This window comes from Coptis chinensis, chromosome 4, assembly GCF_015680905.1.
Source record: "Coptis chinensis isolate HL-2020 chromosome 4, ASM1568090v1, whole genome shotgun sequence".
Taxonomy (NCBI): Eukaryota; Viridiplantae; Streptophyta; class Magnoliopsida; order Ranunculales; family Ranunculaceae; genus Coptis; species Coptis chinensis.
In genome coordinates, this window is record NC_141459.1 from 86,332,957 (window position 1) to 86,397,722 (window position 64,766).

A 64,766-nucleotide genomic window follows, 5' to 3' on the forward strand; every position below is an offset into this window, starting at 1 on the left:
CCATAAAATAAGCTCAAACCTCCCGTGTGCCTATCAAAATTACATAATAAAGTACCACGCTCCAAGTATATACTAAATTTCGGTTATAAGCAAAGTTATAAAGGCTTAAGCTGGCGGCCTTGACTTTCTCGGGATCTCGTGCTAATACTTTGATATTCACTCATAGGCTCACGACAGTTCTCTTTGCAAATGCTTCCCCAAAGCCTTGTCGGGACATATATGACTACATTGAGCATAACTTGCAAACAAAAGGGTGTTTCTCGACTACTCTGGGTGACTTCTTGCAAGACTGATTGTACGTATTATGGCAGTTCTTGCATTGCCTCCTAAGGAACTCTGCAGAATGTGTGGAAGCTTAAATTCTCTGCAAGGAACATGTACATTTCGTCCTTTGATGCAATAATATAATCGCACAACGAAGTACATCATAAGTATAATATTCTTTGAGATCAGATTTCCATTAAAACTAAAGTGAATCAAATAAGACAGGTTAAACACCTAAAATAATTTCCTGAACAAAATCATACACTTAAACTCTCTTCAAACTATTATTTGTTGCTCTCTGATCTCTCTTCATGCACGTTGTGCCAATGAGTGTCGGGAAGGTACAAAGTTGTTGATGGACGCTGCAGTGCGTTGCATATGCTCCTGTTGTCTTCTTGCACACTGTCCCAATTGGCGTTTGGAAGGTAACTAAAGGTTAGACAGATGAATTGGTGGTTCTTGTTCAACTTGGTGTCTTCCATCTTGGGCAACAACCTATAGTTTATTGCGAAACCAAAAAAACCTTATATAAATCATAAAATATAAAAGAATTTAAAAAACTAAAATGACAACATACATTAGCATTGTGGTCTTGCATTGTAGAGTATAGGTTCTCTTTTTGGGCATGAAGAAAAGAGGTTTGGGAGGTTTTTACTCGGGGTTTTGGAGGTTTAGTATATTTTGGAAGTTTTTGTCTATTTTATAGTATTAGGTAAATAAGACTCTTTAGTATTACGTAAATATGACTCTTCAAGCATTAATTTTAGAGTATTAGGTAAATAGGACTCTTTAGAGTATTAGGTAAATAGGACTCTTTAGTTTTGCTCTTTTCCAATAGTAATGATACTCGGATATTAGCTAATAAACACCAAAATTGTTTACCTGCCTTAAGTTGTTTGTCTAGATTTTCTCCTAAATTCAAGCTCATGTTGTCTTCTTGCACGCTGTCCCAATTGGCGTTTGGAAGGTAACTGAAGGTTAGACGGATGAGCTGGTGGTTCTTATTCAACTTGGTGTCTTCCATCTTGGGCAACAACCTATAGTTTATTGCGAAACCAAAAAAACCTTATATAAATCATAAAATATAAAAGAATTTAAAAAACTAAAATGACAACATACATTAGCATTGTGGTCTTGCATTGTAGAGTATAGGTTCTCTTTTTGGGCATGAAGAAAAGAGGTTTGGGAGGTTTTTAGTCGGGGTTTTGGAGGTTTAGTATATTTTGGAAGTTTTTGTCTATTTTAGAGTATTAGGTAAATAGGACTCTTTAGTATTAGGTAAATATAACTCTTCAAGCATTAATTTTAGAGTATTAGGTAAATAGGACTCTTTAGTTTTGCTCTTTTCCAATAGTAATGATACTCGGATATTAGCTAATAAACACCATAATTGTTTACCTACCTTAATTTGTTTACCTAGATTTTTTCCTAAATTCAAGTTTAATACGCTAATTAAACTGTCTTCCTTGAATTTTTCCTAAATTCAAGGATATTGCTAAGAATTACATTAAGAATTTAATAGACATTAGGAAACTCTAACTATACAGATCCCGAAGAATTTATTTGCACTTTGCAGTGTGTATGAGCGATGCTTAGTGTCTTGCCATTGAGTTTCCTAATGATTTATCCTTTTTGATTTCAAGTATTGACTTCTACCTTCTCATTTGGGACACGTTTTTGAAAGTAAGAATCTGTATAATGGGAGGGAACTCTACTCCCCTTTTACACTTCTTGATGTCATATTGCTCCAAATTTTCACGCCTTTTTGTGTCATTAGTCTACAGATGGAGTAATTATATTGTAGAATGGTGCTAAAGAATTAAGGCCCTAAGGAGGAGTGAAACAACATCCGTAGGGATTATGAAGGCAAAGTATCTGTGTTCTTTTATTGCAGAAGGGAAAAGATAGAAGCATAATAGGGAAGACACAACCTCAAGTAAAATCCTGAATCCTTCCCTCTGTAATTTTACCCACTAAGAAATAGTATTGAGGTATTCCTAGTATGATTAAAAACATATGAATTTTGTCAAGCCTAGTTGTTGAACTTGTATAGATAACGATTCGGACTTTTCTTGATGGGGTATATTGCTGCCTTAGCAATCCCACATAGACCATACTTAGTGTCAGCCACATTATGTTCCATCCTGATGTATCCATCTTCTCCCCAATCAGCTCCCCATGAATTTTTCACAATCCAATATTTTATACCATTATCTACTCCATACCCAACAATAGTCATAGAATGGATTGAGTCCGATCCACATGGTCTAGTGAAAATACCCGATTTATAGAACGTAAGAGCACCACGTTTGATGTAAATACTAAGAGCAACAGGTTGTTTTGCCACCACGGCCCTGCAATGCCTTTTCATCGTCAATACTTTTGTAGTCATCAATGGTCACAACTTCTTCAATTTATCTTGTCTTCTTAGATCTTATTCGATGGGGCAAAGAGGGATTAAAATCGGACTAAATCGATGCCGAAGAAGCCGAGGAGATAGATGAAGGAAGCGATGAGAGAAAAGATGGCGGTGATTTCAGAGAAAGTGAGGAGTGAAGAGCGGAGAAGAAAAAGGGTGCATATGGGGTTTTCGTTTTAATTTCGATGCGATATCACGACTCTTCATAAATTTTTCCTCCTAATTTATCATAATTAGTATGGACACGTGGACACTCTAGCTACGCTTCCTCAATTTAGGAGGGGAGAGCTATAGTATATATATAAAGACTACTTTATGCATGTGTGCTTTTTATTTAACTAAGCTCAATTTTTGTTTTGAACAAAGTATAGACTTAACCTGGACTCGCAAAAATCCAAGGATCTTATTCAATTCAAATGTTTTCCCATCCAAACTCAATGTCTTTGGAAAGTCATTTCACAGTAGTTACAGACTTTGCAACATAATTCGTTTTTAACCCGACCAAGTATAATACCCCAACTTGTATTCCCAGGGTTTCCTGTAGATGAGTCATCAGTATTCACTTTTAGCACCCAAAGAGGAGGAGCTAACCAATAACACAAATCGGGCTCTTCTTGCTTTGTCTTAGGCCTTTTTTTTGCCAAGGTTTTTTTGCTTTGCCTTGCACACCCACCACCCCAAGCAAATCATTACAAAGTAATTAGTTGGTTAACTTCAAGCAACACTTGTAGTCTCGTACTTGTGGGAACCAACAGCCATCAATCATGGATGGACTCATGGTATGGAGACAGCTAACTGGCAAAGAAGGTGGAAACATTAGAAATACCAAATTGTAATTAAGTAGTTCCAGAATAAAGTTATTGAGGAAATAAAAGAACAATAGAAAACCTTCATATAACAGACAGAATAGGTTAACAATTATGCAGACCTAATTGGTCTTGTCACTCATAAAAGAAATGGGAGCATTTCATCAAAACATAAGATAAGCTAGTATGGAAGTAGATGCAGGCCATACAACAGTAGGACTTAACTTCACATACCAAAATCGTCAAGGTATCCTATGAGAAATGTTAGCTAGTATCCAAACTTTCACACAAATTACACCGTAAATAGAACTCTTCAAGTATTAGTAGAGATCCAGATAAATAGGACTCTTCAAACATTAGCACAGATCCCGAGAAAATCAGGACCACCACTTAAGCCCTCATAACTTCGCCTTAAAAACTGAGCTGTTTTGTATTATAGATATATATATATATATGGATGCAATGCTGAGTTGGCCCGAACTTGACGAATATATTTAGTAGTCGGTTAAAGCCCAGTTTATAATTAGTAAAGCCCAATTCCAACGCGGATTCTATAATCTTTATCCTAAATAAAATTTCTATAAATACAAGAGTCCCCTCATTATTCCTTCCCATCAAATTTCTTCTTTATTTTCTTCATCGTTCTAGTTCAATAGTGGTATGTCCCAGTTTCCTTATTTTAATTATTTATATTATTTGTCTGTTTTATAATTAGTTTAGTCTTGTTAGATCGAAAATTTTATCGTGGTATTTATTATACTAGAGTATTAGGATTTGAAGATGTGGTTTGTGTATCTATACTTGATTTTTGATTAGTAGAAGTGAGTATCATTGATTACATTCCTATTGTTTTTTATGGTACTCAATTAATTTTTTTTTACAGATGCAAATTTTCGTCAAGACTCTTACTGGTAAGACCATCACTCTGGAGGTGGAGAGTTCGGACACAATCGATAATGTAAAAGCTAAGATTCAGGATAAAGAAGGTATTCCTCCAGATCAGCAAAGGTTGATCTTTGCTTGAGGATGGCCGGACTCTTGCGGATTACAATATTCAAAAGGAGTCTACCCTTCACCTGGTTCTTCGTCTGCGTGGTGGTATGCAAATCTTCGTTAAGACACTCACTGGAAAGACAATTACTCTGGAGGTGGAAAGTTCGGATACTATTGACAATGTAAAGGCAAAGATTCAAGACAAAGAGGGGATCCCACCTGATCAGCAACGCTGGTAAATAGCTTGAGGATGGTAGGACTCTTGCAGATTACAATATTCAGAAGGAATCGACTTTGCACTTGGTTCTTCGTCTGAGGGGTGGTATGCAAATCTTTGTGAAGACGCTCACTGGAAAGACAATAACACTTGAGGTTGAAAGTTCTGATACAATTGACAATGTGAAGGCCAAGATCCAGGATAAGGAGGGGATCCCACCAGACCAGCAGAGATTGATCTTTGCCGGTAAACAATGGGAGGATGGGAGGACTCTTGCTGATTATAATATCCAGAAAGAGTCTACGTTGCACTTGGTTTTGCGTCTCCGTGGTGGTATGCAAATTTTTGTTAAGACTCTGACTGGCAAGACCATTACCCTTGAAGTCGAGAGTTCCGACACTATCGACAATGTAAAAGCCAAGATTCAGGATAAAGAGGGGATTCCACCAGACCAGCAGAGGTTGATTTTCGCTGGGAAGCAGTTGGAGGATGGTCGAACTCTTGCAGATTACAATATTCAAAAAGAGTCTACCCTTCACCTGGTACTGCGTCTGCGTGGTGGTATGCAGATCTTTGTGAAGACCCTCACAGGCAAGACGATTACACTTGAAGTGGAAAGCTCTGATACGATTGACAACGTTAAGGCCAAGATACAGGACAAGGAAGGCAAATCTCCAGACCAGCAGCGTCTCATCTTTGCTGGTAAGCATAGATGGAGATGGAGACATGGAGGGGGCGTCGCCCCCAAAGGTTTTGAAGAACCATTATGTTCTATGTATTATCAGTATGAATTTTTTTGAATACGTAGAGGTTCGCCCCCCTCAAAATAAGTTTAAATATTTTACTACCGCCCCTCAAAATTTTTGACTATGTTTTTTAAACGTGAAGCCACAACATAATCTTCTTATAATAGGTGTAGGAGCGCCATATCAAACCTAAGTATTTTATCATTAATCTACTCAAGATTTCCTTACCAATGGGCATCATTTTTGAGTTGAAATTTTCATAGGTACAATTGATTCACAGCTGCAAGAATTAAATCACAGGTTTAAGGAGGATGTAATGAGATTATTTGTTCTTAGCTCGACTTTAGATCCTAGGAACAATTATAGATCATTCAAAATTAATGATATTTGCGAGCTTGCAAATAATTATTATCCGATGGATTTCACTGAGCAAGAAAATTTTCATTTGAGATACCAGTTGCAAAACTATGAGAATGACATTCTCATACACTCTGAGTTTCAAAATATGTCACCAATTTCCAAGTTGTGTTAAGTTTTGATAGAAACAGGAAAGTCAACAATTTATCATCTTATAGATAGACTGATTCTGATTCGTCTTGTGTTGACTTTACCTGTTTCAACTGCTACATCGGAACGTGCATTTTCAGCGATGAGGATTGTAAAGACCAGGCTACGTAATAGGATGAAAGATGATTATCTAGCAAATTATTTGATTGTGTTTATTGAGAAAGATATTGCTAGACAATTTGATAAAGATTCTATCATAGATGCTTTTGATGTCTTGAAGAAAACTCGGCGAGAGCGGCTTCAAATGCTTGACTTGGCTACTTGAGCTCCTTGTTCGATCTTTTCTGTATAGGAGGATATAGGCTAACAAACCAATAACTTCTTTTTGTTTGTAAATGTGGTATGTGGATACAAGTGATCATGATTAATTGTATATCCTCTTTGATTTTGCAATCTTACTTTTTGATGACAAATATATGTATGCGTAAACCGGCCATTCCAATTGTGGTGTTGTTTACTTATCATCCATTACTATAGACAGTGTATAAGTCATTTTATGGTTAATTTATATGTACAATGTATAATTTATATGTTGGACTATAGTGTAGTGTGAGTGAATTTGTAGTAGAAGAATGAAAAAATATAAGTGGTGAATTTAGGTTAACTAGTATTACCATATCCCCCTCCCCCTAGATGAGCCAATTAGGATTTTTTTTTTTTTTTTTTTGTACCTGGGGGCAGACCCTAATTTCCCCATCTAGGGGGGTTCCTAATTGGCTCATCCGGGGGGATGTGGTAATTTTTGTTTTCAGGCCTTGATGTGGTGATGACCATAGTTGTTATACTTACTTACAAACCATCCGATCGGATATGCCAATTCAACGATTTGGCTTAGTTTTTTGGAGACGAAAGAGCTGAGAGTGCACGTAATATATGGAATAGACCTCTTAAAACAGTCTATATAAGTGATTGTGGGGAGCTTAAAGTGGTCAAGCCTTTGCTTTCTCCTAGTCTGCCTTGATTGTTCCTTTTCGAGATCCATGGGGTATTCATAATTGAAATGTTTTACTTCATCTACTAATACATTTTGTTATCCCTTGTTAATTACATGGTCAAAGTGGTAAACACGCTTCATGCTATTTCATTTTCTGAAATTGTATAAGCACTCCACCCCTAGGTCAGATTTCTGGCTCCGTCCGGCCGTCTTGTATTTTGATTGTGTATATACACTCGCTGACTCGCCCCCCCTAGGTGAGATTCCTGGCTCCGTCCCTGCTGGTAAGCAATTGGAGGATGGTCGTACTCTTGCTGATTACAACATCCAGAAAGAGTCCACCCTTCACCTTGTTCTTCGTCTCCGTGGTGGGTTTTGAATATAGCTTTCGGCTGGAGTTGTTCACTTGTGCTGTTTAACACAACCCAAGTTTATGTTTCGTATGGTAGTGGAACATATCTTTCTCTTATTGTTTTTTTTTTTTAAATTTCGTTTGATGTGAACATGGATGGTTTGTCTGATTTAAGGCTTTTGTGATCACTGGTTATTGGTTAATATATAAAGTAAAGATATAGCTTCCTTTAAAAAGGGAGTGGCTGGTTTGAAGGCAGATGCTGAATTGAGTTGTAAGAATGTGTTGGATGTCATAACCAATGTGTCTGCGGTTAGGATTCATTGGACGGAACAAGTATATTTTAATGTGTGGCAGATTTAGTTTCTGATAGTAGTCTCCGTTTATTCCAGCAGACTAACCATGTAAGCCCTGGATCCCCACTAAGATAGTTTGAATATGAACACTAAAAAATCTAAGTTTTCGCTACAATCTATATTCGAAGTAATGGAATAGCAAAGTAAAGTAAAAGCATAACACAATGAGACAAGATTTACTGTGGTTACGGAGTCAATCCTTATATAAGTATGGGAAGGAAGTCTACAATCACACTTATCTCTATTCTTACAAATTTTTTTTCTTTGTAAGAGTTTCCTCTCAATTTTAGTTGTACTCAAAATTGGTTTCTATCAAAAAACTTATGTTTCTCAAAAACCTAACTTTGGTTTTATAGTATTTTGAAATTTCGACAAGCTATGAAATTCTGGTTTCAACCAACAAGCTAATGTCCAATTATCAAGTCCTGAACAACATGGTGAGTTCGGGATAGTACGGGATACTGTTTCTCCAAAGAATGTGTGAAAGTAGCATTTGCTCCTAACAATGGCTGCAGACCGCTCGAGCTCCTTACGAACAATGCCATGAGATCGTCCAAGCCACATGTGGACGATGCCACCTAGTCGTACCATCACATGGTGAGGACCCCAACACCCAAGTCATTCCAAATAGTTTGCTGAGCACTGCCCATCTCTAAATGGAATTAAAATTAGCTGAACCAAGAAAACCTGGAGCATGTGAATTTAACGATGTCAGAGAAATACGGAAGTAGTACTGCAACTTTAAGATCTTATGAGATAGTTTGCAACAGTGTCTTATTTTCTCTCAATTCAGAACACTAGTACTAGGCAAGTAGTATTTATTCAATTTCATCAGAAAGAAGACCTTAAATGGTTTATGGAAAGAGGTCAGAGGAAGGGACAAGGGCCTACTAAGTCGAGCCTAAAAGAAGATGAAAACCAAACGTAAAACGGTAAAACCCATATAGATACCCCTGGATTAGATAAAACTTCTTATCCAAGCCTTGCTGGGATTTGGATGTAACACTTGGTGACAGCAGTAAAAATTGTAGGTAATCGCAGCAAATTTGTGTAACCAGGTATCACGCGCGCCATCGATCATTTAGACTTGAGGTTTATTAGCGCTTGGTCTTCCCACCGTGTTCATCACTTAATTGTCGAGCATTCCTCTTTTTGGCCTGTCTGTGAAGTCCATGGAGGGGGCTATACCCCCACATTGTGCCTACTCGACTTAGTGTGAAACTCAACTTGTTTCTTAGCTTGGTAAAGCTCATTCACATTTTCAACAAACTCTACTACCCTTTCATTTTTCTTAACATTATCTTGTTTCATACTCATTTTTAGGGAGTTTTAGTCATTATAAACAACGACGTAACAATGATTCTTACATTCTCTATCCCTCTCACTCCCTTGGTAAATGCTGAAAAACTTCTATTCGACAATGAAGAACAGAACAGTGGAAAAGTTTTTGAACAGAATTCCACCAGAAAAGTTTAGCCCACATTATTTTCATCATTACAACTTATTACAAATTTCATATCGAAGTGAAAATTTCGATAAATATTAGCTCCAATGTGATTGAATTGGATCGCAACCAGCCAACGCGGTTCATGATCTTGTTCTTTGGGCTGTTCATCCAAATATCTTAGTTTCATACTTACATAATAGTAAGAAAGAGAAAAAAAAAAAAGTCATTAATGTACGCACACTCAATTGACCTTGAAATCTTACACAAAAAATAAATATGCTAGAAACTTTCCAATCACATGAACATAATTGGAAAAACAATAAGCATCATTCTTAATAATTAATATTACAACATAATTGTAACTTAAGATTTTCACCTCAAGCATCAAGGCATTTCCAAATGCTTTATTTCTTGTATAATCTGAGATTGGAGTAGCAGTCAAAGTTCACTAGGGGAATTTTCTAAGGGACATAATCCTCTTCACCCTCTCGGTTATCATCCATAAAGTTGTTGAACTTATGTAAGTTGTCACTGTTAGCATAATAGCCTTGATTGTTTCCAGTGGGAACTCCTTTAGAACTTCCCCTTAAAGATTTGTACGCTTGGCCGTGTAGAGTTTCATCGTTGAGATCATAATAGTACCTACCATTTTCCAAAAATCTGGTGTCGCTCATGCCTTGTTGCTGATTAAGATACTGATTCTTGTTGTTATAGTTGTAGTAGCCATTGTTTCCATTCATCCTATTTTGCTTGGTCTCAAACCCATTATAGTGGTTGTCATTGTTGCCGTTGTCCTGGTACCTTGTGTCACTCACGCTATATTGCTTAGTCCGATATCCATTATTGTTGTTCTTGTTGTAAGGGATACCATTGTTGAACATGTACTCGGAGTTCTGACCACCGTTGTACTCTTCGGTAGACTTCTGGGGAGTGTTGGAGTAAGTGAAACCTGCTTCTTGGTCGATGTCACGGCCATAGAGGCCATAGCCATTGTGATTCTCTTGGGTAAAGCTTGGTTCCTCGTCTTGTTTGCGCGAGTTAATTTCCTCCTTAGGAGAAAGCTCAGTCGCTTCGACATTGTTTGTACCACTATTGATGTTGGTGTTGGTGTTGGTATTGTCACGAGAGACCTTACTGAAGAAATGGTTTTCCCTTGCATGCGCATGAATTTGTGGGGAGGAAATAAAAACGAAGATGAAGAGGAAACAGAGGATTTTGGCAGGGGAAGCCATAACTGAGATAGGGGGAAAAGGTATTGGTTGGTGTTCAGTGTAGTGGGGGAGAATTGTGATGATACAAAGCCCCTTAAATGGAGCTAGAATTTATGAGTTTGGCATGAATGGAGACAAGGAAGAATGGGTGATGATTATGGTCCCCTTCCCCAGTTGAAGGTAAAAACACTTCAACGAAGTTTCCTATTTTCGGTACACTGAGAAAATTTTCTCTGGAGGGCCATTAAATTCTCTTTTCTAGTTGGACAACCGACTCTTTTAAGTTGGGAGAGTTTATATGTCTCAACATGATTAAGTAGCATGAAGTAAAGATTTCCAGTGGGGAAAACTTTATCCCGGCCAGCATTAGCCACACTGAACAGATAAATTTTGAAGCTTTTCTAGTGTATCGTCCAAGTGTTAATGGCAATGTAAATATGGAACATGAACTCATGAATGCCCTATAGTATGTACATATTAACAATGGATTAATTGGCTAGGTTTTTCTGAGTTGTGGATTAATTGGGTCAGAATCATAGTCAAATTTGTTTACTTCTCCATACTCCTTAATGGTGGACTTGTTGGTTTTTTAAAAATGAAAAGAGGCCTCAGGCAGGGTGACCCCTTATCACCTCTTCTCTTTGCGATTGCTGAGGATACTCTCAATAGAGCATTACATTACTTGAGAATGTGGAACCATCCGAAACCTTTAGTTACCATAAAGAACTTTTCTGCACCTAGTTACTTGCTTTTTGCAGTGATATTATTATCTTTGCAAATGGAGACATTAGAGGACTCAGAAAGCTTAACTATATCTTGGAGAGGACCAGAAAGCTTCGGGTCAATTCGATCATTAATAAAGCAAAAAGTAAAGTTTTCTTTGGTAACTTCACTGAAACGAGAAAAGAAGCAGCTTTGAAAGAACTAAACATGGTGGAGTGGTCTCTTCCGGAGAAGTACTTAGGCATTCCCTTACACAAAGGCAAGGTGACTAGAGCTTCTGTGGTTCCAGTACTTGATACTATCAAAAAGAAACTCACCAGATCGAAAGGCAAGATGTTATCCTTCCAAAGGAAAGAATCTCACCTAAAGTGTATATACACAATCAAAATACAAGACGGCCGGACGAGAAATCGACCTAGGGGTGGAGTGCTTATACAATTTCAGAAAATGAAATAGCATGAAGCGTGTTTACCACTTTGACCATGTAATTAACAAGGGATAACAAAATGTATTAGTAGATGAAGTAAAACATTTCAATTATGAACATACCCCATGGATCTCGAAAAGGAACAATCAAGGCAGACTAGGAGAAAGCAAAGGCTTGACCACTTTAAGCTCCCCACAATCACTTATATAGACTGTTTTAAGAGGTCTATTCCATATATTACGTGCACTCTCAGCTCTTTCGTCTCCAAAAAACTAAGCCAAATCGTTGAATTGGCATATCCGATCGGATGGTTTGTAAGTAAGTATAACAACTATGGTCATCACCACATCAAGGCGAAAACAAAATTACCACATTGGATGAGCCAATTAGGAACCCCCACCCCACCCTAGATGGGGAAATTAGGGTTGGTAAAAAAAAAAAAAAAAAAAATCTAATTGGCTCATCTGGGGGGGGGATATGGTAATACTAGTTAACCTAAATTCACCACTTATATTTTTTCATTCTTCTACTACAAATTCACTCACACTACACTATAGTCCAACATATAAATTATACATTGTACATATAAATTAACCATAAAATGACTTATACAATGTCTATAGTAATGAAGAAGTAAACAACACCACAATTGGAACTGGTTTCTGCATACATATATTTGTCATCAAAAAGTAAGATTGCAAAATCAAAGAGGATATACAATTAATCATGATCACTTGTATCCACATACCACATTTACAAACAAAAAGAAGTTATTGGTTTGTTAGCCTATATCCTCCTATGAAAAGAGAACAAGGAGCTCAAGTAGCCAAGTCAAGCAGCACGAGTTTTTCTTCAAGACATCAAAAGCATCTATGATAGAATCTTTATCAAATTGTCTAGCAATATCTTTCTCAATAAACACAATCAAATAATTTGCTAGATAATCATCTTTCATCCTATTACGTAGCCTGGTCTTTACAATCCTCATCGCTGAAAATGCACGTTCAGATGGTTGGGTAAAGTCAACACAAGGCTAAAGTCTATCTATAAGATGATAAATTGTTGTCTGTTTCTATCAAAACTTAACACAACTTGGAAATTGGACATATTTTGAAACTTCGAGTGTATGAGAATGTCATTCTCATAGTTTTGCAACCTGGTATCTCAAATGAAAATTTTCTTGCTCAAGTGAAATCCATCGGATAATAATTATTTGCAAGCTGCGAAATATCATTAATTTTGAATGATCTATAATTGTTCCGGGATCTAAAAGTCGAGCTAAGAACAAATAATCTCATTACAAACGTGATTTAATTCTTGCAGGCTGTGAATCAATTGTACCTATGAAAATTTCAACTCAAAAATGATGCCCATTGGTAAGGAAATCTTGAGTAGATTAATGATAAAATACTTAGGTTTGATATGGCTCCTACACCTATTATAAAGAAGATTATGTTGTGGCTTCACGTTTAAAAAACATAGTCAAAAATTTTGGGGGCGGTAGTAAAATATTTAAACTTATTTTGGGGGAGAACCTCACGATTCAAAAAATTCATCTTGATAATACATAGAACATAATGGTTCTTCAAAACCTTTCTCTTATTGCCCCCTCCATGTCTCCATCTATGCTTCCAAGGAAGAAGTATTATGATCAAAGTAGTGCTATGCAACATCCCCATCTATAATATGTCTATTTATTCATGGCCGTTATCTTTGATAAAGCGGCCAAGAATATGATGAGAAACTTTTGTGGTCCGGAGATCATGAGAAAAAAGTAAAGCTTTGAGTTGGGAAAGTGTATGCAAACCTGTATCTGAAGGTGGCATAGGCATCAAAAGACTGAAGCACATGAACCTTGCAATGTTGATGAAGCTGGGTTGGGGGATTTTAACTAATATCAATGACTTTGGGAGATTCATGAAAGCTAAATACTTCAATGTAGATGGGGAGATCATAGAATACTGTAGACCCAATTCTATATGGTTGGGCATTCGAAAAGTTATTGAAGAAGTAGTGGTCTCAAGGTCTCAATGGATTGTTGGTTATGGTAAGAAAGTGGATATATGGAGAAGCAACTGGTTCAGAAATAATTCTTTAAAGAAGATGCTTAATTTAAGTACTCAAGAATTAAAGAGATGTAGGGCCAAGGTTTGTGATCTCCTTGTGAATGGCATATGGTAGATCCCTAACATTATTCAGCAAATCCTTGACAATTTGAACTGAAACGTGAATTCAATCAGTTCACAAATGTAGCTCTTAGTTTGAGGACTACATGATATGGGCTTTGGATTTAAAAAGGTGAATTCTCTACCAAATCAGCCTATGAGGAGATTTGGGTGAAGAAGCCTATTGTGAGTTGGTGCAGATTCATTTGGAATGGCCATATATACAGCTAAGACCTGCGACACTTGCTTGGAAGATTATCAAGAAGGGTGTTACGACTGATGACAAAGTACAGAAGGCTGGGATTCAATTTGTTTTCTGCTGCAGAATGTGTAATAACAGTTGTGAGACTCAGAAACATCTTATATGGGAATGCCCATTTGCACAACAAATCTGGCAATGGATTAGATAGTCTTTCAATTTCAGTCAACCCATCTTAAGCTTCTCTGATGCTTTGAAAATGAACAATAGTTGGAGTCCTAGAGTGAAACACATTTGGAACACGTGCATTGTAGCTGGAATGGTCGGTATTTGGAAGCAGAGAAATGGAGTGCACTTCGACAACAAGAAGCCTAACTTATGGGGATTGTAAACTTTATGTCAGAAAACAAGTAAGGATCACTAGCAATCTATCAAAATGGATCATTTACAACTCACCTCATGAGAGTGGCATTTTGAGATATTGATTGTTAATCATAGACCCAAGACTACACTGAAAATTAAACAATATTGTTGGATCCCTCCGGAACCGAATATTGTCAAACTCAATACAGATGGAGCTGCTCGTGGTAACCCAAGACCATCGGATATTGGAGTTACATATCGAGGACACATGGAGGATTTTAAAATGACTATGGCCAAAACTATTGGTGTGGGAACAAACTTCAGGGCAAAATGTTGGGCTATACTTGAAGGTATAGAGAAAGTAGTGGAGAAAAGTTGGTTGAACTTGTGGGTGGAAACTGATTCTGAAGCTGCAGCTGCAGCTACTGTTTTTAGTAGTAATCAAATCCCTTGGTAGTTTCAAGCAAGATGGCAAGACTATTTGAATAAGTTGTAAGATTGGAAGCGTACAACTATTTGGTGAGAGGGTAATGGCAGTGCAGATTCATTAGCCAAAATAGGAGCCGCTCTTCCAGTAAATGCAACAATCATCATCGAGAGAAAACCTTATTGGTTACACAGATATGAAGCACCTTTTCAAAGGTTCTTTAGGTTTGATTAATTGTCACTACCCCATCTTTATGAATGGGAGTAGCTAGTGCCTATTTAGATTGAACCTTAGAAGGGAGCAGGTTGTTGCACCCTCTAATCTTTTTGTATGTTTTCTTTTTCACCTTTTAAAAGAATTTAAACTTACCAAGCAAAAAACAAAACATATTAGCAATGGAACAGGCAATTGGGAAAATATTAATTAAAAATGGAATAATCTGGAACAAGATAAGTTGTCTTTCATTTCTTTATTCATTTCGTTAGGTAAAATAGTCAAATAGGGTAACAAACTAAACCCGAAGATTCCATTGAGGCAACAAACTTTTTTATCCATCAATTAGGTAACCAACATTGCCGTTATGATATAGCAATGGCTTCTTAGGCTGAGATTTTGTTAATGACTAACTAGTTGAGTTTAAGCTCAATGCGGTCATGATATAGCAATGGCTTCTCTTGTTTTTTTTTTTTTTTTTTTTTTTTTTTGAAAAGTTAAGCTAGGGTTAAAGCTGACCCCCACCTGTTTTTATTGAGAATCAACTTGTTACATATGGAGTTCCCGAGGCATCATCCTCATACATACCTTCCCTAAGACTAAGAGTATAGTCATTAGAAAGAGGTTCAATTCGACAAAAACACAAGTTCTAAGGCCTCAAGCCTAACACCAAATCTATTCAAAGTACAACATTACTAGAAGTACCTCATTCCACCTACTTTCCTTTCGAGAATTATTTTGCTAAGGCTAGGTGATTTTTTGAAATGTGTTTTTGGGCCTTCTTTAACTCTCGAAAGAAGGTCCCACAATGGATGCTTAACCTTTTTCCTGGCCAAAGAGGAAACTTTCTCTATCATGACGAGAGTTGGATCATCATGGCTTCTATTGACTTACTTTGTAAGAAAACCAAATAAATAATTTTGATATAAATTAAGTACGTACTTCTACAATCCAAAAGGCATCATGCTTGATTATATTTCTGACTTTGGCTTACTTTTGACCAACTAATGAATTCTAGAACATAATTCTTTTATCAATATATAATGCAAGCCAGAATGTTTGTTAGATAATATAATAATCTCCTATACATACAAGTAGGGAAAAGTTGTGATGGTGACTAATTACAAGTTTACAAGTTTTCATAACACACAAGGGGGTTTCTTCATTGTTAACTATAAAACTTATCTCCAGTCTCCACAATTGAAGGGAAATTGTGTTTGGAATGTGGAGTGTTGGGCATGTGAAATTTATGTCCTTTTGTGCACTACATGTGCATTCTTAAGTATTTCTAATTTCATAGGCTCACCTAATCTAATCTTAAAGGCCTTTTTTTTGGTAAACCTTGAAGGCTTTACTACTAACCCTTCACAAAGTTTTTCAATTACTTACAAGTTTTACAATAGTTTGTGTACTTCTCTAATCCTTCATAGTACTAACGTTCCCTTGTAGCCTTTTAGCACATGCAATTGTGATTCTTGATAGAAATTTCCACAATTAAATGGAAATTTTGTTGATTATATGGATTTCTTTCCGTACTTTATAGCTATTCAATGCTCCAAACCAACCTCAATTTTGTACACCTTTCTAACTAGCAAAGTAGGTAAAACCTTTGGGTGATGATATCAAAAGTCTGGGGATGGAACCCCGCCAGCATCAAAGAGTGTTATTGATCTCATTTAAAATAGGTTTGCCAATAAAAAAAAAAAAAAAAAAAATGCTCCAAACCAACCTCAATTTTGTACACCTTTCTAACTAGCTAGGAAGACTAGCGGGTATATAACTAAAGGGTCATTTGTTTTTGCCTCTTATAAGACCTTGAGATATTATAACCTCTTATAAGATGTAGACCAGTGATTTTTGACATTTTTTTGTTTGCTTTTTACCTCTTAGAAGAGGCATTCTACTATAAATGTCTTATAAGAGGCTCCAATTCTATAAATACCAAAATTGGATCTACTTCATTTCTATACGTTTTATAACTTAGAAAATTACTCAAACACCCCCGTCCATATACCCCTAGCCCCATTTTTCTCTTCTTCCCTTTGGCACTATCTTTTTCTCCAAATAACTCTATTGCCCTAGCCACCACCGCCACTATCACCACCACCATCGTCAGGGGCGGATCCAGGGGGTGGGGTGGGGGTGGGCTGCAGCACACCCAAGCTTTTGTCCAAAAAAAAATAAAATACTAGTGTTCAAAATAGAAACTGAAGGCAGAAAGCCAACAAAGTTAGCCCAGCCCAATGGCCCATTGACTTATTGAGCCCAGTCGCTTAATCAATACGTGGGGTAAAAATAGAATGGATAGATTCAAAAGTTAAAAACGAACCGAACAGAGAGAATCTCTCAGTTAACTTACTCTGAAGTCTAAAGTCTAAACTCTCGCCTCTTGGGTAACTTTCGGGTGGCTGGTGATGGGCAATATCTCACACCCTTGGTTTTTTTTCCTCGCTCTTGGCCTCTTGGGAGTATTTGCTTATTTTTTTCTTCGATTCTTTACTTCTTCGACTCTTGCAAACTTTTATTATTCTCCTAAGGTAAACTTTTTAATTCAATTATTCTCAATTTATTAACTTATTATGATACTTGTTTAGTTGTTTAAATATTTGTGCATTAGACATTAGTTTAGTTAAGACACCAATTTATTTAAATTGTTTATATGAATTCGTTTATTTGTCTAGGGATTTAGTGACACCAATAGATTTATTTGTTTGAATTGGATTTCGTTTTTATGCATTAGAAATTTTGGATTGTGTGGATGATATGATAATGCCCAATGATAATTATTTTCTCTATCCATTGTATATTGATAATTATTTAATATCTTAGGTTATAATGTCGCATCATCAAGCGCCCAAAAAACCATTAACTCTTCTATCGTTCTATAAGCGAAAAGATGATAAATCGGAAAGTGGCGAAACTTTAACATCTATTCTTGATACTTCAAAACTTGATGGGGATGAGCAACGTCCTACCAAAGTTCAAGTTGTCGAAATTGAAAGAGTTGAACCTTCTTCTCGAGTCCAAAGAGTCGGAGTTGAACATTCTTCCAAAGCTCAAGAAGTTACACCTATGGAAGTTGATGTCACTTCTCCATTTGAACGTGATCTGGGTAAACGTATTGCTATATATGAATACCCATTTAACAAACATGATGAAGTCCGAGTAGCTTATCTTAGAATGGGACCTTGTCGGCCGGCTCATGAGAACGAAAAAAATTATCTATTGACTATGTTTGGAAAGCAAGGACGTCAGTTCAACGCTAATTGGTACAAACTATTTCCTTGGCTAGAGTACTCATTCCACAAGAATAGAGCATATTATTTCTATTGTTTTCTCTTTGAAACCAATCCTCCGAAGTATCCAGTGTTTACCATTGATGAGTTTCAAAGTTGGAGGAAAGTTAACAGTGGGAAGCAATGTCCTTTTTTGAAACATGAAGGTGGTCTTTGTTCTCCACATAGGTCGGCAACATTGTATTGTGAGAATCTAATGAATCCTTCTCGACATATAGATAGTGTTATCAATAGACTTTCTAATGAAGCGGGATTGCAAATAATCAGATCCTACTCCGAAATGTTGTTCAATGTATTCGGTTGCTTGCACTACAAGGGTTTCCTTTTAGAGGCCATGATGAGTAAAAGCAATCAAAGAATTGTGGAAGTTTCCTTGCAATGTCCGAGTTTACAAAATTGTTGAACAAGAAAGTTGCTGAAATAGCAGGTAATTGTTCGGGAAATACCATGTATACTTCACATGGTATTCAAAAGGCACTTTTGCATATATTTGCCAAAAATGTGAGAAAGAAAATATGTGAGGATGTTGGTGATGCAAAGTTTTGTATCCTTGTGGATGGAGCACAAGATAATTCACGGAAAAAGCAAATGGCAATTATTATAAGATTTGTTAATCGTGATGGTTTTGTTAGAGAGTGGTTTTTTGCTATTGTTGGTGTTGAAGACACTTGTGCATTAACTTTGAAAAAAGAGATTTCCAAAGTTCCTGCTAGTAAGAATTTGCTTATTGGAAATATGAGAGGCCAAGGTTATGATGGTGCTAATAATATGCGTGGTCAATGGAATGGATTACAAGTACTATTTCTTAAGGAGTGTCCTTATGCATATTATGTGCATTGTTTTGCACATCGACTATAACTTACATTAGTTGCGACTTCTAAAGATGTTTATGATATTTGGTTATTCTTTTCAAAGTTGGCATCCATTGTTAATCTCCATGTTCCGCCTAAGAGGAAGAAAGAGTTAGAGAAAGCTCAAAAAGAGGAAATTGAAAACTTGTTAGCAATTGGTGAACTTAATAGTGGACGAGGTGCTAATCAAGTTTGTACATTGCAACGAGCTGGACAAACTCGATGGAGTTCTCACTATAAATCCATTTGTAGCTTGATGGAGATGTATGATGCAATTTGTACGGTTCTTGAACTCATCATGAAGAATAGGTCTAGTAACACCATGAATGGAGAAGCTAAGGGTTCTTATATTGCTATGAGAGACTTTGAATTTGTCTTTATATTTTATTTATTGCATAAGACTATGGGAATCACAAATATACTATGTAAAGCCTTGCAAGTTAAGTCTTAAGACATTCTAAATGCCATGGGATTAGTCTCAAGTACGAAGGAGCTTCTTCAAGAATTTAGAGAAACAAGTTGGGATAGTTTCCTTGGGGATGTGATTTCTTTTTGCAAGAAGCATGACATTGATATTCCTAATATGAGCTCTCGTCATATGATGGGTACATGTCGTTCTTGCTAACATAATGATTGTATTACAGTTGAGCACCACTACCACGTTGATATATTTAATACTGTAATAGATTACCAGTTAGTGGAGTTGAATAGTAGATTCTCTGAGGAGGCAATGGAGCTTCTTTCTCTTAGTTCGACATTGGACCCGAAAGATGCTTTTAAACGCTTTCATATTGATGACATTTGCAAGCTCGTCGAAAAATATTATTGTGAAGACTTCACGAAGCAGGAGATACTTATTTTGAGAAGTCAACTACAACATTATAAGCTTGATGTGACTCGTCATCCTTGTTTTCAGAAATTATCTACCATTTCTGAGTTATGTCGAGCTTTAGTTGAAACAAGAAAGTTAACTATTTATCATTTGATTGATAGATTAATTCGTCTTGTCTTGACTCTTCCTATCTCCACAATCATCACCGAATCGAGCCTTTTCAAAGCCTATGAAACTTGTCAAAAACATTTCAGTAACAAGATAGATGATGAGTTTCTTGCAGATTGCATGGTTATATACATTGAAAGGGAGTTTGCTAACGAAGTTGATATAGAGTTAGTAATAGATGAATTTGATAAGAAACCTCGCAAGTCACGATTTTATTAGTGTCATGTTTTAACTTTTGGATGTCTTTTGTTATACTTGTCAAGATTTATTGTGAATATGTGTCTATATGAAGACATTTGTTTTTGTTCATTTTGAATAATATAATAAAAATGATTACTTTTTTATATGATATTTGTCGGAAATATGAAAGCGAAGATGATGCTTGTATAGTTTTTGGTGGGACATTGTTATAATTTTAATTTTTTTTTTAGTTTAACTTAAGTACAGCGCCCCCCCCCCCCAATCCGACATATTCATTAGTGTCATGTTTTAACTTTTGGATGACTTTTGTTATACTTGTCAATATCTATTATGAATATATGTCAATGCGAAGACATTTGTTTTTGTTCATTTTGAATAGTATAATAAAAATGATTACTTTTTTGTATGATATTTTTCGGAAATATGAAAGCGAAGATGATGCTTGTATAGTTTTTGGTGGGACATTGTTATAATTTTTTTTTTTTTTTTTTTAAGTTTTTTTTAAGTACAGGCCTTAACATTCCTGGATCCGACAACCACCATTAAGACGACAACCACCATCGCTGCCACTACCACCACTGCTACTACCTTGCTATTAAGGTAATTTTCTAAAATCGATATTATAATTATCAAAATTGATTTGAAACTAAAAATCAAATTATATACTTGTTTCAAATTAATATATTCAAGTTAAATGTGATGTAAAACAGGGTTAAATCTGTCAAATAACCATTTATAGGATGTTGTGTATTTGTTTTTTCTATTTTTACAAGTGATTATAAGATAAACTTAAAATGAAAAATAAACAACTTTATAAGACCCTATATAACTTAACCCTAAAAAACAAATAGCCCCTAAGTTTCATCTCTTCTCTTGAGTCTTGACTATTCTTTTACACTTGTAAATATGGATGCATGTTACCTAACTAATTGTGCTAACTAATGACACACATGATGAAGACAGGACAGGTGGACATGATGGTGACAGGACAGCTGGCAGAAATAACAAATCTTAGTTTGTTAACATTCTGTTTTACTTTTGTAACTAACCAACCTTAAGTTTTTGTTCTTCCAAAATTTCCTTTACACTGAGGCTTCACCACTAGTGTACTTTTGTAGTGTAATTTTTTGGGTTTTCCAAAACATCTTCCCCCCGCGGGTCTCCATCCTTGAGTGTACCCCTTAAGGGGCCCTTATAAAACTGTCAATGGTATTTAGCTCAAGTAGATATCCTCTGTTGCTTTTTGGTGATTGATATATTGTGATTTTTGTTCCATCTTCCATCAGATAGTCTTAGATTCGTATCGTTGGGTCCCACTACCAGCTGTTTGGCTTTCCAGCCAATGGCTCAACTGATGAAAGTCAGGAGGACGTCACTCCACCGTCTTCCTTGATGGAACACCCACCTCTTGCTGTTTTTGTTAATAGTGAGTTTTCAGTGGTGCCGTCCTGGATGGCATACCAGGCCACTTCCTTGCATTTGTATTCTTAAGCTAGGCTGGAAAAGCAATAGCTCTGTGTAGTCATTTTTCTTTTGTAACCTTTCCTTTGTGCAAGTGCGCTCTTATAATTTGTTTTTCGGTGTGTCAGCAGCTATGAATGAACTACGGCCTTGCGCATTCTTGAGCTTGAAATTATAAGAATTGATGTGTCGGATTTGGGACTGCTGCACTATTTCCTAGGTCTCCAGGTTCAGCAAACAGATGATGACAGTGCTACAGTCAACTGTCCTACGCTTAGCAAGTTATGAGCTAGACCAGGGATATAGTAAACATCATGAATTAGTCGTTCAATACCTGATTTAGCCATAACAACTATATGAAACACGTTTTGGCTCAAGAAGTCGTCAAAGGATTGCAAGCTGTTTCGGATTCTTTGTTGAGATATAATGCAACTAGGATGCTTCACCAGAATGAGTCTGTTCTTTTTCTCTCGCTTTGACATGCATTCATTGAGGTGAGAGTTCAAGTGACTTGTCTTGAACAATCATGATCGCAGTTAGTTCCTATATAGTCAGCCATTAATCTCTATCTTTGTATACCATGTCTAGGTTGTTTGTCCACATTGCACCACATGCTTTGGCCGTTGTTATCCTTGTTGGGTTGTGTAACCTTCGAGCTTTGCTCCGGTGTCCGACTATGCCGCTTTCACGGTTTTTCTGTTTGGAGAAGAAGGCGCACCCTACGCTTCACTTGGTCTTGTCCAAGGCGCAACCCGCGCTCATGCTGTGAGAAAGTTACTGGAAGTTGGGCGCGACTCTCGCTCGACCACGCCTTATCCGAGGCGCACCCGGCGCTCATGCCTTCTGAAATTTTCATTGATTTTTTATATTTCGGCCCAAAGCTCATTTTCTCACATTTTTCTATGTATACCCGAAATATAATAGGGTTTTGAGACAACTTTTGAGAGATTCATTTCTTTGGTATTGTGGGAGCTCTATTGAGTTAGGGTTTGAGTGAGGCCTCTTGTTTTTTATTCTTGCTATCTCTTGTAAACTCTCCAATCTTTACTATAAAGGAAAATCGGCTCTTGTGTGGAGGTAGGTAATATTTACCGAACCACCTTAAATTTTTGTGTGTCTTTGCATTATTTACTTCCATATGTATTGTTGCTATAAATTGTGATGATATATTAGTGGTTTTGCTATGTTGAGTTTGTTGTGATAAGTACCAAAGTCTTGAGTGAGTGATTTCCTTGGTGTGAGCTCCAAGTTGAAGTCATTTGGGATAGAAAGTAACTAGATTGGGGTGTGACTTTCTAGTGAAATCTCCCAACAAGTGGTATCGGAGCGAGGTCATTGAATCAGTGTATACAAGGTGTGTGAGGAAAAGAATCCACCTTTAGCAGAGAAGGCTAGGTGTTTGTAGAAATTCCTTTGAGAAATTCTCCACCGTTGTTTTGGTTCAATGGGAGTCATGACGACCGACAAAGAAAGCTACAAGATAGAGAAGTTTGACGGAACAAACTTCGGCTATTGGAAGATGCAAATTGAAGACGTACTCTATCAAAATGATTGATGGAAACGTTGATAAGAGAGAAGCCCGAGGAGATTATGCAAGGCATATGGGATTTGCAAGATAGAAATGCATTGGCCACAATCCGATTGAGTCTCTCAAAGTCGGTAGCCTTCAATATTAAAACCAAGAAGACGGCGAAGTCTCTCATGGAGGCACTTACTATAATGTATAAACAATCCTCGGCCGCGAACAAAGTCTATTTGATCACCAAGCTATTTAGTATAAGAATGTCGGAGGGAACCTCCTTCAAGGCCGGATCACCTAAATGAATTCAACCAAACTAAGGACCAATTTGAGTCGGTTGAGATTACATTTAGTGATGTGGTGCTAGCTTTGGCGATACTTGGACAATTGCCTCCAAGTTGGAAGGCGACTATGGCGGCTATTAGTGGCTCTGCGGGAATGACCAAGTTGAAGTTTGAGCATGTTGTTAGTATGGTACTAACCGAGGAAATTCAGAGACAGGATTGTCCTTCATCTTCGGGGTCGGCAATGAGCACTGAAAGTAAGGGAAGAAATTCAAACAGGAGTCATGGTAAGAAAAAGTGGAGGGGGAGATCGAAATCTCAAGCCCCCCGATTGCAAAGCGTTGAACACAAACCTCGAGACATAAGTGAAGTTGTATGCTACAATTGTGGTAGGCCTGGCCACTATAGCCCCAATTGCCCAACACCAAGAAACAACAACAACATTAATAAGAACAAGAAAAAGAATCAAGAAGCTAATGTTGTTGAGATGGTAGATAATGCCTTAATATGTTCGATGGAGCAAAAGAAGGAGTCTTAAGTACTTGATTCCGGCGCATCTTTCTATGCTACCTCACATCGAGAGTTCTTTGAGAACTACACCAAAAGTGACCTTAGAACGGTCTTTCTCGGTGATAACCAACCTTGTGACATTGTCGGCAAGGGTGACGTGTATGTCAAGATGAATGGCTCGTCATGGTTATTGAGGGACACCAAACATGTTCCGGATTTAAGGAAGAATTTGATTTCTGTGGGGCAATTGGCAAGTAAAGAATTTGTTACAGTCTTCACCGGTAAGGTCTCGAAGGGTTCAATGGTTGTTGCAAATGGCAAGAAAGATGGTACTCTCTACATGACTACACATGGTTGTGAGTTGATTGTCGTGGCACATGGCAAAGATGATCTGAATGTTTGGCACCGCAGACTTGGTCACATGAGTGAGAAAGGAATGAAAATCCTTCACTCTTCTGGTAAACTCCCAAAGTTACGATCATTTGAAATTGACTTCGTGGAGAACGGTGTATTTGGAAAAAGCGGGTGGGTGAGTTTTCAGAGAATGGGTCGACCAAAGTTAGAAGGCTTGAGTTGATTCATACTGAGATGTTCCGGGCCAATTTAATGTCTCTTCATTTGGTGGAAAGTCATATTTTGTGACTTTCATTGATGGCCATACTAGGAAGATATGGGTCTATTTCTTGAGACACAAGTCAGAAGTATTTGAAGTGTTCAAGACTTGGAAGGCCATGGTTGAAAAAAAGACAAGCTTGAAAGTAATGAATTTTGAGATCCGGCTAAACGATTGGAGAGTATGAGGATTCAGGTTTTAGAAGACCGCGGTCGACAATGGCATCAAGATGGAAAAGACTTTGCTAGGGACACCTCGCCAGAATGGGGTTGCAGAGTGGATGAATAGAATAGAACGACGAGAGAGCTAGGTGTATCGCGACACTAGCGAGCTTTGCCCAAGCAGGCGGGAAAGTGTTAGCACAGCAACTTACCTGATCAATAGAGGACCGTCAGTACCTTTGGATTTTAAGATTCCAGAAGAAGTGTGGAGCGGGAAGGATGTGAACCTTTCCTATTTGAAGGTGTTTGGTTGTGTGTCCTATGTCCACATTAGTGACCAAGATAGAAGCAAGCTTGATGCTAAGTCACTAAAGTGTCCCTTCATTGGCTATGGCGGTGATGATTTTGGGTATCGTTTTTGGGAAGATCAAAATCGAAAAATCATTCGTAGTAGAGATGTTGTGTTTAATGAGAAGGTGATGTACAAGGACAGAGATGAAGCACAAACCAAGGAATCGATTACAGAGAGTGGCACAGAGTTTGTTGAGTTGGAAGACTTTGATGTAAGTCGTGGTATAGTGGGAGCCCCACAGTCAAAGGATGACAGTAGTAGTGACTCAGATAACAATGAGGATACTACACCACAGAGTCCATCTCCACCTCGTGCCCCAAGGAAGACATCCAGGCCACATGTACCGAGTACGAGATATCCACCCTCCACCTATGTGAATTATTTGCTACTTACTGATGGTGGCGAGCCTCAATGCTATGATGAAGCATTGGAGGCGAGTGATGCAAGCAAGTGGGAGCTTGCTATGCAAGATGAGATGAAGTCCTTCATCTCTAATGGCACTTGGGAGTTAGCCAAACTACCCATGGGCAAGGAGGCTCTACAGAACAAATGGGTGTTTAGAATCAAAGAGGAACATGATGGTTCCAAGAGATACAAAGCGAAGCTAGTAGTCAAGGGATTTCAGCAGAAAGCAGGTGTTGACTTCACAGAGATATTCTCCCTAGTGGTGAAACTGAATACCATTCGGTCAGTGTTGAGTATTGTTGCAGCAGAAGATTTGTATATTAAGCAGTTGGATGTTAAAACTGCCTTCCTCCATAGTGACCTAGTTGAGGAAATTTACATGCACCAACCGGAGGGTTTCATCAAGAAGGGTAAAGAGAATATGGTATGCAGGCTCAGAAAGAGCTTGTATGGTTTGAAACAAGCCCCTAGGCAGTGGTACAGGAAGTTTGATAACTTCAAGCAAGGAAATGGCTACTATAAGTACAACGCTGACCATTGTTGCTACTTCAAGAGGTTCAACTCTAACTACGTCATCCTATTGTTATATGTTGATGATATGTTAGTAGCGAATTTTGATATGTCTGAAATTGGGAGATTGAAAGAAAAGTTGGTAAGTGAGTTCTCTATGAAGGACTTGGGTGCAGCGAAACATATTCTAGGGATGAGGATCATAAGAGATAGAAAGAAAGGTATTATGGAGTCGTCTCAGGCTGAGTATGTTGAGAAGGTATTGAAGAGGTTCAACATGGGTGGTGCGAAACCAGTTTGCACACCTTTGGCAATCTACTTCAAGTTGTCCAAGGAACACTCTCCCAAGACTATTGAGGAAATAAACTTCATGGCTAAGGTACCATACGCCTCTGCCATTGGAAGTGTTATGTATGCCATGTGATAACAGTAAAAATAATAGAATCCTAAATATTAATGCTACAAGAACACTAATACGTAATCCTACCGTTCTTACGTTTAAATCAATTCTTCTTACTCTCAAAACATAATCATGCAATATAATGAGTAAGGAATTCGTTCCACTCTTAAACCTTCAAGACTTAAATAGAATTCAATTTATCAAACACAAGGAACAGTGAGAGTGATGTGTTTGGTGTTTAAACTAAAACTAATTATAAATTTAAGACAACTAAATCTAAAGATTCTAACTTTATGAAATTTAACAAACAATAATTAAAATCTAACATCAATAACTACGAAATGACTAACAACCAAGAAATGAAATTAGATCTAAGCAATAGATAAATGACAAAATCGAATTTGATCAATAATAAACTACTTGATTTATCTAATGAAGCAATAACAATATTTTAATACTTTAAATTAAAACAAGGGAAATGAAAACTAATAAAAATGGAGATTCAAAACTAGATCTAGATCTAAAAACTAATCTAGATCTATCTTTTTCTAACCCTAAACTTCATTAACATTAGCTTCCTAACCTAACTGCCATTAACAAAGAGTCAAGCTTTTGTTTTTATACTTCCAGATCCAAAAATCGTGCATGGGCTTGGAGCCATGTTTTGGGCCGGAAAATCGGGCCCAAAACCCAATTTCTTTAGTCCAAAATGGGCTCCTCAGCTGCAGTTGGCTTCGACAGATGTTTTGTCCACTTTTGCTCCTCTGATTGGGTCAAGGCTTGGTCCATTGGAAAGCTCTTTCCGAGCCGGTCGTTTTGACATAAGGTAGGCCCAATTCCAAGGTCTAAGTCCAAAGATATGGTCTTCGGAAGTTCTGCTGTCTTTGTCTTGTGTGTTCCGCTGCGCGTGGACTTTGACTTTTCATCTTTTGACCAGGCTTTACAAAGGCTTTGTCTTCTTGAATCTTGGCCTTTAATCACCGAACTCCTTAGTAACCAACCATTGCTCCTTTATCTCATCAAAGTGGCACATTTCTGCACATAATTGACTTTGAAGCTTGAAATACATAAAAACACGTAATCAGTATTAACTCTTACTTATTACTCACATAATTGGTCTAAAAGTATGACTGCTAAGGGGTTAAAACTACAGTTTTGGGCTCTTATCACCATGGTTTGCACGCGTCCAGATATAACCCAAGAAGTGGGAGCTGTCAGTAGATTTATGTCTAATCCTGGCAAGCAACATTGGGAAGTCGTGAAGTGGATATTGAGATATCTGAGAGGTACTACTTAGAAATGCCTATGTTATGGAAGGGGTGTTGTGAACTTGCAAAGGTATGTGGATGTCGACTTTGCAGGTGAGGTAGATCGCAGAAGAAGCACTACTAGTTATGTCTTTACAGTAGGTGCTACTGCTGAGAGTTGGATTTCTCAGTTACAGAAGATTGTTGCTTTGTCTACCACAGAAGAAGAGTATGTGGCCGTTACAGAGGCAAGCAAATAGATGATTTGGTTATAGGGATTGATGGAAGAGCTTTGGATGAAAAAGAGAGGAGTGTGTTACACAGTGACAGTCAAAGTGTTATACATCTTGCTAAGAATTCCGCCTTCCATTCTAGGACCAAGCACATTGGTCTCCGGTATCATTTTATCTGATCTCTGTTGGAGGATGAGGTTTTGGCACTTGAGAAGATCCAAGGGAGTGAGAATCCGGCGGATATGCATGCCTACTGAGAAACTGAAGTCGTGTTCAACTTCGGTGGGTCTTTTTGCTTGAAAACCATGATGGATGAACCGAGTGTTTCATTAGTAAATTGAATTTGGATTGAGTTGTTACAATTGAGATGTGATGTGCATGTAGAATCTCGAAGGTTCCAAGTGGGAGATTGTTTTGTTGTGGAACCATCGAGCTTTGCTCCGGTGTCCAACTATGTCGTTTTGACGGTTTTTCTGTTTGGAGAAGAAGGCGCACCCTGCGCTCCACTTGGTCTTGTCCAAGGTGCACCCCGTGCTCATGCTGTAAGGAAGTTACTGGAAGTTGGGCGCGACCCGCGCTCGACCACGCCTTATCCGGAGTGCACCCCGCGCTCATGCCTTCTGAAATTTTCACTGATTTTTTATATTTCGGCCCAAAGCCCATTTTCTCACTTTTTTCTATGTGTACGTATATAAAGGAAATAGAATAGGGTTTTGAGACAACTTTGGAGAGATTCATTTCTTGGGTATTGTGGGAGCTCTATTGAGCTAGGGTTTGAGTGAGGTCTCTTGTTCTTGATTCTTGCTACTTCTTGTAAACTCTCTAATTTTTACTATAAAAGAAACTTGGCTCTTGTGTGGAGGTAGATAACATTTACCGAACCACCTTAAATCTTTTTGTCTTTTTGCATTATTTACTTCTATATTTATTGTTGCTATATGAATTATGATGATATATTAGTAGTTTTGCTATGTTGAGTTTGTTGTGATAACTACCAAAGTCTTGGGTGAGTTATTTCTTTGGTGTGAGCTCCAAGTTGAAGTCATTTGGGATAGAAAGTAACTAGATTGAGGTGTGACTTTCTAATGAAATCTCCCAACAATCCTGGTGGAGCCATCTTGATTATGGACTTGCAGAGTTAAGATCTTGTCCAACAGCGTCCGACTTTGCTAGTCGGCACCTGCGTCTTATTTTTCTTCCAATTCATATATAATTGTCTCAATATATGAGAACACTAGCCAAGTAGTGGTTGCTCAATTTCATCGGAAAGTAGACCTTAAATGGTTTATGGATAGAGGTCAGAGGAAGGGACAAGAGCCTACCAAGTCGAGCCTAAAATAAGATGAAAACCAAACCTAAAACCTTTCATCCCATAAAGTTACCCCTGGATTAGAAAAAACTTCGTATCCAAGCCTTGCTGGGATTTGGATGTAACACTCGATGACAGCAATAAAAAATGTGGGTAATCGCAGCAAATTTGTGTAACCAATATCACAAAATTATTCAATTGATCATTTAGACTTGAGGTTTATTAGCGCTTGGAATTGGTCTTCCCACCGTGTTCATCACTTAATTATCGAGCATTCCTCTTTTTGGCCTTTATGTGAAGTCCATGGAGGGGGGTTATACCCCCACGGCCCCACATTGTGCCTACTCGACTTAGCGTGAAACTCAACTTGTTTCTTAGCTTGGTAAAGCTCATTCATATTTTCAACAAACTCTACTACCCTTATGTTTTTCTTCACATTATCTTGTTTCATAATCATTTTTAGCAAGTTTTTAGTCATTATAAACACCCATACTTCTAGGCGTCCCTATAAACTTGTTGCGGAGTTAACTTGTTGCGCTGATGTTTATGAAGGTGTACGAAGGCTACACAACCAAAGACTCGAGGTGGTAAGCTTGGGATAGCTGGAGCAACAACAGCTTCAGTGAGAGCGTGGGATGGTGTCTGGAAATCAATAGTGCTGGAGGGTACTCGGTTGATCAAATACGCTACAGAGGTAAGAGCTTCTCCCCAGTAAGATGAGGGCATATGGGCTTCTATCAACGGATCCCGGACAACCTCCAACAAGTGTCGATTTTTTCTCTCGGCCACCCCATTCTGTTGAGGTGTAGTGGAACAACTAGTTTGATGGATAGTTCTGTGGGCTTCCAAATACTGCTGAAACTTAGAACTTAAGTATTCACCTCCATTGTCACTACGGAGAACCTGAACCAGTGCATTGTACTGAGTACAAACCATTTTATGAAATTTTTGAAATAACAAGTTCACAACGCTTTTGGACTTCATCAAGCACACCCACGTCATCCTAGTACAGTCGTCAATGAAAGTAACAAACCATCTTGATCCACTCAAGCTAGGCACTTTGGATGGACCCCAAACATCAGAATGTATGACCATAAAAGGAACTAGACTTTTATTCAAAGTTAATGGAAATGAAGCACGATGGCTCTTTGCAAGTTCACAAACATTGCAACGGAAACTAGAAACATCAATTTTTTCAAATAAACTAGGAAATAATTTCTTCAGGTAACCAAAGGAAGCATGACCCAGACGTCGATGCCATAACCAGATGTCAGATTGCTTCTTCTTCCCCTCAGAGCTCTCCACTATTAAGGCTTGACGCAACTTGTTCGAACTCGTTGACACCAAGTCTAAGTAATACAACTTTTCTCGCCTAACACCACAACCAATCGTTTGCCTCGTTCGGATGTCCTTAAACACACAAAATTCAGGCCAAAAAATTACAACACAATGTAAGGCAGTGGTTAGTTGGGAAACTGACAAGAGATGATAATCCAAAGATGGAACAACTAAAACAGAATCTAAGTTTAAAGTGTTGGTGAGAGGCAATGATCCTTCCCCAATAATCGGGGCTGGAGTACCATTGGCAGTGGAAACAAACTTTTGGGAGGATGGTTTAAAAAATGAGACCTGTCTAGAATCAAATGTCATGTGGTCTGTGGCACCGGAATCAATTATCCACGCACTATTAGAAACAAATGCAGACGTATGTAAAACCTTACCACCATTACCTGCAGCTGCTAGAAGAGAAGAGGCCTTTCCAGTGACATTCGCCTCCTCTGTCTTTGTTTCAACAATTGCAGCAGTGGAGATCCGCGTGGACTTCGGCTTCCGTGGATCATGGTTATGATCCCACCATTCTGGATACCCCACAAGTTCAAAACATCGACTTTTGGTGTGACCAGTTTGTTCACAATGAGTGCATTTGTAGGTGGACTTGTCGGCACCATTAGGATTGCTCAACTTGGTGCGGTCTTGTTGCTTTAGAGGAGGGCGGTTGCGGGCCACCATGGCTGAAGCTTCAGTATTTTCAGCCTCTCCATTCATTGTTGTGCGCCGAACAGACTCACAGCGATTCAGTGCATAACATTCTTCTAATTCAGGCATAGGCTCCTTGCGCAAAATTTCGCCACAAATCTGTTCGAACTCACCATCCAATCCGGCAAGGAATATATGCACTCTTAGCCATTCAATCACCTTCCGATATGCTGCAACATCATCGGGATGCTTCATAACCACCTTATCACGGTGATCTAACTCACGAAAAATTTCAGTTAACTCTCCATAATAAACAGAGAGAGTTTTTCCATTTTGTTTGGCCGTAAAGGCCTTTTGATTCAAGGTATAAACCTGCAATTCATCGCTTCCATCATAGAATGCCTTTGAGAGGGCATCCCATATCTCTCTAGCAGTGGGTAAGCGGATGTATCGCTTCATGATTTCAAGACTTATTGACATCAACAACCATCGCTTGACTTTTTGGTTTTCCGCATACCATTTGCCGTACCTTTCATCTAATTCTGCGGGCTGCGTGGTGTTGCCACGAATATACGAGAGTTTTTCACGTTCTGCGATATGCATCTCAATGATTTGAGACCATAAATCATAGTTTGATTCGGTGAGGGTGATTCCTGCATTGAATACTGACCCTTCGGATTGAACAATAATGGATTTGGTGTCATCCTTTGCCATGACGAACTATATAGGAATTTTGGTGGGTTAGGATGTGCGGTGGTGGTGGTGGGCTATTGGTAATCAAACCCTAGCAACACTGATTCGAGAGTGCGGCTAGGAGTTTTAGAACCTCGCTCTTGATACCATGTTGAATATTAGGGTTCTTTTATTCATTCATTCATTGTAATATATTTACACTGAGAACACCTACATATATAGTGTAGGATCCTTAGAGTAGATCCTACAATATAGCACTTCCTATAATTACAAGTCTCAAGAATAGGAAAGACTTGCAGCCCAATATGGCAATACTCTACAAGCTGAACTCTGAAGCACCCAATTCTTACATGCTGAACAACCCTCTAACTTTCTCAGTAAATGTTGAAAAACTCCTATTCAACAATGAAAGAAGTATTTGAACAGAACAGTGGGATTTATTTTTAACAGAATTCCACCAGAAAAGTTTAGCCCACATTTATTTTCATTATTAAAACTTACTACAAATTTCATATCGAAGTGAAAAATTCGATAAATATTAGCTCCAATGTGATTGAATTGAATTGGATCGCAACCAGCCAACACGGTTTATGATCTTGTTCCCTGGGGGTTCATCCAAATATCTTAGTTTCATACTTTCATATTGGGAAGAAATAAATAAATAAATAACTCATTAATGTACGCACACTCAATGGACCTTGATATCTTAAACAAAACCTAAATAAGCTAGAAACTTTCCAATCACAAGAACATAACTGGAACAACAATAAGCATCATTCTTAAAAATTAATATTACAACATAATTGTAACTCAAGATTTTCACCTCAAGCATCAAGGCACTTCCAAATGCTTTCTTGTATAATCTGAGATTGGAGTAATAGCCAAAGTTCACTAGGGGAATTGTCTAAGGGACATAATCCTCTTCACCCTCTCGGTTATCATCCAAAAAGTTGTTGAACTTATATAATTTGTCACTATTAGCATAATAGCCTTGATTGTTTCCAGTGTGAACTTCTTTAGAACTTCCCCTTAAAGATTTGTATGCTTGGCCGTGTAGAGTTTCGTCGTTGAGATCATAATAGTACCTACCATTTTCCAAAAATCTGGTGTCGCTCATGCCTTGTTGCTGGTTAGGATACTGATTCTTGTTGTTATAGTTGTAGTAGCCATTGTTTCCCTTCATCCTTTTTTGCCTGGTCTCAAACCCATTATAGTGGTTGTCATTGTTGTTGCTGTTGTAAGGGATACCATTGTTAAACATGTACTCAGAGTTCTCACCACCGTTGTACTCTTTGGTAGATTTCTGGGGAGTGCTGGAATAAGTGAAGCCTGCTTCTTGGTTATTGTTGTTGCTGTTGTAAGGGATAGCATTGTTAAACATGTACTCGGAGTTCTCACCACCGTTGTACTCTTCGGTAGACTTCTGGGGAGTGCTGGAGTAAGCGAAGCCTGCTTCTTGGTCCATGTCACGGCCATAGAGGCCATAGCCATTGTGATTCTCTTGGGTAAAGCTTGGTTGCTCGTCTTGTTTGTGCGAGCTAATTGACTTCTTTGGAGAAAGCTCAGTCACTTCGACATTGTTGTTACCACTATTGATGTTGGTGTTGGTATTGTCACGAGAGACCTTACTGAAGAATTGGTTTTCCCTTGCATGAATTTGTGGGGAGGAAATAAAAAAGAAGAGGAAGAGGAAACAGAGGATTTTGGCAGGGGAAGCCATAAGTGAGATAGGAGGAAAAGGTATTGGTTGGTGCTCAGTGTAGTGGGGAAGAATTGTGAAGATACAAAGGCCATTAAATAGAGCTAAAATTTATGAGTTTGGCATGGAGACAAGGAAGAATGGGTGATGATTATGGTGCCGTTCCCCAGTTGAAGGTAAAAACACCTTAACAAGGTTTCCTATTTTCTGTACACACAGAAAATTCTCTGGAGGGCCATTAAATTCTCTTTTCTAGTTGGACAGCCGACTCTTTTAAGTTGGGAGAGTTTATATGTCTCAACATGATTAAGTAGCATGAAACAAAGATTTCCAGTGGGGAAAACTTTATCCCAGCATTAGCCACACTGAACAGATAAATTTTGAAGCTTTTCTAGTATATGGTCCAAGTGTTAATGGTAAGTTAATGGTAATGTAAATATGTAACACGAACTGAATGCACTATATAGTATGTACATATTAACAATGGAACTGGCAATTAGTCTTGTTAGGAAAAATAGTCAAATAGGGTAACAAACTAAACCCGAAGATTCCATTGAGGCAACAAACTTTTTTATCCATCAATTAGGTAACCAACTTTGCCGTTATGATATAGCAATGGTTTCTCTGGCTGGGATCTTGTCAATGACTAATTGAGTTTAAGCTCAATTGCAGTCATGATCGAATGATATAGCAATGGCTTCTCCTGACTTACTTTGTAAGAATACCAAATAAATAATTTTGATATAAATTAAGTACTTCTACAACTCGAAGGCATCATGCTTGATTCCATTTCTAAATAAAGCTAGTGACTTTGGCTTACTTTCGATCAACTAATGAATTTTAGAACATAATTCTTTTATTAATATGTAATTCAAGCCAGAACGTTTGTTAGATAATATAATCATCCCCTATTTTCATAACATACAAGTGGGGAAGAGTTGTGATAGTGACTAATTACAAGTTTACAACACAAGGGGGTGCGTTTCTTGACTGTTAACTGTAAAGTTATCTCCAATCTCCACAATTGAAGGAAATTGTGCGTGGAATGTGGAGTGTTGGGGCATGTAAAGTTAATGTCATTTTGTGCACTACATGTGCATTCTTAAGTATTTCCAATTTCGGAGGCTCACCTAATGTTAAAGGCTTGTTTTTTTTTGGTAAACCTTGAAGGCTTTACTACGAACGTGTATAAAAGCTGGTTTTTCAATTACCTGCAAGTTTTACAGCAGTTTATGTATTTCTCCGATCCTTAGAACAAGTCCAATGGAGGGCTGCTTAAAGGAGCTGCTAAGCCCTTGCTATATAGGATTTTTTGGGTTTTTACTTTGTTCGACCAAATATGGCAAATCAAAACTTGAATTCATTCCAATCGCTCTTTTGTGTTTTGAAGTGCTAAAATGGATACGAACGTCACAGTTTTTGCCATCCGTCCAAATTTAACACACAAACGGTAGAAATTGTGTTGTCCGTCTAACATTTTGATTTTTGGGGTGCTATATAGCCTTTAGCAGCCCATATAGCACCCATTGGACTTGCTCTTAGCTAGGACTGATGTTCCCTTGTAGCCTTTTAGCACGTGTAGTTGTGATTCTTGATAGAAATTTCCTCCATTATTAGATGGAAATTTTGTTGATTCTATGGATTTCTTTCCATGCTTTATAGCTATTCAATGCTACAAACCAACCTCTATTTTGGGTACATCCTTCTAACGAGCTAGGATGACTAGTGGGGTATATAACTAAGTTTCATCTCTTGACCGTTTGTTTAGACTTGTAAATATCGATGCCTCTTACCTAACCGTGCTAACTACTTTACTTAATGGTTCTTAAAACTATGACTGTTTTCCCTTATCTAGCTTTGATTTGATAGTAGTTTATAATGTGATTGAGATGTTTTGCACTTTCGCGTAATGAAAAAGCTGCTACCGAGTGGTAGCAGTCGGGGAAGAATAGTATGAGAAGGATAGGGATGTTATACAATTTACAGCATTTCAAGAAAACTCTTAATGTGGTTAGTTGGGCGGGCAATTTAAGTACTAAGAAAGGAAAGATCATATGGTTGAGCTACTTTACTAAATGATAATTTAGTTCACAAATCACAACCAGTAATATACAATGGTTACTAGCGCACAGCCCTCGCAACCAGGTATGGCATTCAGTTAACAGTTCCGCACTTCCACAGAACAGAATTCTTCTACATATGTTTTTTTGGTTTTTTGGTAGTTTCTTTGAGGTAGCAAGTTGGTGTTAGGCGCGCAGTTCCCAACTTCAGAAAATGATAAATACTGAGTTTTCGCCTGACATAAAATTTGTGTTACGTATCTTGCTCAACACAGTAGTACATTTGAGTACAGTACCAGTGCATAGTATATATGCATAACGCATGATACACTCATACACAACAATATGCAAGTACATAATCCATGATCGGAAAAAAACAAGTACATAATCCTTGTCGGTCTTCTAAAACTCTGCTATATATATAACTGATGCGTTTCTGTCACGTGCTGTAAAACTTACATAGAACTTGTACATACACATCAGTTTCCGAACCTCAAAAGCCATGTGATTTTGGTACAAAACTTAGAGAAATTGTGTACAATTTGTAATGACTTCGGTACAGATTTTAAAATTCTTGGTATTGGTTCACAAATCATTTAAAAATACACTTATAACTGGTTGTCGATTGCAATCAGGTGTAGGTTCTCATGATCTCATCATACTTTAGCCCCAATTTAATTTTCCGGAATCCAATAAAAACTGTGTTCGAAGCCAAATCTAGCGATAGTGTGAGACAGAGACTATTACTCTATTAATTTAGGTTGCTTTCAATTTTTTCCATGGTTGTATTTATGCCAATTATTATCCACAACAACTAGTCCGGCCTCTTAATCAATTTTCGGCTTGTGAGTACTGAAGAGTGCAACTTATGGCGCGGTGAGTGGAATATACTGCAATGCGTACTCTAGAGTCTAGACAGTCTAGACTCTAGAGAGTGCTTAGTGCCGAGTAGTCTCGAGGTAGTCTTTCGGAGTGTACAATTAAGCTGCCAACTTATGGTGTTATGAGTCCAAGAGGAAGTTTTTTTTCCGATTGGATCCCCCAGAAAGGCCCAGAGGAAGTTGGATCAACTTGGGCTTACTAGATAAAGATGCAATGTCTGAAGGCTATACACTCCAATTACTCTTCTAACCCCATACATATCTAATCTAACTCCTATAAAGAAAACGAGGGCTTCAATAGTAAATTCATCACGCCATTAATTTTTTTTCCGATTTTACCCCTTGCCAAACACGAATATTATAACTCATGCCATTTTTTATTTTATTTTTTTTATTTTGCCTTTTTATCTAACTCCTATAAAAAAAACGAAAGCTTCAGCAGTCCATAAATTAATGAAAAATAAAATAAAATCGGAAATTGTTAACGTGGCGGAAACACGTACAAAGAGGCTAGTACATATAACATATACACATATTTACTTATTTAGTATGGTAGATAACAAACTCTCTATTAGATACGGATTATGTTGTCCACGAGTCCGTCCATAACTATATAATAATGGACGGCAGAAATTGTGACTGTAGAAGGAAGTGGGGAGCAAAAGAGGAATTGTTCAGGGAGAACAGGAAGTAACATGTGGAGATCAATCAGATAATGTTTTGGATGGTTAATTCTGCACTTCATCTCCTGTTATCTATCTATAATCCATTCCAAATATACTCTTTGTTTTTTATAATTGCAAATGTACTTAGTGTACTTTTTATACACGACTTTCCAACACAATATTTCCGTTGAGCTGTTTGAGCATGAGCTACTTCGGACTTGAATTAGGTTTATTTATGTTACGATTTGTAGTGAACACTGAACACTCATATTGAAGAAACGAAATTGGATTAGGTTATAAGTTTTAGCAAAAGATCAATTAATCGCGGAAATCCTCAGCTTTCTACCTTGTAATTTTCCATAATATTACTGTCAATTTTACATGTCCAGCTACTTTTAATTGTCATACAACTCAGTATCCACACTGATATCTCATATCTATCCATGATTCCATGCTAATATTTGTACACCAAACACATTTATTCAATAAATCATAAATAACGACTCAAGACTCTTCACCAACAAATGGATCCCAAACTAAAAGTGATAACAAGAAAAGATTAGGAACCAAAAAAGGAATCAAAGGATTGACATCACTTCCAAGTCTTTTTCTTCTCAATCTTTTTCTATAATACCCTCTTCTTTCCTCTTCTCCCCATTGTGCAGGTACTTCTTCAACTCCTTTAGCAAGAATCAATGGTGGTGGTTGTTGAAATGGGCATTTTGAACGCCATGAAGTCTCAGGGCAACCTAATCTTGATACCCTTTTCAAGAAAAGAGAGAATCCCCATTTGAGATAAAGAGATGGGAATTTGTTTTGGGTATTTTTGTTGCATAGAATTGGTGGGTAGTCCCAGTTAAGATAGCATGGGATTTGGTTTGATATGAAGAATTGTGAATGGAGAGAAGGGGTGGTTGTTTGGTGCGTTAGAATGTGGGTTACAGCTACGAGTCTTCGTTCCCAAGTTGTTTCTTCCATTATTTCATTAAGAAAAACTTATTTTCCTTGAGGTGTTCTTGGCTGCTTTGATGAACATATCTAGAGGCCTACAAGGCTACAAGACTACAACAGTACATCTTTACATGGGCCTGCTGCGTTTGGAGTTAAGCCCGCAACTTGGGCGGGCTTAGCCCAAGCCCGACTGATTTGTAGCTGCAAAGACTGCAATTGTATCCAACAAAATTTTCACCATGAAATTTGGGTTTGGGGCAGATGGAATGTATCATTTTGACCCGCGAGTGTATCCAACAATTTTTTTTTTAAAATACCAATCCAACAAATTTCGTGTTGACAACTGTTATTCTTAGTTATATTAATTCAGCTTCAGCGTTTAGACAACCATATGTCAATTGTCTAGCCCATGGTCACGAATAGTCCTAGTCTAAGTTTATTAACTATGTCGATAATATTTTTTTTTCGCTACAATACTATGTCGATGATAAAGCATATGGAAAACTGAAAAACCATCCAAATATATTATAATCATTACAAAAGTTCTGGATTTTTTTTAAGAAAATGCATCACTGCCTCTTCATATATGTTGCCCCCCTAACCCAGATTCCTGGCTCCGTCGTCACTGACTAGCCTCCTCATGTTTCTCTAACTTTATAACTGTTGCGTTGTTGGGGTTTTTACCATCAGAGAAACTCAACACATACGCCCTCAGACCAACTCGACCAATTGTAAATCAAGACATCTGCTGATTAGAGTGTCGATCTACTTTCACTTTGGTCAAGCTTTTAAATGAGTTTCTTTCGCCACCAGTGCTCGGCCCGGCGTCCAAAACACATCATTAAAACGTCCCTAACATGGACATGCCAATATATATTTAAAGTCTGGAAAATGCCAGCAATGCGCTGCATGCATGCATGGTCTCCAAAGGTGCCAAATTGTTGCTTCTTACATACAAATAACAGAAAACGGTAGTATATATTTTGCTGGTAAAATGTGTTGTCCAAGGCTTTCCCTTTGGATAGGGGGAAACTCATTTATTTGCGTGTTTTGACTATAAACACTCGGCCATTATTTACTGTTTTTTGGTGAGTAGATAATTCAAATTCCATCTCAAGACCACTGGAAACACTAGTGGAAAAAAGGGTTTTTGTGACTGTTCTAAAATATTTTTTGTGAATGTTGTTTTCGAAACGGTCACAAATGACATAAAAATGTTTTTGTGACCGTTTTCAAAGTGTTTTTGTGACGGTCGTTTCCAGAAGAGTGATAACAATAGTCTTCACGTTGAAAACAATATCTCGCCCATCTTAAAACTGATGGTTCTAGAGAACCAGTCTCAAACTGAATTACATTTTTGTCACTGTTTAAATATCACAAGGTCAGTTTGGTCATTGCGTTAGTTATAAAAAACTGAAATTAGGAGACACAACACACGAATCTAAAAAGAACAACCACTACTCTCGTCTTTCGCAGTCAACACCAGTTCTTAACTAATGCCGCCAAAGTACCAAACATCTTGACACATTGATGAGGGTAAGGTTTCTCAAGTTGTAATCGAGTGTGGGAAGCATCAAATTCACGCTCTCCTTTCTCTCTCTCTTGCGATCTGGAACCTCCACTAACGGTTCAAGATTCCTAATCCTTGAAATGGGAGCACTTTCTCGGTTAACATTTATAAGATGTAGACGGTGGGTTTTCAGTAATGTCACTTGTTGCTTTAGTTTTATAATGTAATTCAGTCTTTTAAAGTTTTATCCTATTTCTGAAAATGATGAATGATTAGGGATGTGATTACTGTGATTGCTTACTTTGTTAAGGTTTTACCTATGCTTGCTTGAATATATATAACCTGACTCAAAGCGTAGATTTTGTGAACAAAAGATGTGGTGGTGTTGGTCGTTTAACTCTTTTTTTGGCTCAGTTGAGCAAAACATTGCTGATAGATTGCGAGAGGCGCCATGGGATTGATATGGGTGATTATAAGGACAACAATCTGTACACAGTCGAGCATGAGCACATTTTTCCACAAAGGTAACGAGTTATAAACCTTATTAATTGTGTTGCATCTTCAATAATATATAACCAATAGTGAATATCTCTGTCTTCAATTTTTGTGCAATTGATATAGCCGTTAGACAGTCACTCTCAATTCTCAAGCTGTCTTTCATTGAGTTCTCGACGATCCAGAAAATCTACTTGTTAAGGGGAGAACAACGCAATGGATGGGACAAAGTGGGTGACATTTTTAGGTTTATTTGCTCAGTGATCCTCAAGACTGCATACAATGTTGCAACCCGATAGACGAACAAATTCTAAGATACCACTTAGATAGTTGAATTTGAAGAAATTAACTTGGGCTACCTATGTCCAAGTTTGCAAGGTTAGTGGTGCTCCTCTTGGTTTGATGTTCTTTGAATATTCATCGATCATATCTATCATATCTGTGTACTTTGTTGAATATGGCTGTAGTGCTAGTATATTACAAGGCCCACTAGGAAGCCACAAAAACATCTTCTTTGCAAAGTCTTAATGCCTTATTAGTCATTATTTGCTTTGATTACTTAATTTATTTATTTTGAGTTTCTTATGTATTTGGTTGGGTACTTGTGATTATGAAACGTAGTTGTTTCGACCCACACATACGTGGCAAACGTCCACTATTAGGGGTCTTTATTTTATTCGTTTAATCAACAGGGCTAAAGCCCAATTCGCGATATCATGGATCAATATCTGGGCCCATTAACTCGTGTGTCTAAAGGTGAACCTTAGCCATATGGCTTGCCACTAATGTACATTGATTTATGTCAGGATTCATTTTTATCAAAAAGATAATTATCGGTTAACGGTTATACTCCATTACAATTACTCGAGCTACAAGATTACTCGAGCTACAAGGACTCTACTCTACCTATATAAATACCACATTATTTTTCATAAGGAACTACGTTGAAACTTGATCCCTAGAGAGAATAGATCTTGGAGTGCGTGGCGACCATTATTTAGTTCGGTTTTCATCTCCCAACATCAAATTCCTCTGTTTTCTTAGTCGCGTTCTTTACTATTGCTCTCGTTGTGTTGAAGCGGTTCTTTGCCGAAACATAATTGGCGCCGTCTGTGGAGATTTTAGAATTCATCATCGCGTGAAACAATCAAGATGGTAAGCCAAGAAGCCGGACCAAATAGTCGACATATTCCTCCCGCTAATAATACTCATGACCACCGAAATTTAAATCGGCCAATGCAAGAACCATTGAACAATCAAGTTGCTCCTAGTGGTAGGATCAATTCGCGAACATACAATCAGAAGAAGACCGCGACTTTTTACCTACCAAACGCTACCAATAAACGTATAAACGAAAGAAGGCATCGCTGAGAAAGAAAGTATAAGGAAAAACTTCATCCCGGTGGACCCGGCGGCGACGGGAAAGGCCGACCTCGCAGATTTGCGAAAATCGCCATCTTAGGCAGTCCGATCGGACATGGAAAAAGCGTCCGCGGAAGAAAGTATAAGAAAAACCTTCATCCTAGACCGGACCGACGGCGGGGAAGGCCGACCTCGCAGATTTGAGAAAAACTACCATCCTGCACGTGTCCGACCGGTAGGAATGGAAGGTGTCCGATAAGCAACTAGAGGGAAGACCCACAATCGGACAAACTACCGACCTAGATAGGTCGGTTTACACAAAAAAAAGACAATCTCGGTCGGACTCGAAAGTGTAATACGCTTTAAAATCTCTAACTCTTGTAAGAGGTAATGGCGGTGTCATCTTCTACATAGGCTCGGCGGGGAGTAAATGCGTTTTAAATCTTACGGGTGATTAAGGTGAAATGAATTTCACTCTTTCAATATTTTTTTCGACCGCTTTGGGAAAAATAATGGAGGCTTATATCGATGATATAGTCGTTAAATCGAAGGATACTGGTGATCATCTTTCCGATCTTTAACTTGTTTTGATAGGCTTAACAAGTATAACATGAGACTCAATCCCGCCAAATGTTCTTTTTGGGCCTCTCTTCTAGGAAAATTTCGGGATACCTCATGATTCGTAGAGGTATTGAGGCTAATCGATCGGATCTGGTAGATTATTGATATGCCATCACCCAAAAAAAATAAGAAGGAAATTCAACGACTTCTTGGTCGGCTTGCCGCTCTTCATAGATTTATTTCTAAATATTTCGATCGTTGTCATCCCTTCTTCCGGACTTTAAAGGGGCAACTTGGAGCGTTGATTGTGAGATGGCATTGCAACAAGCGAAGAAATACTTGGTCGATCCTCTATATTGACAAGTTCTTCTACGAAGTCAACCTATTGGCATATATCTAGCAGCCTTCAACTCAAGTCGTTAGTGCCGTTCTTTTCGTCGATGATGGTAGGCCGTCTTTTTATCGAAGAAGGCGTTAACCGGAGCCGAGTCTCGTTATTCAAAGATGGAAAAATTGCACTTGCATTGGTTCATGCCGGCTTCGTCGGTTAAAACCATACTTCGGGGAGGTTGGTCGAGTTTATCTCGAGTATCCCTTACGCAAGATCTTTTCGTAATGCACAAGAATCAAGCAGATTAGCCAAATGGGAAAGTTATCTTAATGCATATAGCATTGTCTTTGAAAGTCGTCATCTCTTGAAAAAGGACATGCTCGCCTCTTTGGTAGCTGATTTTCCGATTGATGATTCTCCTATTGACGATTTTTTGCGCCAGGAAGAATCTATGGAAGACATTCTGGCGCCAATAACTGGGGGCGACGAAGACCAACTTGAAAATGCAATTCCTAAACCTATTGACCTATGTATTGTTTACTTTCGGATGGCTCCCATAGTAACCGGGTCGGAATTGGATGTGTTTTATTAAACCCGGGCGGAGAAAAGATTGGGAAATCATGCGACTTGGCTTCGCCGCTTCAAATAACGGCCAGTATGAGGATGTCATTTGTGCCTTGAGAACAACTTTGACGGGGCGAAAGCTCGGTTATACACGGATTTCGCCTTGTTTGCAAATCGGTTTGGTCGGTCTTTTGAAGCAAAGAGATGAGCATATGGCGGCTTATCTTAGTTTGATACATAATCTTGCTCGACAATTTGATAGCATCTCTATCACTCAAAGACCCCGAAATGACTTACGTCATGCAGATTCATTGGCTTATCTCTTCGCGGCCGTTAGAAGCGAAGGGCTTGACACATCACTTTTGCAGTCATTTTTTCGTCAGTCTAAGTTTGAACGTTTTTACACTCGCTTAATTCATTACTACCATTATGAAAAAATCTGACGAAGTTACTACGTTTAACTTCGCTAGTCTAAGTTTGAACGTTTTTACGCTCGCTTAGTTCGTTTATATCGCTATGACAAAATCTGACGAAGTTATGACATTTAACTTTGTCAGTCTAAGTTTGAACGTTTTTACGCTCGCTTAGTCCATTACTATCGTTCAGACAAAATCGACAAGGTTACCACATTTAGCCTTCACTAAGTTAAGTTTGAGCGTTTTTATGCTCGCTTAGCCTAATTTTGCAAAGTTAAGCACGATTGGGGCGTTTTTTCTCTACATGGGGGCGTCTCGTTCTATTTCATTTCAACTACATAAATCAACAACATTGTCGGTTTTCACGGTATGTTATCGTCACAAAACAACATTCAATAGCAAACACATATTTTATTTTATTTATTTTTCATCAAAAGAAGTTTTAGCTCTATGGTATTACATTCACACAATTACCTAATCCATTGTCTCTGCATCAATTATCTTACGATGCCGCTCGAGTAAATCTTAGTTTTTTTTTGAAATCTGATTAAAGCCGCTTAGCACTTTTCGGTTAACTATCTTCCGCGATTCATTATTTTTTCTAAGACATTGTGCCGATCTTTCTACGAAAAAAATTTCGACGAAATTTTTTCGTCAACGTCATTATTTTTTCTAAAGCATTGTGCCGATCTTTCTATGAAAAATTTTCGGCGAAAAACTTCATTATTTTTCTATGGCATTGTGCCGATCTTTCTCCGAAAAATTTTCCGAGCGAAAATTTTCGTCAGCATCATTATTTTTTCTAAGGCATTATGCCGATCTTTCTACGAAAATTTTCGTCATCTTCATTATTTTTTCTAAGTCATTGTGCCGATCTTTATACGAAAAAATTTCCGAGCGAAAATTTTCGTCAACGTCGTTATTTTTTTTAAAGGCATTGTGCCGATCTTTTCTGAAAAAAATTTCGTCAGCGTCGTTATTTTTTCTAAAGCATTGTGCCGATCTTTATACGAAAAATTTTCCGAGCGAAAATTTTCGTCAACGTCGTTATTTTTTCTAAGGCATTGTGCCGATCTTTCTACGAAAAAAATTTCGTCAGCGTCGTTATTTTTTCTAAAGCATTGTGCCGATCTTTATAAGAAAAAATTTCCGAGCGAAAATTTTCGTCAACGTCGTTATTTTTTCTAAGGCATTGTGCCGATCTTTCTACGAAAAAAATTTCGTCAGCGTCGTTATTTTTTCTAAAGCATTGTGCCGATCTTTCTACGAAAAATTTTCCGAGCGGAAATTTTCGTCAGCTTCATTATTTTTTCTAAGGCATTGTGCCGATCTTTCTATGAAAAAAAATTCGATGAAAATTTTTTTCGTTAACGCGTCGTTTATTTTTCTAAAGCATTGTGCCGATCTTTCTACGAAAAAATTTCCGGCGAAAATTTTTAAACTTCATTATTTTTCTAAGGCATTGTGCCGATCTTTCTCGTAAAATTTCTCGAGAGCAAAAAATTTGTGGTCATTATTTTTTTCTAATTGCCGATCTTTTCTACGAGAATTTTTACGAAGCGAAAAATTTTCATCGACTTCATTATTTTTTTTCCTTCGCGAGTTATGTTTTGTTGTGTTCGATCCTTTGTTCCAAGTTAAGCTTATCACTTCTTAATCGGTTTAAATTCGTGCTTATCCACTACACCATAACAGGCTATTTGCAGCGGCAAAAACCGTTGCTAATAATTTTCATAGCGCTTTTAAGTGTTGCAAATATGGCGTGGGTAAAGTGTTGGAAATTTTGCAACGGTTAATAAAGCGTTGCAAAAACAAATTTCCAACGGTTATTAACCGTTGCAATAATGATTTGTAACACTTTTTATAACTGTGTACACAAATTTAAAACCTTTGCAACGGTTTTTAAGCGTTAGTAATTTGTTAAAAAATTACCAACAGTTCTTAAGCGTTGCAAAGTTGTTAGTTAATTTAAAAAAAATTAATTTAAAAGTCGTTTGTAACAGTTATAAACTATTGCTGATGGGTTGCTGCTGATAAAAAAATATAATTTCTCATATTTTGTTTCTCCTCTTTGCCTACAGAACTATCAGAGACCACACAACAACAGTAACAACGTTTCAATCTTTTAACACAAGTGATAGCAAAGAACATATGTTTCAGCAAATTTATCTCATCCTTAAGTAAAACCATATCTTCCACTGATGGCTTCTCTTCCTCCGGAAGTAACTGTTAAGAAGATTTCTATACTGATTTCGTTTCATTATCCTCTTGCTCATTTGTGTTGCCCTCTTGCATCATGGTCTTATCTAGCACGTACAGTTGCCATTGGAACTTCAAAAACATCAGTTTCGCCTGAGTTTTCATCAGAGGTATCAGTTACACTGCTGTCATTCCCATGACTATTCTCTTGGACTTGTGGAGGCGGAGGTGGTGGCGGAGCAGTAGAATCCTGCCCATCTTCGCTTTCAGGAATAACTGGCTCCTTTTTGTTTTTCTCAAGTTCTTCTTGAGCTTCCCTTTTGGCAGCTTCAGTAGAAGCTAACTGGTCTTTCAGTTTCTTAAGCTGTTCTTGTGCCTGGCCCAGTTGGGATTCCAAATCTGCAACTCGTGTCCCGAGTTTCTTCTGATGTAATGAATCGATCAGTTGGGGAACCTCGTGGTGAGCGACGATCACCTAGCTTAGGGCTGCTGCGATCAACTATTGGTCGTTGATGGAGTAGATCAGAATCGGAACCTGATGTCCTCACCTGAAATGGAACCTTAGAAGATTGCCTTTGAGGCACATCTGAAACTCTTTCCCTGGCAGCAAAGTAAACAACGTTTCATATATCCAACTGTGTATAATCCAACTATACTAACATGCAGGTGAACAAACGGTAAAAAAAGATAAAGGACGCACTGTGCTTGAACTTGTAAGCTAACAGCTAATGGCTTAAGAGAACAATTTTCTCCCGCACAATTTTCAACGGCTTAAGCATTTCACCATTATTACAGTCATTGTTTACCCTAAACAAATTCACAATACAGTATATTGTTTTTAACTGCTTATGCCCGCTCAACTAGTTCCAGTATGTTGCCTAGGCACCTAGCCGAGTATAAAGAATGAAAACCAAAAAGCCTTGCAACATGGTTAAAAAAATAAAAAAACAACAGGAGAAGTTGCCAGCTTTTTTTTATTACCATCTCAGCTACTATAATGAGCTATTGAAATACCATGTCAATGATGTCATGGTTACTATCATCGCCCCGCAGTTTCATTACACACTTGCATCAGTTTCAAGCAAATTTGCATATCAAAGTAATACTCCTTGGCTTTAACTTACCATAAATATTCCTTGGCTTTAACTTACCATAAATATTCCTTGGCTTTAACGTACACCCAAGTAATACTCTTTGGCTTTTAACTTACCATAAATATTAAATCACTGGCTTTTCATATTTTGAATCATAGATTAACACCACACACCCTGTGTATGATATTGCAAGTCAAGTCCTGTTTCATCAAAATTCTCATGCCACTATCGTGGAGCTTGTCTCAGACCCTCAGGCCATATAATGTTTAACAGAAGCTATATGTTTTGTAGTCATGAGTCTTGAAACGGTATAAAAACCCATTAGTTCTAATAAATTTCCTGTTTCTAAACCACCATTTAGAAGACTTTCTTGCGTCCATCTAACTTAAAAACAAATTAAACGACATAGAGACAAGAAACATTATTTTAAGTGCAACAAGTGCATGTTTTAACTTTATCTTTGATAACCATGATGCAATTCCAAGAAAGTAGTACAAAACGTGTATGTTTGCAAAAAGTACTTCCCATCTGGTAAGCAATCCCAAAACAACACTTTTACACCCGACTTACATAACATTATTTGCACTAGAATACACGCGTGTATCTCGATACAAATCAACAATCACCAATTATTATGTATAATAAGTAGGTAAGAATAGAATTATTGATCCAAAAAACAATAAGAGCCCTTTATATCCAAAAAATTTCTGAAGAAATCATAAAAGGACAAGATTACAACCGCATCACAAACACCCATAAGAACTTCAAGGTGGTAAAGCAGTTGCTTCCCCACATTTAGTTAAAGTGAAAAGGAGTTTATGGAGATCAACATTATTCAAGACGCGCCAAAAGCATTTTAAAATACAACATTAATTCCTTTTTTGAGATGTAGTTAGCCTTGAATTCATGGTAAGAACTATAAGAACAATAGCTACAATGGAGATGGGATTGCTTTGATCCTTCATATTTTACTCTAAACTCTCAAAGAAATTTGTACAAACAAAAACAAGATGACACAAGTGTAATATACTAATATATGTAGGAAATGCAACAGAGGAATATTCCTATTTAATTAATATATATGTAGGAAATACTAATATAAGATTCCATTTATCTTATAAATATCAAATAACTACTACACAACTCCTAACCTACCAATATGAGTTTAGGTTCCACAGAGATGCAGTCAACATTTGAGACAGTTTGATGGTTCATACCTCCTTTCCAAAACAGCACCACTGCGGGTGCCCTGAAACTATTGGTTAGTGCTGGGAAACAAGCAAGTGCCTCCTCACCTGGGCCGAGAAGCAAGATTGCACCACTAACCATTTAGTTACTTTGTTCACTGACTTGTGCGATCTGTTCACTGAAAACAAGTCAAAGCTAACAGATGAACTAGTTTTCCCACATGAAACAGAACCATTTAATGAACACATAAACCGACAAAATGATATTAACTAATTAGAAGTCCTTGGGACATATTTTCATATACAGAAGAGCTAAAAATCGCTTTACAAAAAAAAGAATTACACAAGCACCCAGGCAACAGCAGAAAGTCATTTTTAGTGTTGTATTTTATAGAGCAAGGTATGCGCAACAGCCCCATGACACTACTCATGTGTATGTCAAAGCCAATCCACGCTAAATTATTGTCAACATAAGTTCAACAAAGAGTCTCAATGTAAACAAGTTGACGTAAGCTCTATCACAAAGACAACTACTAAAATGTCATATGCAAGACAAATACAACTCTCACTCTCACTACAACACACAAGCAAAACACATAGCACATGAACTATAAACTACACATCATTTGCATTACTTATAAACAACATCGAACCTTTTTCGAAAAGCAGAATATATTGTTTTTCGAAATTACCGCGATGATATTTGCACCAACACTATATATCCGGTGATACAAACCTGCGCCGACAAACACATTTAACTCTCAATAATCAATCACCACATCATTCCCAAACCCACACAAACAAACAAACAAAAAAAAAAATCAGATCTACTCTAACAAATCCATATCCACACCAGAAATGAAATAAAACCGAGCAAATAAGTTTAAAAAACGGTAAAAATGAAAGATTATACCTAGGCATGATACCATCGGTTTGGATTCCATGTGGGAGACAATAGAGTTCCCAACATGAGTTACCAACTTGAATCCCCCCGACTAATATGAATACTAATTATTTCTCTCATTCATTTTCTGCTTTTCATATCTGCATTCTTTTTGCAAAGAAAGAAACTAGATCCGGAAAAATAAGTAGAAAATAAAACCCTAAAAAATCGATTTTCTAGTTATAAACAAATTTGAAGGCAAAGGATAAAAATGACACGGTTACTTTGTTCCTTTGGTTTCCAAAGAAGAACCACCGAAAATTAGTTATTACGGATTCAAGGATTTGAAGAGAGAGAAGTAAACATTTGATGAGTGCGAGATCTATTTTAGGGCTTGAAATTGGATGGTGAGAGAGAGTGAGAGAAGAGAAACAAAGTTATGTTTTATACTTAGACCGAAATTCGCGAAATTTTAATTTGTAACACTTACCGAACGATTTTTAAGTGTTGGCAATTAATTTATGAAATTCATCTAAATAAACCAACACTTTACAACATTGCCAACGCTTATTTAACGTTGGCAACTTGCTAACGGTAAATAACCGTTGCAAAACAAAAAAGGTGCGTGTTGCAAATATCCTATTATGGTGTAGTGATCACTTCCTATTCCGTCGTTTCAAGTTACGGAGCTTATCACTTCTTAATCCGGATTTAAATTCGTGCTTATCACTTCCTATTCCAGATTTAAATTCGTTGCATGAATGTGGTTATCACTTCTCCAACCCGGATATTTTAAATTCTTCCTACCTTATCCAACCCGGATATTTTCAATATACTGGTCCGGCTTAATAGCCCAGGTTTGGGAATCTTTGAAATTCAAAAATTAATTTGTCCATGTGGAGACTCGAACATTGTTCACCCCTCTCACCAACTAGTGGGTGTGCCACTACAGCCTAACCACTTTCTTGAAAGGAATCTAGCTTTTTCCATACTTCTATTAATACTAGATCTGCCAATCCGAGTTAAAAATTGGTTTTCTTTATCGATTTTTTGTCACCTATTTTACTTCTTGCTTCCCCCTCAATCAACTAATTACATTGTAGCCTCATATAAATTAGTTTAAAATTATTTAATGCACAATATTTTAGGCATTTTTTTCGACATTCCATTTTTCTATCATTTCCTTTCGCATGATACTTCGTTATACACTACGCTCACTTTTTTCTTATTCCATTTTTTCCTTGTTTTTCTTTCTCTTCTTTGCCATGTGAACTTTGTTCGCATTGACAAAAAAGGGCGATGTTCGACCACATAATGGGTAAGCGTCCATTATTAGGGGTCTCTATTTTATTCGTTTTAATCAATGGGGCTAAAAGCCCATTCGCAATATCATGGATCAATATCTAAGGCCCATTAACTCATGTGTCTAAGGTGAACCTTAGCCACATGACTTGCCACTAATGTACATTGATTTATGTCCGGATTCATTTCTTATCAAAAAGATAATTATCGGTTAGCGGTTATACTCCATTACAATTACTCAAGCTACAAGATTACTTGAGCTACAAGGACTCTCTACTCTACCTATATAAATACCACATTATTTTTCATAAGGAACTACGTTGAAACTTGATCCCTAGATAATAGATCTTGGGTACATAGGCAACCATTATTTGGTTCAGTTTCATCTCCCCCAACATCAAATTTCTCTGTTTCTTAGTGCGTTCTTTACTATTGCTCTCGTTGTGTTGAAGCAGTTTACTGCCGAAACAGTAGTCTTGGTTTTTGTTTTCCTCTTTCAAGTGCAAAATTATTATGCATGAAAATACATGAACTTTCTTTAAAAGTATGCTACAATGAACTGAATGTTTAGTGATGCATTTACTTGTACTGTTGTACATGGCTTTGTGTTTTTTCTATGTTTGTAGTAATCGTTGTTGAAGGATGCTATAGGAATGGCAAAAAGTTATGGGCTAGAAGTTACTCTTATAACAAAGCCCCTTTCTTGGTTGGGCTTTTTGTTGTTTCTTGCGTGATTTGTTCCATGACAAAGACAGTCCACTAACCCATGAAAATCGGAAGAATAAGTCCTTGTAATTATGATTATATTGGCTTTTGATTTTGCAAAATACAAGTTAGTTCGTCCATCTCTGTAGTACAGTGTTGGGCCATTATAGATGCCTTTGAATTGATTCTATCTTTTAGGTTAGGTAACAAGGTATTTGGTAGGAATAAGAAGTTAGGGCATGTGCTTGTGTTGACTTGTTGAAGGTATATTTTCTTTAATCTTTTCTTAGTCCATGTAAATTATTCGTTGTTTTTCATTTATGATTTCCTTGGTACGTAGAATAAATTGCTTCGAGTGTTAAAGCTACCGTCTCGCATCGTCGGAGGTTTGTACAAATTTTTGCTATTCTTTTTCGTCTTTTGGTGTCTATTCGTTTGTGATTCTCCATGCATGTTAGCTTGTGAATAATTTAACTATTTGATAAATTCATGTTCATTCAAGATTAAGTTTATATTCGTGAATGGAAAATCTAACATTTTTAAATATTTTTATTGTTTGTTATTTTGGTTCTACACTTGTAGGTCTTTTTAGATTGTGAGTTGAAAACAGTTATATTTCTATGAAAGGTTTACCTTTTTATCGTAATGTTTTCTTTTACTAATGACATGGAGTTATGGATCAAGTTTTACTAAGAGCGCTAATATTATCTATCATTTTTTCAATTTTTTGGGATGCCCGGCCAGTACCACTTTTAACAGTTTCTCACTAAAATTTGGCAGTGAAACAGGGTGCCAACTTTCTATAGCTTGTGCAATTTCAGTATGAGCTACCCTTGTATTAATAGGCTCCAAGATATATAATTGATATTGTCACTAACTTATGCTTGAAGAGTGAGGTCATTCAATGGATGTTGTTCTTGATTTAATACTTTGCTCCTTCAATTTGATGAAGTTCTGCAAATTATTTTTCAGGTGTGAATGAGATGGGTTGAGTGGCTAATAAAATTGAAATATAATATTCCATCTAAATATTGAACCAGGTATCATATCATATATAAGTCTTGGACTCAATAAGTTATGGCGGACTATTAGTTACTTTCTTCTTTCATCAATTTAACTTATATTGTATCCCATTCCAGTGAAGAACGATATTTACGAAGCGACCAGACTTGGGCATCTCAAATCAACATTTACATCGTCTCTGCTTGGGGTTTCGTTTATTTTTTTGTCATCATCATTGCTAGCTTATAACATATGCGAGAGAAAGAACCTTGAGAATCTATACTATGTTCAGATTTTGCTAATGTCTTCAAATTTGATAAGAAAGATCTCCAGAGGATATATTAGTGTCTAAATTTCCTTCATTAGTATATTCGTTTATAGTCATAAGTTTGGCTTGTATCAAAATACCAGGGCTTTTAAGTTTTAACTAAGTACTCAATTGGTCACCTCGCATTACATTTAATATAACTCGAGTATTTGATTATCTGTATAGAATTGTAGTTCCATTCTGTGATCGATGCAAACCAGGGTAAATTGTGTCATGCAAACCTTCCAGATTTGTATGTATTCATTTGGTAAAGTAGTGCCAAAGCTTTGTTTTATATCATTATATATTATTTTGATTTTAAACATTAACATTCTTGTTTTATCTCTCTTTCAGATTGTTTTGATGGGGAGAGTACTTGAAGCAAAGATGACCAATGTGTGAAAACCTTTCTTACTTGTAAAAAAGTGGTTTGACTTCAGATCAACTAGTGCCGCGTTTGACAGAACTAGGCACCATAAAGCAAAAGAAGTCGCACACATCTTCTAGTGTAGATTAAGTTTGAATTGAGTTCAATTTATGAGAGAATGTCTTTGAGGCTACGTTCAAGACTATTCACAAGTGTGTCTATGTGCATGTAGCTCTGTAGAGAATTGATATTTTACCGACCTATATATTTATTAGCTTAAACCTTCTATGTGTTTTCTCTAGTGGATTTCGATGTGTATGGAATTACTTATTGGTATAAATTTGTTTGGAATGGAATGTGTTCTCTTAGGATATTTGTTTGGAATATATTCACTATTGATTTTTTTTTTAGAAAAAAATATATATTTATCACAGTTTTTACCAAACCGCCATGACTAGCTGTCTTTTTTGTGACTGTTACAAGATGATTACATTACTGTTTAGTCAAAATAGTCACGAAAGATTTGATTTTTTGTGACGGTTTTTAAGTATATGTTACTGTTTTATGTAGTGGATATAGGCCTATCTGGAGGAAATATTTGTCACGGTTTTGGAAAAAAAAATGAGTCTCATTTGGTCACGGTTTTGGGAAAAAAAAACAGTGACAAGACTTTTTGTCACTGTTTTTAACAGAGATATAAAACCTTTTTTCTTGTAGTGAAATCTTACCGTACATTATGCTTTTGCTAAAACTTGTTATGGTTTCGGTAGACAGTAGCATTTGCAATGAGAAAATTAAAATCAAAATCAGGTAGACATAAATGTAGTGCATTGGCAGCATCAAATCTCAGCTCATCCATAGGCATGACATCACAACTTATGAAAATGCATCATGGCTTATGAAAATGTGGTTTTGAGCTCATGTATTCGAATTAGGGGTGTGCATGGTACCCAATTATCCGAAACCGAACCGGAACTGGAACCGTTTATAGCAGTTCTGGATCTTAAAATGTTAAGACCTATTAAAAGTGGGTCTTTACGAACCGAACCGATAAAGAACCGAAACCGTTAGAACCGAATAGTAAAAAACTGATGGGTACCCAGACCGAAATCGGAACCGATTATTATGATTTTGATTTATAAAATTTAGTATTATATTACACTAAATAAAAGCAAATCAAAACATTATAATATATAGTTTTTGTTTGTTAGGTGTAAAAGTCTATTGACTATATATAGCATATATAATAGTTTATGTGTGTTATTAATTAAATACACGTTTTATAATATTATATTAAACATGTGTATTATAAATGTTAATAATAATGTCAATTCAACATCCACACGTATACTATGAATTAGCTAATACACTATATATATATTAAGTAATACGTGTGTACGTGCTTGATATATATTACATGTGTATATATAGGATAATAAATACGTGCAATGCTAACTAATTAACGATATATACATGTATTTATTATATATATGACGTATGTACATATAGTAGTATAATATAATGTACACGAGTTCGTAAAATAAACGTGTATGTACAATTTATTATATATACTTAAAGTATTTAGAACATTATTGAATGAACATACAAGTATTGAATTTAAGACCATACAAGTACGGAACATGATCGAATGAAAACTTTGAAAAACTATTGAATTTAGGATCATTACTTCATTTGAGAGGACAAAAATATCGGTGGCAAAACTGGCAAATATTATTATCGCACTAAAACCAACTTTAATATCGATTATATAAGTAAAAAATTAATTTTAGCAATAATAATGTATAACCCGAGAAAGAACTGAAACCCAAACTGGAACCGACTTAATTAATGGGTATGGATTCGGGTTTTCTAAATATAAGAAAAAAAACTGAAATACCTGAACCCGATAGGAACCGTTAAAAATAGAACCGAAACTGATAAAAATCGAACCGAAACCGACTCATGAACACCCCTATTTCGAATTCGCGAGGCAACAAAAGCATATATCATCTACACAAGCGAGGGGTTCTAGGGACATATTTTATCTTAACACGTAAACAAACTCAAAATCGTTAGAGCACTTATAAGTTTTGGATTAGGCTAATTTTTTGTATATATGATTTCATAACTATTCTAAACATTGTCACAAATAATCAAAAAATTTCAAACTTGCCAAATGTAGTTAACAATTTACAAAATTTGGCTAATTGTAGATTGTTCATTTTCACCATTTGTGATATTATATTTGGCAAGTTTAAAAAATTTTGATTAAATTTGTAACAATGTTTATAATAGTTAGAAAATCAAATCTATAAAAAAGTAGTCTAATTCTCCCCCCCAATGAGAGTGTGGACACCGCCTTTTTTTTCACTAACAAATGAGTTAAACTGGACAACATAAGTGTACTATAATTAACCCTTTTTTTTTAGGTTGCATAATTGCATAGCCCAATACCGTATGCTAATTCCTACCTGTGATTGAGTTAACTTGTGAGGTATACTATCAAAACTTCATCGGAGCTAATCATAGAGATGATATTGGAATTCTGACACCTGTCTATGTCAGGGTGAAAATTTTCAACTTCATTGTAGGGACCATTTGTTTCACTAATTGAATAGCCAACCACGTCAGCTTCTATCGATGATGCAATGTTGGATTTTACGGTACTTCCATGGAAAAAATTGGTCCACAGTTCATTCTCATATAAACATGTGGCTGAACTTCGACCTCGAGATGCGGATTTTATTCTTTTAAAATCTAAAGGGAATTCAGACAAAGACTGCATTAATTGTGAAGATGATCGTTAGTCCAATCAGTTAGTCGTTGCACTGCGCCACTGCGTGTTTGATAAGTATTGGATCTTGTGACTTTCTGAGTTCATGCATTTTCAAATACTCAATAGTACTGTTTTTGTGTCTGCTCCATGTCGATAAACCAGTTTCTCTCTCTCATAAACCAATTTTTTATGGCAAATGATAAAGAGAGATTGATCTCCCCACTATGGAGTGCACTTTAATACTGGCCATAGGATAGAATGTCCATATCTCAAGGATGGTGGGTCAGCAGAGCTTAAAAACAAAAGACCAAAAAGAGTAAAATTTTGGGTCATCTTTTTCTTTTTGGTCCTTTACTCTTCCCTCCATGACTTCTTATTCCATCAACCATCAAAACCAATGCTATAATACGAGAAAAATTTGTATAATCACATCAAAATAATTAGTTATATAGAATAGCGAGTGATAAAATAATTAAAATCAAACAATATTTTCATAGAAAAAAAAAACAAAAAAGTTTTTTATTTTGATTTATTTTGCATAATCTCCATCATTAAATTATAGGACATGGTTTGTTAGATTTTGCTAGATGAAAAAGACTTGTTTTAGCCATTGCAAAACAAAAAGTTGAAAAAAAGGAAGAGAAAGAAGATGAGGATATTAAGGTCAATTTGATTTTTACGTGTATTTTATTGAATTTGTTTTGGTTTTGTCCGTTATGGGCTATAAAAAAACTTCCAACTCAGATCTGTTTTCTCCTATCCAACGGCTATTTGGTTTGATCTCTCCAAACCAAGGAGAGAATGATCTCTCCTCATCAGGACTTATTTTTTATTACCCAGTTAGGGTCTGAATTGCAGAAAATTAGCCAAACAGATATATATTACGTTGTAAAGATATAGGGAATGACTAAATTGTCTTCTTCATACAAAGTGAAGAGAAGTCCAAAGGGATGAAAGTAGTGAATGAAACAAGTAGGAAATCAGGATGTACATATTCATCGATCTATCTAGTTATTGCGCTGTTAAGTAACCATATTTATGAAAATACTTTTTAGCAAAAATATACTAATAAAAATCATTAGAAAATAATTAAGTAACACAAGACAACCAAAAACTGATTTGAATTGTATGAATTGTACGTTTATTTATTTATTTACATGAGTAACCATCTCAAATGCTCTCCTCTTCCCTTCAAGAGCTTGAGCTTGTGGATGTCGAGTTCCACTTGCACCAAAAATGGAGTATAATAGTGTAGAGATTAGGATTAACCCTGCTGTGGCTGTTAACTGTAAGTTTTTTAGCTTGATAATGAGCTAAGAACTTTGGGACATGACCAGTGGACCCTATTCATTGTTGGGTCTCATCCATAGTGCGAGGTTCTGAACTAAAAAGACCTCAACATGTTGTTGGAGTTTATACCAATACCAATCGATTCCCCACTACACAGATAATTTGTATTTGAATAAAAACCACTCCAACAACAATCTAAATATTCCCTACAACCAAACTTACATGCCCAACTCGCTAAACAACTATTAACAACATATAATAATGTAAAGCAGTAAAAGTATACCACAACACAAAGATATACTGTGGTTCGGCCAATGGTGCTTACTTTTACAAGAGTTAATCCTTTTATAAAGTGAGAAAGAAGATTACAATCACTCCTTGCAGTCTCTCACCTTACTAGATCACTCCTCTCTCTTTACAGGGTTGTTTCTCTGTAAATGTTATCTCTCAATCTTGATAGTTTTTAAGATTGGGTTTTCTCTTACTTCTGTGTTGTCTCACGTGTGTTAGGTTTTGCCAAAAACCCCAACCTATAATGCAAAACTTGCGGTTCTGCAAAAATAGAATCCTGCCAAAATTAGGCATGGGCGCGGGGCGCGCTTGGAATTGTGCTAAACGGGCGCGGGGTGCGTTCTTGCATTGGGCGATATCTAGGCGCTTGAGCGCAGGACGCGCTTCATATTTGGCTATGGAGGGTGCGGGGCGCGCTCTTGCCTGAGTCGATGTCCAGGCGCTTAAGCACGGGGTGCGCTTCATAATAGGTTGTGGAGGGCGCAGGGCGCACTTTGTCTTTTCCACATAAGCTGAACTAATTTCTCTCCTCTCCTCATGTGAGGGATAACTCCAACAATCTCCCCCTCCCGAATAGTGAGGGGGGATACCTCCATGCAATTTTCAAATCAATAGGAGGAGTCTGCTACCATTCCGGCGGTAGCACAACAAACATCAAACTTACCTTTCGGTAAGACTTTGGTCATCATACCCGTTCTTGTTGGTATGGATCTTCTTGATACACAAATGCTTGTTTTCGAGTACTTATCTAATCCAATGGTAACGCACGTGTATGTGCTTGGATCTATAATAAAAACTTTGATTCTTGCTTGCTTAAATGGATGGCGCTCTGACTTTCACATAGAACTACAAACTGTTTTTGCTTTAGCCCTAGTTCGTCGAATAACCTCTTCATCCATAGCATCTCTTTGCAACAAGATTGGGCGCAATATACCGCTTCAGAAGTAGTGGAGGCAACACACTATTGCAACTTAGATAGCCAAGAAATTGCTCCCCCTGCAAAAGTAACTAGATAACTGGAGGTGGACTTCATCGAGTCAACATCACCTGCCATGTTTGCATCAGTGTAGCCTTCAAGTAAGGGCTTACTTCCACCAAAACACAAACACGATTTGGAAGTGCCCCTGAGATATCTCAATATCCACTTAACACCTTCTCAATATCCGGTCTTGTACACACCATCAAGGCATTACATCAAAGGCGCCGCGCGGATGCATAAGGAATCTTTTCCATCTGACTCTGCTCATGTTCACCCTTTGGACACATCTCTTTGGTCATGCGGAACTGGCCACCAAGCGGCGCGACAACTGACTGGCTTCGCTTGATCCATGTTGAATCTCTTCAACACCTTCTCAATGTAGCTTTCTTAAGAAAGCCATAACTTCCCACTCTTTCTATCACGAGTGATCCACATCCTAAGTACCTGCTTTTCTTGACCCAAATCCTTCATCTTAAAGGACTTACTCAAGTCTTTCTTCAGTTTGGATATCTTGTTGATGTTCGGGCCAACTATCAACATATCATCAACATACAGCAAGAGCACTATGAAATCCCCATCTCGAAATCTCTGAACAAACACACAATGATCGGAAGCAGACTTCTTGTATCCTTGCTTCGCCAAAAAGGAATCAAACTTTATGTACCACTGTCTCGGTGCTTGCTTCAACCCATACAAGCTCTTTATCAGCTTGCATACTAGGTGCTCCTTGCCTTTTACCTCAAATCCCTCTGGCTGGTCCATGAAGACATTTTCTTCAAGGTCTCCATGAAGAAAGGTTGTCTTAACATCTAGCTGCTCAACCTCTAGTTCATAGTTGTGGTCATACCCAATACCACCCGGATAGAAGTCATCTTCACTACAGGAGAGAAAATCTCATCAAAGTCAATACCTTTTCTTTGACCAAATCCTTTCACAACAAGGCGAGCTTTGTGCCTTGGGTGTGGATTATTCTCCCCATGCTTGACTTTGTAAATCCACTTATTCTTGAGAACTTTTATTCCTGTCGGCTTCTCAACTAACTCATAAGTGTGATTCTTATGCAAAGAATCCATCTCGTCATGCATGACCTTTAACCACTTTTCTTTGTCTGTACCTTCAAGTGACTCTTGATAGTACATAGGTTCTCCACCATCCGATAGTAAAACGTATGTATGTGGCTAGTCTCTCTCTGTCTGACCTCCTTACCCCATCTGTTGGTGCCGCAGGAGAATGCAGTTCTGCTTGCTTTGGTGGTGGTTCATGCACTTCATCTGCATCTTCTATACTAATAGGTTCTATTCCATCATGAGCAATAGGATTCTCATCATGAGCTTCAAACTCATGGTTCTCTGCATTCTCAATGCCTTCTGCACGTTCCACAGTAGAAACTTCTGGTTCTAAATCAACAAGATCATTGGTGAAAGCCTGTAGCTTCTCACCTTCTTCAAAGTTTGCTATGGTTTGGTCTTCCAAAAACACAATATCTTGACTTTAGATTACCTTCTTGTTAATCGGATCATAGAGTTTGTAACCAAACTTTTCATCTCCATAACCCAGAAAAATGCACTGCTTGGCATTGCCATCAAGCTTAGATCTCTCATCTTTCAGAATATACACAAATGCCCTACACACAAATACCTTCAAGTATCCATAATCAACATCTCTGCCTGACCATACTCTCTCTGGATAATAGACTTTGACGGCAATAAGTTGATCACATGCACGGCTATACGCATTGCTTATACCCAGTAGGTTTTAGGTAGCTTAGAGTGAGATAACATGCATCTCATCCTCTCTACAATGGTACGATTCATTCTCTCTGCTATTCCATTCTGTTGTGGTGTCTTGAGAACGGTCTACTCATGACGAATCCCATGTCTCTGGAAATACTCTTCAAATTGCTCAATGTACACTCACCCCCATTATCTGAGCGAATACATTTCAACAACTTCCCAGTCTCTCTTTCCACCGTGTTATGGAATTTCTCAAACACGCCAAGTATATCATCTTTGGTCTTCAGACTATATTCCCATACCTTTCTTGACGCATCATCAATGAAGGTCATAAAGTATAAAGCTCCCCCGTGGGACTTTCACTTTTATAGGACTACATAAATCTGTGTGCACTAGTTCAAGGACATTGTCCTTTTTGTGAGACGGGAATCTTTGGAAAAACACCTTGTGTTGCTTTCTTACCAAATAGTGAGTACATATATAAATGTGTACCTTTGATGTATGGCAAGGCCTTTTGCTTAGCAAGAACTTCCATCCCTTTTATGCCCATATGACACAGTCTCTTGTGCCACAGTTCGGAGGAAGCTTTTTCTTCTGCCGCATTCACTTCTGCTTTACACAAACTAGCCTGGGTTTTGTAAATAGAGCAAGTTTTTTCCCTCTGGTTGCTATAATGGAATCTCTGCTAAGTTTCTATACCCCGTTACCAAAAGAGTTTACAAAGCCATCGTCATCTAACTTCCCAGCCAAAATTAGACTTAGCCGAATGTCAGGGACATGTCTCACATTCTTGAGTGTCAAGGTGTAGCCGACATTGGTTTCTACATGAACATCACCAATGCCTATAATCTTTGAGACTCCACTGTTACCCATCTTCACTTCACCATATTCACCAAAGCTGTAGGTAGTGAAGAATCTCCTGTGCGGTGTGACGTGATAGAATGCTCCTGTATCTATCACCCACTCTGTATCCTGGCCTGAAGTACTAAGACAGCACACACCACAATTTGACACAATTCTCACTAGATCGTCGACTAGGGTAGTAGTATCTCTGCCTGTGTTTCCATTCTTCTGCACTATGTCTTCATGTACACAGTTATTCTTCTCATCCCTCTTCAGTATTCTGCACTCATATCTGAAGTGACCTTTGGTGGCACAATAGTAATATTGCCTCTCTGCTTTAGGAGTTCTAGCTTCACCCCTAGATTTACTTTTGTCATCACCTCTAGAACGAGATGGTTTTCTATTTCTACCTCTCCCCTGTTTCTATGTGACAAGGATCTTTGAGTGAGAGGAGATGCCTTTTGAACTCCTTCTAGTCTCCTCATTTAACAAAGACGCGGTAGCCATCTCCATGGTAACGATTCCATCCTTGGCTACTCCGTGTAGAGAGACTGTTAACGTCTCCCAACTTTCGGGTAGAAAGCCTAATAGAAACAAAGCCTCAACTTCGTCTCCCAAATTAATCTTCATCAAATGCATCTGATTGATGGTATTCTGTACTTCATTAAGATGCTCAGACATTAAAGAACCTTCTTGGTACTTCGTGTTGGCAAACTTCTTAATGACTAGCACTTTGTTTCTGCCAGACTTCCTCTCATAGAGGTCTTCGAGTTTCTTCCATAAGACAAAAGCTGTAGTCTCTTGGGATACATGGTGAAAGGCATTGTCGTCAATCCCACTGTCGAATGTACCCAATTACTTTTCTGTCAAACTTGCTCCACTCAGCCGTAGCAACCGTTTCCGGTCTTTCTCCTCCATTCTCAATGGGTTGTGCCAAGTTCTTGCAATAAAGTAAGTCTTTCATCTTAGCTTTCCAAATGGCGTAGTTCTTCCTATTCAGACTCGTCATGTGAGTATTCATGGAATTGTCCATCTCTACAAGTTATTTAAACTCAAATCTTCTCTCAGGAGTTTTGTCAAACACCTTCCAACCAAGATTTAGATAACACTCTAGGCTAATCTAACCTGACTCTGATACCACTTGTTGGGATTTATACCAATACCAATCGATTCCCCACTACACAGATAACTTGTATTTGAACAATAACCACTCTAATCAACAATCTAAATATTTCCTACAACCAAACTAATATGCCCAACTCGCTAAACAACTATTAACAACAGATAATAATGTAAAGCAGTAAAAACATACCACAACACAAATATATACCGTGGTTTGGCCAATGGTGCCTACTTCCACAAGAGCTAATCCTTTTATAAAGTGGGAAGGAAGATTATAATCACTCCTTACAGTCTCTCACCTTACTAGATCACTCATCTCTCTTTACAAGGTTTCTCTATAAAGGTTATCTCTCAATCTTGATAGCTTTCAAGATTGGGTTTTCTCTTACTTCTGTGTTGTCTCATGTGTGTTAGGTTTTGCCAAAAACCCCAACCTATAATGCAAAACTCGTGGTTCTGCAAAAATAGAATCCTGCCAAAATTAGGCATGGGCGCGGGCGCTCTTGCCTTGGACGATGTCCAAACACTTGAGCGCGGGGTGCGCTTCAGATTTGGCTGTGGAGGGCGCGGGGCGCACTCTTGCCTGAGTCGATGTCCAGGCGCTTGAACGCGGGGCGTAGTTCAGAATAGGTTGTGGAGGGCGCGGGGCACGCTCTGTCTTTTCCACACAAGATAAACTGATTTATCTCCTCTCCTCATGTGAGGGATAACTCCAACACATGCAATATAATGGATGCGAGTCTTTATTTTCATATTGGAGCATAGCTTCACTGCGGCGCTATTTGATGTATGTAGAACTAAGGGGTATTTAGGCTTTAGTCCTACTATTAATAGTGATATTATGGTTTGGTCAAACTTTTCAAATTAATTAGGTTTTAGTCCTACTTTTTTTCTTGACCGTGAGTCAACATAATTGACCTTAGTCATTCTGCTTGTTTTTATCAATATGGCCAGAATACCCCTCATCGTGTGACTAAAGTGTAATATCGCTATTAATAGTAGGACTAAAGCCTAAATACCCCAAACCTTTTTCTTCTAAAAAGCAAACACTTGAAAACAATATTTGGAGCCGTGAGATTCACTTTCCTTCAATTGAGTATCACCACCACTTACTACTTCAAATAAAATGAGGCTACGGCCAGATGAAGTTAAGCATGTAACGATCGTTGTTGAAGTACATTGGAATGTATCAGAATGGTTTATAAAACCGCATATGCTCAAAAGTAGAATACATTAAAGGTGTGGAATTTGGCAGCTTATTATGGATTCATTTTTAAAGTAGCTAAGAAAGAGGATTCTCTCTGGGTTCTATGGATTTGGGAATATCAAGTAAGAGGCAAGCACTTATGGACCATGGAGATTCCCGTTGATTGCTCATGGGTGTGGAGATGCATATTGAAACAAAAAACTATTGCGATTAAATACATCAGATACATTATTGCAAATGGTGAGTAAACAAATGTGTAGCACCATTCTTGGTGCTCTTCTTAGCTTTTAAATGGGAATGTTCAAGCCAGGCAACTACTTAGCTTACCTGATGATGCTAAGGTTAGTGATCTAATAAACCATGGCCATTGGAATGATGTGGTTCTTAACTTACTTGATAGTGCTCTCAAGAATCTTATTCTTAGTGTTGAGATTCAGAATCTTATGACAGAAGACCTAGTAGCAGTGTGAACTGAGACATCTATTGAATTGTTTACAACAAAGTCTGCCTATATGAGCCTCAAGAGGATATGAGAAAGGGTGAAATGATATAAGTTTGTGTGGGGGTAAATTGATTGTACCAAAACATTCATTTATCTCGTGGCAACTATTCAGTGGCTGTCTATCCACTCAAGATAGACTCATAAAGAAGAACAATATATTTCACCGTTTAGAATGTTGCTTGTGTAGGAGTAATTGAGAAAATCCCCATCATCTTTTCCTTGATTGCAATTACTCAAAGGAGTTGTTGGCTGCAGTCAAAAGAAGCATGGGATTAAACCCTATGGTCCACAATTCAAATCATGAGTGGTACTCTCTTCTGAGAATAACTAGAAGCAACTCTACTGATTCTGAGGTTATTAGGGCCATGATCAATGCGGTGGTGTATGCCGCCATTTGGAATGAATGGAACAGTAGGAGATTTAAACACAAGACACACTCCCCACAACAGGTGGCAGATGATGTTCTCCGGAAAATGAAACTTTACTTGTAAAAGGAAGTTAAAGAAGCAGCGAACTCGATGGAAACCAGAAGTATACTGCAGCACTTGGTATTCTGACTCACTTTAAGGACACTGCACTGATCTAATGTTAGTGGGAAAAGCCTCCTCCACCAGCCTTCATGCTTAAACCTTATGGGCCTTTAAGTGCAGTAGCTATCGGTTATGAGGGGATCATTCACGACAGCATAGGGAGAGTTCTAATCATGTACAAAGGCAGCTCCAGACATCGTTCTATCTTGACATTATAACTTAATAAAGGCATAAAGGTTGGGCTTCATACATCAAGCAAGGAAGTTGGGGATCAAACACCTTAGGGTTAACTCTAATTCTCTGCAAGCTATTCAAATAGTAAATGAATTGGAAAGTACCCCATGGTATTGCCTAAACCTCATACAAGCAATCACAGACCAAAGGAAAGGATTCGTGTCGATTGAGTTTAAACATATATTAAGGAAAGGAAATGGTGTTGCAGACTATATAGCCAAAACATGTAACATGTCAGATGAACGCATTATGTATTGCATAAGGCCTCTAGAGGAGAGACTAAGTGTAATAGTGAAAAATGATGCTAAGGGCCATGTTTATCTAAGAACTTAAACTAACACTAGTAGAAAAAAGGCTTTTTGTGACTGTTTTAAAATGTTATTTGTGATTGTTCTGTTCGAAATGGTCACAAATGGCAGAAAAGGGTTTTTGTGACTGTTTTAAGAAATTTTTGTGACGTGCGTTTTCGAAACGGTCACAAATGGTTTTTTTTTCTAAAGAATGTGTATGTGTGTGGAGAACTATTTGTGACTGTCATATCCAGAAGTGTGACAAATGGTTTTTTCTAGGTTGTGGAGTATAATTTATCACTGGTCTTAAAAAACAGTTACATATTCCCAGACTTTATGTGACAGTCCTGAAGACCCAGATATTTTTCGTTCCCCCAACTGCAAGAGCCCAAGTTACCAAAAAAACACTGCAAGAGCCCATCAAGTAAAAGTAGTTAGAAACCTAGGGCTCGGTTTCCCCATCTTTCCAACACCTCCAGAAACACTTCCAAGTACGTGCCTATACTAAAAAAAAAAAAAACGCTCGATCTCCCACGACTCTCTCTCTCTTAACTTCGGCTGTTAGGTTTCCAATAAT

General features: G+C 37.5%; 5 protein-coding genes and 3 long non-coding RNA genes across 27 annotated transcripts; 4 read left to right on the plus strand and 4 right to left on the minus strand.

The window, feature by feature from the left end:
* Window positions 1–4,062: 4,062 nt before the first annotated feature.
* Window positions 4,063–7,425, plus strand: LOC147505339 (polyubiquitin 11-like). 2 transcript variants are annotated; one of them, XM_086557910.1, is made up of 3 exons: window positions 4,063–4,147; window positions 4,373–5,401; window positions 7,204–7,425. In XM_086557910.1, exons 2-3 carry the CDS (start codon window positions 4,807–4,809, stop codon window positions 7,323–7,325), a joined length of 717 nt encoding a protein of 238 aa, XP_086414036.1. In that variant the 5' UTR covers window positions 4,063–4,147; window positions 4,373–4,806; the 3' UTR covers window positions 7,326–7,425. The 2 variants fall into 2 exon arrangements, with proteins under 2 accessions (XP_086414036.1, XP_086414035.1); XM_086557909.1 differs by having other exon boundaries at window positions 4,373–5,396; window positions 7,226–7,425.
* Window positions 7,426–9,311: 1,886 nt separating this feature from the next.
* LOC147505340 (uncharacterized) lies at window positions 9,312–10,512 on the minus strand. The gene has a single exon (XM_086557912.1). It carries the CDS (start codon window positions 10,331–10,333, stop codon window positions 9,563–9,565), a length of 771 nt encoding a protein of 256 aa, XP_086414038.1. The 5' UTR covers window positions 10,334–10,512; the 3' UTR covers window positions 9,312–9,562.
* A 7,152-nt stretch (window positions 10,513–17,664) lies between these two features.
* Window positions 17,665–20,195, plus strand: LOC147505341 (uncharacterized). Its single transcript, XM_086605519.1, has 5 exons — window positions 17,665–17,941; window positions 18,553–18,920; window positions 19,041–19,317; window positions 19,453–19,581; window positions 19,663–20,195. Exons 1-5 carry the CDS (start codon window positions 17,665–17,667, stop codon window positions 20,193–20,195), a joined length of 1,584 nt encoding a protein of 527 aa, XP_086461645.1.
* A 1,293-nt stretch (window positions 20,196–21,488) lies between these two features.
* LOC147505342 (uncharacterized) lies at window positions 21,489–22,747 on the plus strand. The gene is made up of 2 exons (XR_015193271.1): window positions 21,489–22,132; window positions 22,227–22,747. It is a non-coding gene; the product is annotated as an uncharacterized LOC147505342 (long non-coding RNA).
* A 9,783-nt stretch (window positions 22,748–32,530) lies between these two features.
* Window positions 32,531–33,629, minus strand: LOC147505343 (uncharacterized). The gene has a single exon (XM_086557911.1). It carries the CDS (start codon window positions 33,569–33,571, stop codon window positions 32,756–32,758), a length of 816 nt encoding a protein of 271 aa, XP_086414037.1. The 5' UTR covers window positions 33,572–33,629; the 3' UTR covers window positions 32,531–32,755.
* Window positions 33,630–37,616: 3,987 nt separating this feature from the next.
* Window positions 37,617–38,435, minus strand: LOC147505344 (uncharacterized). The gene has a single exon (XM_086604127.1). It carries the CDS (start codon window positions 38,132–38,134, stop codon window positions 37,661–37,663), a length of 474 nt encoding a protein of 157 aa, XP_086460253.1. The 5' UTR covers window positions 38,135–38,435; the 3' UTR covers window positions 37,617–37,660.
* A 1,078-nt stretch (window positions 38,436–39,513) lies between these two features.
* On the plus strand, window positions 39,514–52,748 carry LOC147505345 (uncharacterized). Of its 15 annotated transcripts, XR_015193285.1 has the most exons (7): window positions 39,514–39,798; window positions 40,032–40,141; window positions 40,239–40,490; window positions 50,915–50,980; window positions 51,057–51,102; window positions 51,689–51,756; window positions 51,856–52,748. It is a non-coding gene; the product is annotated as an uncharacterized LOC147505345 (long non-coding RNA). The 15 variants fall into 15 exon arrangements; XR_015193278.1 differs by having other exon boundaries at window positions 39,516–39,798; window positions 51,689–52,748; XR_015193289.1 differs by lacking the exon at window positions 51,689–51,756 and having other exon boundaries at window positions 39,516–39,798; window positions 52,380–52,748.
* Window positions 45,378–48,758, minus strand: LOC147505346 (uncharacterized). 5 transcript variants are annotated; one of them, XR_015193276.1, is made up of 4 exons: window positions 48,740–48,758; window positions 48,519–48,562; window positions 47,857–48,005; window positions 45,378–46,145 (listed from the first exon to the last, which is right to left on the minus strand). It is a non-coding gene; the product is annotated as an uncharacterized LOC147505346 (long non-coding RNA). The 5 variants fall into 5 exon arrangements; XR_015193274.1 differs by having other exon boundaries at window positions 48,480–48,562; window positions 48,740–48,756; XR_015193275.1 differs by lacking the exon at window positions 48,740–48,758 and having other exon boundaries at window positions 48,519–48,626.
* Window positions 52,749–64,766: the final 12,018 nt, after the last annotated feature.

Coding starts and splice junctions, on each gene's coding strand:
- LOC147505339 (XM_086557910.1), top strand. CDS start 4,807: ATGCAAATCTTTGTGAAGACGCTCACTGGAAAGACAATAACACTTGAG. Junction 5,402..7,203: donor GCAGCGTCTCATCTTTGCTG/GTAAGCATAGAT, acceptor CGCCCCCCCTAG/GTGAGATTCCTGGCTCCGTC.
- LOC147505340 (XM_086557912.1), bottom strand. CDS start 10,333: ATGGCTTCCCCTGCCAAAATCCTCTGTTTCCTCTTCATCTTCGTTTTT.
- LOC147505341 (XM_086605519.1), top strand. CDS start 17,665: ATGTCGCATCATCAAGCGCCCAAAAAACCATTAACTCTTCTATCGTTC. Junction 17,942..18,552: donor TCCATTTGAACGTGATCTGG/GTAAACGTATTG, acceptor CTGAAATAGCAG/GTAATTGTTCGGGAAATACC. Junction 19,582..19,662: donor GAGCTCTCGTCATATGATGG/GTACATGTCGTT, acceptor ATACTGTAATAG/ATTACCAGTTAGTGGAGTTG.
- LOC147505343 (XM_086557911.1), bottom strand. CDS start 33,571: ATGGCTTCCCCTGCCAAAATCCTCTGTTTCCTCTTCCTCTTCTTTTTT.
- LOC147505344 (XM_086604127.1), bottom strand. CDS start 38,134: ATGGAAGAAACAACTTGGGAACGAAGACTCGTAGCTGTAACCCACATT.